The sequence below is a fragment of the Rattus norvegicus genome, chromosome 4 (genome assembly GCF_021556685.1).
Source record: "Rattus norvegicus strain SHRSP/BbbUtx chromosome 4, alternate assembly SHRSP_T2T, whole genome shotgun sequence".
Lineage (NCBI taxonomy): Eukaryota > Metazoa > Chordata > Mammalia > Rodentia > Muridae > Rattus > Rattus norvegicus.
Genome location: NC_141537.1, coordinates 167,128,675 through 167,200,332, shown reverse-complemented (window position 1 = coordinate 167,200,332; position 71,658 = coordinate 167,128,675). Strand labels below are relative to the sequence as shown.

Here is a 71,658-nt window from a genome sequence, read left to right as displayed (position 1 = left end):
GCTTTCTATGTCCTCCTTCCCTATTCATGCTGCCTTGTTAGTATGAGAAGGTGAGGGCCGACAGCACAGCAGCCAGAGTAAGAGCACAGCCATGGGGACACAGGATCTGAGCTCCTGCTTATTTCTTAATAACTTATATGATTCTTACTCCTTGAAGGATTTTTAATGCTCCACTTATAGAAGTGACATATAAAATCCTTTCTCAGAAATAGACACACACCTATTTTAACATATATGTATGTGTGTGGCACAAATATATATGACACTTGAAAATAGAATAGGTGAAAATTGGTAAGAGAATGAGGTGAAAGGAAAAGTATGTTGAAGTCAAAACGGGTATAACGTACACTGTGCGAGCTATGAAACACTGTAAATAGTAAAGTGGGATAAGAGTTCAGTGAGATATACAACAGATGTACTTCTAAGGTAGAAACATTGTATCCAAGACAGAAAATTAATTGCCTTGAAAACTCATGCAACTGCAATTTATTTACTCCAGAAGGAAGGATGAGGCAGGGATTTCTGACATTATTTATCCTCCACACAAATAATACTGTGTGACTATTATGTGCATTATTTTACGTGCTGGGGATATACAAGAGAAAACTGTATTCTGGAGTTAGGAAACAGACAGGATGAATAACAAAGAATTGTTAATATGTCTGGGAGTAGTGAGTCCCAAAAGAGGGGGAGCCTGATAAGAGTGATGGGTGTATCAAGATATGGTGGTGTGGGTGGTCAGGAAAGGCATTACTGCAAAAGTGACAACTGATCCAAGACCACAGAAGTGAGGAGGTTCTGTATGCAGACTCCCCCCCCCCCCCAGTGCTCCAGGAGCAGCAACTTGTCTGGAAATATTTAAGTTCCTTAGATATTATTCTTTCACAATTTCAGATGAACAAAGTGTGTTGTGATTGTAAACCCCACTATCTCTTATCCCCTTCTATTCCTCCCAATAAATTCTGATCTTTATATCTCTTGGTGTGTGTGTGTGTGTGTGTGTGTGTGTGTGTGTGTGTGTGTGCGCGTGCACGCGCGCGCACGTGTGACTGTCACTTGGGTTGCTTGCAGGAAGGTGATGAAGGGTGATTTACAGGAGTGCTGGCACCTTAACTAAGGGTTATATTGGTGGAAAAAAGGTCCTTTGCTCTTCCAGAAACTGTTAATTGCCTATAGCTTCTCAGATGTGGTTGGAATCTTGTACTCCCCCTCTCCAGTTAATGGTGGAATGTTGATGGCTTGTACACTCACAGATTCTGTGAGTTCTAAAGAAAACGATGTTTCGCTAACTACCCTCTGAACTTCTTCCTGATCTTCCTGCCTCCATCTTCCAAGGGCTGGCATTACAAACATGTACCACCACTCCCCCTTCCCCCTTTCCCCTTGCCCTCCCCCTTTCTCTCCTCCCTCTCCCTCCCCCTCCTCAACCCATACTCCAATTCCAGATTTTCCTTGTTATTTATTTCTTTGGTGCTTGGTTCATTTTCTATGAGAAATTAAAGGACATTACTAGGTTAATTGCTTGACACATCTCTGATTCTTTTTTTCATGTAAACATCCACAGACCTAAATGTTTGTTTTTCTTAGAAATCCTTTTCTACTCCAAGGTTCTCTGGTAAGTTGTGCTTTCATTTTCATTTGTTTCTAGGAATTTTACATTTCCATCCCTTTTTTTTTCTCTGTGATCCACTGATCATTTAAGAACGTGGTGCTCAGTGTGCACATATTATAAAGTGTTTGTACTTCTGCTTCTTGTTGACATTTCTCATGTTTGTCCATTACGCTTTGGTAAGGTACATGAATGATTTTGATTCTTTTTTTGAAGATTTATTTATTTATTTTACATATGTGAATACTCTGTAGCTATCTTCAGACACACCAGAGGAGGGCATCTGATTCCATTACAGATGGTTGTGAGCCACCATGCTGTTGCTGGGAATTGAACTCAGGAACTCTGGAAGAGCAGTCAGTGCTCTTAACCTCTTAGCCATCTCTCTGGCTCCTGATTTTGATTATTTATAGACATGTTAATTAAAAAAATTTTAATTACATTTATTTATTTTCTTATTTGTGTAAATAAGTGTGTGTGTGTTTGTGTGTGTGTGTGTGTGTGTGTGTGTGTGTGTGTGTGTGTGTGCAGAGTATGATATGGTGATCAGAGGACAGTTGTGGGAGTTGTTTCTCTCCTTCAGTGCCAGAACTAAGACTGAACTCTGTTTATCTGTCTTGGCAGCAAGCACTACTCATCGAATGAACAATTTTGATCTACTGTTTTTGTTAAGACACGGTTTTTGGGATTGTTTGTTACTTTTTTATTTTATTTTATTTGTTTGCCTAGAAATGCATAACAGGGAAGGAAAGGTCAAACACATAAATGCCAGGTGTGGCTTTGCTCTCCTGTCACACCAATACTCAAGATGCTGAGGCAGGAGGATCACCAGACTAGGCCAGGCCAGCATAAGTTACCAGTGATCTCAAGACCACCCATACCGAGTCTGTCACCATAACTACTAAATCATCTGGTGTTTGGATGAAGCACCCTAAGGTTAGTGACATCTCCAATAAGCATTTCCCAGACAGGAAATGGACACCAGTAAGAAGGTTAAGAAAACTTTTAATGAAAACAAGAATCCAGGGGAAGGGTAGTACTTCTTGCCAGAAGGTAGGTGAACCGATAAAGTACACAGAAGAATTGTAGGAAGCCTCCACTTTATTCAGGCTAGATGAAAGACTGTCTTTTGCTTAGGATCATGCGACACTCCACCTCGTCAGGCCAATACAAGAAGAAATAAACACATTTTATTTCTGTTGATTTAATCTTGCAGTCAGTTAGGGGCTGTTCTATGTAAACCCACCTGTCAGGATGGGTAAATGACCCAGCAGATGAGAGCTAACCAAAAATGTACTACTGTGAACTTACATTTCTAGCTCAAAAAATGTTGGGCCGAGAAGACACAGTTATTTATTATTTCTGTCACCTCTTTGAACATAAGCTTCAGGGCCAGATTAGAGCCCCAAGCTGCTTTACTGATTCATTTTCAACTAAATAACACAAGCATTTGAGTACTGTTTGCTGAACTGTCTGTCTTGAAAGTATTAAGTGGGACTCATTGTGAATCTGACTCCTTTTCCAGTTTCATTTTTTTAAACTTTTTTTTCATCTTTATTAATTGGGTATTTTTTTTAAACTCTTTTTTTTTTAATTAACTTGAGTATTTCTTATATACATTTCGAGTGTTATTCCCTTTCCCAGTTTCCGGGCAAACATCCCCCTCTCCCCTCCCCTTCCTTATGGGTGTTCCCCTCCCAACCCTCCCCCCCATTGCCGCCCTCCCCCCAACAGTCTAGTTCACTGGGGGTTCAGTCTTAGCAGGACCCAGGGCTTCCCCTTCCACTGGTACTCTTACTAGGATATTCATTGCTACCTATGAGTTCAGAGTCCAGGGTCAGTCCATGTATAGTCTTCAGGTAGTGGCTTAGTCCCTGGGAGCTCTGGTTGCTTGGCATTGTTGTACATATGGGGTCTCGAGCCCCTTCAAGCTCTTCCAGTTCTTTCTCTGATTCCTTCAACGGGGGACCTATTCTCAGTTCAGTGGTTTGCTGCTGGCATTCGCCTCTGTATTTGCTGTATTCTGGCTGTGTCTCTCAGGAGCGATCTACATCCGGCTCCTGTCGGTCTGCACTTCTTTGCTTCATCCAGCTTGTCTAATTGGGTGGCTGTATATGTATGGGCCACATGTGGGTCAGGCTCTGAATGGGTGTTCCTTCAGTCTCTGTTTTAATCTTTGCCTCTCCCTTCCCTGCCAAGGGTATTCTTTTTCCTCATTTAAAGAAGGAGTGAAGCATTCACATTTTGAACATCCGTCTTGAGTTTCGTTTGTTCTAGGGATCTAGGGTAATTCAAGCATTTGCGCTAATAGCCACTTACCAATGAGTGCATACCATGTATGACTTTCTGTGATTGGGTTAGCTCACTCAGGATGATATTTTCCAGTTCCAACCATTTGCCTACGAATTTCATAAACTCGTTGTTTTTGATAGCTGAGTAATATTCCATTGTGTAGATGTACCACATTTTCTGTATCCATTCCTCTGTTGAAGGGCATCTGGGTTCTTTTCAGTTTCTGGCTATTATAAATAAGGCTGCGATGAACATAGTGGAGCACGTGTCTCTTTTGTATGTTGAGGAATCTTTTGGGTATATGCCCAAGAGAGGTATAGCTGGATCCTCAGGCAGTTCAATGTCCAATTTTCTGAGGAACCTCCAGACTGATTTCAGGAATGGTTTTACCAGTCTGCAATCCCACCAACAATGGAGGAGTGTTCCTCTTTCTCCACATCCTTGCCAGCATCTGCTGTCACCTGAGTTTTTGATCTTAGCCATTCTCACTGGTGTGAGGAGAAATCTCAGGGTTGTTTTGATTTGCATTTCCCTTATGACTAAAGATGTTGAACATTTCTTTAGGTGTTTCTCAGCCATTCGGCATTCCTCAGCTGTGAATTCTTTGTTTAGCTCTGAACCCCATTTTTTAATAGGGTTATTTGTTTCCCTGCGGTCTAACTTCTTGAGTTCTTTGTATATTTTGGATATAAGGCCTCTATCTGTTGTAGGATTGGTAAAGATCTTTTCCCAATCTGTTGGTTGCCGTTTTGTCCTAACCACAGTGTCCGTTGCCTTACAGAAGCTTTGCAGTTTTATGAGATCCCATTTGTCGATTCTTGATCTTAGAGCATAAGCCATTGGTGTTTTGTTCAGGAAATTTGTTCCAGTGCCCATGTGTTCCAGATGCTTCCCTAGTTTTTCTTCTATTAGTTTGAGTGTGTCTGGTTTGATGTGGAGGTCCTTGATCCACTTGGACTTAAGCTTTGTACAGGGTGATAAGGATGGATCGATCTGCATTCTTCTACATGTTGCCCTCAAGTTGAACCAGCACCATTTGCTGAAAATGCTATCTTTTTTCCATTGGATGGTTTTGGCTCCTTTGTCAAAAATCAAGTGACCATAGGTGTGTGGGTTCATTTCTGGGTCTTCAATTCTATTCCATTGGTCTATCTGTCTGTCTCTGTACCAATACCATGCAGTTTTTATCACTATTGCTCTGTAATACTGCTTGAGTTCAGGGATAGTGATTCCTCCTGAAGTCCTTTTATTGTTGAGGATAGCTTTAGCTATCCTGGGTTTTTTGTTATTCCAGATGAATTTGCAAATTGTTCTGTCTAACTCTTTGAAGAATTGGATTGGTATTTTGATGGGGATTGCATTGAATCTGTAGATTGCTTTTGGTAAAATGGCCATTTTTACTATATTAATCCTGCCAATCCTTGAGCATGGGAGATCTTTCCATCTTCTGAGGTCTTCTTCAATTTCTTTCTTCAGTGTCTTGAAGTTCTTATTTTACAAATCTTTTACTTGCTTGGTTAAAGTCACACCGAGGCACTGTATATTATTTGGGTTTATTATGAAGGGTGTCGTTTCCCTAATTTCTTTCTCGGCTTGTTTCTCTTTTGTGTAGAGGAAGGCTACTGATTTATTTGAGTTAATTTTATACCCAGCCACTTTGCTGAAGTTGTTTATCAGCTTTAGTAGTTCTCTGGTGGAACTTTTGGGATCACTTAAATATACTATCATATCATCTGCAAATAGTGATATTTTGACTTCTTCTTTTCTGATCTGTATTCCCTTGACCTCCTTTTGTTGTCTGATTGCTCTGGCTAGAACTTCAAGAACTATATTGAATAAGTAGGGAGAGAGTGGGCAGCCTTGTCTAGTCCCTGATTTTAGTGGGATTGCTTCAAGTTTCTCTCCATTTAGTTTAATGTTAGCAACTGGTTTGCTGTATATGGCTTTTACTATGTTCAGGTATGGGCCTTGAATTCCTATTCTTTCCAGGACTTTTATCATGAAGGGGTGTTGAATTTTGTCAAATGCTTTCTCAGCATCTAATGAAATGATCATGTGGTTTTGTTCTTTCAGTTTGTTTATATAATGGATCACGTTGATGGTTTTCTGTATATTAAACCATCCCTGCATGCCTGGGATGAAGCCTACTTGATCATGGTGGATGGTTGTTTTGATGTGCTCTTGGATTCGGTTTGCTAGAATTTTATTGAGTATTTTTGCGTCGATATTCATAAGGGAAATTGGTCTGACGTTCTCTTTCTTTGTTGGGTCTTTGTGTGGTTTAGGTATAAGAGTAATTGTGGCTTCATAGAAGGAATTCGGTAGTGCTCCAGTGTTTCAATTTTGTTGAATAGTTTGGATAATATTGGTATGAGGTCTTCTATGAAGGTTTGATAGAATTCTGCACTAAACCCGTCTGGACCTGGGCTCTTTTTGGTTGGGAGACCTTTAATGATTGCTTCTATTTCCTTAGGAGTTATGGGGTTGTTTAACTGGTTTATCTGTTCCTGATTTAACTTCGGTACCTGGTATCTGTCTAGGAAATTGTCCATTTCCTACAGATTTTCAAGTTTTGTTGAATATAGGCTTTTATAGTAAGATCTGATGATTTTTTGAATTTCCTCTGAATCTGTATTATGTCTCCCTTTTCATTTCTGATTTTGTTAATTTGGACACACTCTCTGTGTCCTCTCATTAGTCTGGCTAAGGATTTATCTATCTTGTTGATTTTCTCAAAGAACCAACTTTTGGTTCTGTTGATTCTTTCTATGGTCCTTTTTGTTTCTACTTGGTTGATTTCAGCTCTGAGTTTGATTATTTCCTGCCTGCTACTCCTCCTGGGTGTATTTGCTTCTTTTTGTTCTAGAGCTTTTAGGTGTGCTGTCAAGCTGCTGACATATGCTCTTTCCTGTTTCTTTCTGCAGGCACTCAGCGCTATGAGTTTTCCTCTTAGCACAGCTTTCATTGTGTCCCATAAGTTTGAGTATGTTGTATCTTCATTTTCATTAAATTCTAAAAAGTTTTTAATTTCTTTCTTTATTTCTTCCTTGACCAGGTTATCATTGAGTAGAGCATTGTTCAATTTCCACGTATATGTGGGCATTCTTCCCTTATTGTTATTGAAGACCAGTTTTAGGCCGTGGTGGTCCGATAGCACGCATGGGATTATTTCTATCTTTTTGTACCTGTTGAGGCCCGTTTTTTGACCAATTATATGGTCAATTTTGGAGAAAGTACCATGAGGAGCTGAGAAGAAGGTATATCCTTTTGCTTTAGGATAGAATGTTCTATAAATATCCGTTAAGTCCATTTGGCTCATGACTTCTCTTAGTCTGTCTACATCACTGTTTAATTTCTGTTTCCATGATCTGTCCATTGATGAGAGTGGGGTGTTGAAATCTCCCACTATTATTGTGTGAGGTGCAATGTGTGTTTTGAGCTTTAGTAAGGTTTCTTTTACATATGTAGGTGCCCTTGTATTTGGGGCATAGATATTTAGGATTGAGAGTTCATCTTGGTTGATTTTTCCTTTGATGAATATGAAGTGTCCTTCCTTATCTTTTTTGATGACTTTTAGTTGGAAATTGATTTTATTTGATATTAGAATGGCTACTCCAGCTTGCTTCTTCTGACCATTTGCTTGGAAAGTTGTTTTCCAGCCTTTCACTCTGAGATAGTGTCTGTCTTTGTCTCTGAGGTGTGTTTCCTGTAGGCAGCAGAATGCAGGGTCCTCGTTGCGTATCCAGTTTGTTAATCTATGTCTTTTTATTGGGGAGTTGAGGCCATTGATATTGAGAGATATTAAGGAATAGTGATTATTGCTTCCCGTTATATTCATATTTGATGTGAGGTTATGTTTGTGTGCTTTCATTCTCTTTGTTTTGTTGCCAAGACGATTAGTTTCTTGCTTCTTCTAGGGTATGGCTTGCCTCCTTATGTTGGGCTTTACCATTTATTATCCTTTGTAGTGCTGGATTTGTAGAAAGATATTGTGTAAATTTGGTTTTGTCATGGAATATCTTGGTTTCTCCATCAATGTTAATGGAGAGTTTTGCTGGATACAGTAATCTGGGCTGGCATTTGTGTTCTCTTAGGGTCTGTATAACATCAGTCCAGGATCTTCTGGCCTTCATAGTTTCTGGCGAGAAGTCTGGTGTGATTCTGATAGGTCTGCCTTTATATGTTACTTGACCTTTTTCCCTTACTGCTTTTAATATTCTTTCTTTATTTTGTGCGTTTGGTGTTTTGACAATTATGTGACGGGAGGTGTTTCTTTTCTGGTCCAATCTATTTGGAGTTCTGTAGGCTTCCTGTATGTCTATGGGTATCTCTTTTTTTAGGTTAGGGAAGTTTTCTTCTATGATTTTGTTGAAGATATTTACTGGTCCTTTGAGCTGGGAGTCTTCACTCTCTTCTATACCTATTATCCTTAGGTTTGATCTTCTCATTGAGTCCTGGATTTCCTGTATGTTTTGGACCAGTAGCTTTTTCCCGCTTTACATTATCTTTGACAGTTGAGTCAATGATTTCTATGGAATCTTCTGCTCCTGAGATTCTCTCTTCCATCTCTTGTATTCTGTTGGTGAAGCTTGTATCTACAGCTCCTTGTCTCTTCTTTTGGTTTTCTATATCCAGGGTTGTTTCCATGTGTTCTTTCTTGATTGCTTCTATTTCCATTTTTAATTCCTTCAACTGTTTGATTGTGTTTTCCTGGAATTCTTTTAGGGATTTTTGCGATTCCTCTCTGTAGGCTTTTACTTGTTTATTAATGTTTTCCTGTGCTTCCCTAAGTGTGTTCAGGTCTTTCCTGAAGTCCTCCAGCATCATGATCAAATATGATTTTGAAACTAGATCTTGCTTTTCTGGTGTGTTTGGATATTCCATGTTTGTTTTGGTGGGAGAATTGGGCTCCGATGATGGCATGTAGTCTTGGTTTCTGTTGCTTGGGTTCCTGCGCTTGCCTCTCGCCATCAGATTATCTCTAGTGTTACTTTGTTCTGCTATTTCTGACAGTGGCTAGACAGTCCTATAAGCCTGTGTGTCAGGAGTGCTGTATACCTGTTTTCCTCTCTTTCAGTCAGTTATGGGGACAGAGTGTTCTGCTTTCGGGCGTGTAGTTTTTCCTCTCTACAGGTCTTCAGCTGTTCCTGTGGGCCTGTGTCTTGAGTTCACCAGGCAGCTTTCTTGCAGCAGAAAATTTGGTCTTACCTGTGGTCCCGAGGCTCAGGTTTGCTCGTGGGGTGCTGTCCAGGGGCTCTCTGCAGCGGCAGCAACCAGGAAGACCTGTGCCGCCCCTTCCGGGAGCTTCAGTGCACCAGGGTTCCAGATGGTCTTTGGCTTTTTCCTCTGGCGTCCGAGATGTGTGTGCAGGGAGCAGTCTCTTCTGGTTTCCCAGGCCTGTCTGCCTCTCTGAAGGTTTAGCTCTCCCTCCCACGGGATTTGGGTGCAGAGAACTGTTTATCCGGTCTGTTTCCTTCAGGGTCCGGCGGTGTCTGTGGCAGGGGTCCTGCCGCTCCTGGGCCCTCCCCCACGGGAGCCCAGAGGCCTTATACAGTTTCCTCTTGGGCCAGGGATGTGGGCAGGGGTGAGCAGTGTTGGTGGTCTCTTCCGCTCTGCAGCCTCAGGAGTGCCCACCTGACCATGCGGTTGGGTCTCTCTCTCACCGGGTCTGGGAGCAGAGAGCTGCTGCGGGCCGGGATCCGCGGGTGTGGGTCTTTCCTGTTTCTTTCTGCAGGCACTCAGCGCTATGAGTTTTCCTCTTAGCACAGCTTTCATTGTGTCCCATAAGTTTGGGTATGTTGCACTTTCACTTTCATTAAATTCTAAAAAGTTTTTAATTTCTTTCTTTATTTCTTCCTTGACTAGGTTATCATTGAGTAGAGCATTGTTCAATTTCCACGTATATGTGGGCATTCTTCCCTTATTGTTATTGAAGACCAGTTTTAGGCCATGGTGGTCCGATAGCACGCATGGGATTATTTCTATCTTTCTGTACCTGTTGAGGCCCGTTTTTTGACCAATTATATGGTCAATTTTGAAGAAAGTACCATGAGGAGCTGAGAAGAAGGTATATCCTTTTGCTTTAGGATAGAATGTTCTATAAATATCTGTTAAGTCCATTTGGCTCATGACTTCTCTTAGTTTGTGTACGTCTCTGTTTAATTTCTGTTTCCATGATCTGTCCATGGATGAGAGTGGGGTGTTGAAATCTCCTACTATTTTTTTTTTTTAAGTTGAGCACAACTATTATTCTGTAATTTAAAAGTATAAGATGTACCTAACTCCCAGCCAAACTTTTTTTTTTTAATTTTTTTTTTAATTTTTTTTTTTTAATTAACTTGAGTATTTCTTATATACATTTCAAGTGTTATTCCCTTTCCCGGTTTCCAGGCAAAATCCCCCTCCCCCCTCCCCTTCCTTATGGGTGTTCCCCTCCCAACCCTCCCCCCATTGCCGCCCTCCCCCCATAGTCTAGTTCACTGGGGGTTCAGTCTTAGCAGGACCCAGGGCTTCCCCTTCCACTGGTGCTCTTACTAGGATATTCATTGCTACCTATGGGGTCAGAGTCCAGGGTCAGTCCATATATAGTCTTTAGGTAGTGGCTTAGTCCCTGGAAGCTCTGGTTGCTTGACATTGTTGTACTTTTGGGGTCTCGAGCCCCTTCAAGCTCTTCCAGTTCTTTCTCTGATTCCTTCAACGGGGGACCTATTCTCAGCTCAGTGGTTTGCTGCTGGCATTCGCCTCTGTATTTGCTGTATTCTGGCTGTGTCTCTCAGGAGCGATCTACATCCGGCTCCTGTCGGTCTGCACTTCTTTGCTTCATCCATCTTGTCCATTTGGGTGGCTGTATATGTATGGGCCACCTGTGGGGCAGGCTCTGAATGGGTGTTCCTTCAGTCTCTGTTTTAATCTTTGCCTCTCCCTTCCCAGCCAAGGGTATTCTTTTTCCTCATTTAAAGAAGGAGTGAAGCATTCACATTTTGATCATCCGTCTTGAGTTTCGTTTGTTCTAGGGATCTAGGGTAATTCAAGCATTTGGGCTAATAGCCACTTATCAATGAGTGCATACCATGTATGTCTTTCTGTGATTGGGTTAGCTCACTCAGGATGATATTTTCCAGTTCCAACCATTTGCCTACGAATTTCATAGACTCGTTGTTTTTGATAGCTGAGTAATATTCCATTGTGTAGATGTACCACATTTTCTGTATCCATTCCTCTGTTGAAGGGCATCTCGGTTCTTTACAGCTTCTGGCTATTATAAATAAGGCTGCTATGAACATAGTGGAGCACGTGTCTCTTTTATATGTTGAGGCATCTTTTGGGTATATGCCCAAGAGAGGTATAGCTGGATCCTCAGGCAGTTCAATGTCCAATTTTCTGAGGAACCTCCAGACTGATTTCCAGAATGGTTTTACCAGTCTGCAATCCCACCAACAATGGAGGAGTGTTCCTCTTTCTCCACATCCTCGCCAGCATCTGCTGTCACCTGAGTTTTTGATCTTAGCCATTCTCACTGGTGTGAGGTGAAATCTCAGGGTTGTTTTGATTTGCATTTCCCTTATGACTAAAGATGTTGAACATTTCTTTAGGTGTTTCTCAGCCATTCGGCATTCCTCAGCTGTGAATTCTTTGTTTAGCTCTGAACCCCATTTTTTAATAGGGTTATTTGTTTCCCTGCGGTCTAACTTCTTGAGTTCTTTGTATATTTTGGATATAAGGCCTCTATCTGTTGTAGGATTGGTAAAGATCTTTTCCCAATCTGTTGGTTGCCGTTTTGTCCTAACCACAGTGTCCTTTGCCTTACAGAAGCTTTGCAGTTTTATGAGATCCCATTTGTCGATTCTTGATCTTAGAGCACAAGCCATTGGTGTTTTGTTCAGGAAATTTTTTCCAGTGCCCATGTGTTCCAGATGCTTCCCTAGTTTTTCTTCTATTAGTTTGAGTGTGTCTGGTTTGATGTGGAGGTCCTTGATCCACTTGGACTTAAGCTTTGTACAGGGTGATAAGCATGGATCGATCTGCATTCTTCTACATGTTGCCCTCCAGTTGAACCAGCACCATTTGCTGAAAATGCTATCTTTTTTCCATTGGATGGTTTTGGCTCCTTTGTCAAAAATCAAGTGACCATAGGTGTGTGGGTTCATTTCTGGGTCTTCAATTCTATTCCATTGGTCTATCTGTCTGTCTCTGTACCAATACCATGCAGTTTTTATCACTATTGCTCTGTAATACTGCTTGAGTTCAGGGATAGTGATTCCTCCTGAAGTCCTTTTATTGTTGAGGATAGCTTTAGCTATCCTGGGTTTTTTGTTATTCCAGATGAATTTGCAAATTGTTCTGTCTAACTCTTTGAAGAATTGGATTGGTATTTTGATGGGGATTGCATTGAATCTGTAGATTGCTTTTGGTAAAATGGCCATTTTTACTATATTAATCCTGCCAATCCATGAGCATGGGAGATCTTTCCATCGTCTGAGGTCTTCTTCAATTTCTTTCCTCAGTGTCTTGAAGTTCTTATTGTACAGATCTTTTACTTGCTTGGTTAAAGTCACACCGAGGTACTTTATATTATTTGGGTCTATTATGAAGGGTGTCGTTTCCCTAATTTCTTTCTCGGCTTGTTTCTCTTTTGTATAGAGAAAGGCAACTGATTTATTTGAGTTAATTTTATACCCAGCCACTTTGCTGAAGTTGTTTATCAGCTTTAGTAGTTCTCTGGTGGAACTTTTGGGATCACTTAAATATACTATCATGTCGTCTGCAAATAGTGATATTTTGACCTCTTCTTTTCCGATCTGTATCCCCTTGATCTCCTTTTGTTGTCTGATTGCTCTGGCTAGAACTTCAAGAACTATATTGAATAAGTAGGGAGAGAGTGGGCAGCCTTGTCTAGTCCCTGATTTTAGTGGGATTGCTTCAAGTTTCTCTCCATTTAGTTTAATGTTAGCAACTGGTTTGCTGTATATGGCTTTTACTATGTTTAGGTATGGGCCTTGAATACCTATTCTTTCCAGGACTTTTATCATGAAGGGGTGTTGAATTTTGTCAAATGCTTTCTCAGCATCTAATGAAATGATCATGTGGTTCTGTTCTTTCAGTTTGTTTATATGATGGATCACGTTGATGGTTTTCTGTATATTAAACCATCCCTGCATGCCTGGGATGAAGCCTACTTGATCATGGTGGATGATTGTTTTGATGTGCTCTTGAATTCGGTTTGCCAGAATTTTATTGAGTATTTTTGCGTCGATATTCATAAGGGAAATTGGTCTGAAGTTCTCTTTCTTTGTTGGGTCTTTGTGTGGTTTAGGTATAAGAGTAATTGTGGCTTCATAGAAGGAATTCGGTAGGGCTCCATCTGTTTCAATTTTGTGGAATAGTTTGGATAATATTGGTATAAGGTCTTCTATGAAGGTTTGATAGAATTCTGCACTAAACCCGTCTGGACCTGGGCTCTTTTTGGTTGGGAGACCTTTAATGACTGCTTCTATTTCCTTAGGAGTTATGGGGTTGTTTAACTGGTTTATCTGTTCCTGATTTAACTTCGGTACCTGGTATCTGTCTAGGAAATTGTCCATTTCCTGAAGATTTTCAAGTTTTGTTGAATATAGGTTTTTATAGTAAGATCTGATGATTTTTTGAATTTCCTCTGAATCTGTAGTTATGTCTCCCTTTTCATTTCTGATTTTGTTAATTTGGACGCACTCTCTGTGTCCTCTCGTTAGTCTGGCTAAGGGTTTATCTATCTTGTTGATTTTCTCAAAGAACCAACTTTTCCTTCTGTTGATTCTTTCTATGGTCCTTTTTGTTTCTACTTGGTTGATTTCAGCTCTGAGTTTGATTATTTCCTGCCTTCTACTCCTCCTGGGTGTATTTGCTTCTTTTTGTTCTAGAGCTTTTAGGTGTGCTGTCAAGCTGCTGACATATGCTCTTTCCTGTTTCTTTCTGCAGGCACTCAGCGCTATGAGTTTTCCTCTTAGCACAGCTTTCATTGTGTCCCATAAGTTTGGGTATGTTGTACCTTCATTTTCATTAAATTCTAAAAAGTTTTTAATTTCTTTCTTTATTTCTTCCTTGACCAGGTTATCATTGAGTAGAGCATTGTTCAATTTCCACGTATATGTGGGCATTCTTCCCTTATTGTTATTGAAGACCAGTTTTAGGCCGTGGTGGTCCGATAGCACGCATGGGATTATTTCTATCTTTCTGTACCTGTTGAGGCCCGTTTTTTGACCAATTATATGGTCAATTTTGGAGAAAGTACCATGAGGAGCTGAGAAGAAGGTATATCCTTTTGCTTTAGGATAGAATGTTCTATAAATATCCGTTAAGTCCATTTGGCTCATGACTTCTCTTAGTCTGTCTACATCTCTGTTTAATTTCTGTTTCCATGATCTGTCCATTGATGAGAGTGGGGTGTTGAAATCTCCCACTATTATTGTGTGAGGTGCAATGTGTGTTTTGAGCTTTAGTAAGGTTTCTTTTATGTATGTAGGTGCCCTTGTATTTGGGGCATAGATATTTAGGATTGAGAGTTCATCTTGGTGGATTTTTCCTTTGATGAATATGAAGTGTCCTTCCTTATCTTTTTTGATGACTTTTAGTTGAAAATTGATTTTATTTGATATTAGAATGGCTACTCCAGCTTGCTTCTTCCGACCATTTGCTTGGAAAGTTGTTTTCCAGCCTTTCACTCTGAGGTAGTGTCTGTCTTTGTCTCTGAGGTGTGTTTCCTGTAGGCAGCAGAATGCAGGGTCCTCGTTGCATATCCAGTTTGTTAATCTATGTCCTTTTATTGGGGAGTTTAGGCCATTGATGTTGAGAGATATTAAGGAATAGTGATTATTGCTTCCTGTTATATTCACATTTGGATGTGAGGTTATGTTTGTGTGCTTTTCTTCTCATTGTTTTGTTGCCAAGACGATTAGTTTCTTGTTTCTTCTAGGGTATAGCTTGCCTCCTTATGTTGGGCTTTACCATTTATTATCCTTTGTAGCGCTGGATTTGTAGAAAGATATTGTGTAAATTTGGTTTTGTCATGGAATATCTTGGTTTCTCCATCTATGTTAATTGAGAGTTTTGCAGGATACAGTAACCTGGGCTGGCATTTGTGTTCTCTTAGGGTCTGTATGACATCAGTCCAGGATCTTCTGGCCTTCATAGTTTCTGGCGAAAAGTCTGATGTTATTCTGATAGGTCTGCCTTTATATGTTACTTGACCTTTTTCCCTTACTGCTTTTAATATTCTTTCTTTATTTTGTGCGTTTGGTGTTTTGACAATTATGTGACGGGAGGTGTTTCTTTTCTGGTCCAATCTATTTGGAGTTCTGTAGGCTTCTTGTATGCCTATGAGTATTTCTTTTTTTAGGTTAGGGAAGTTTCCTTCTATGATTTTGTTGAAGATATTTACTGGTCCTTTGAGCTGGGAGTCTTCACTCTCTTCTATGCCTATTATCCTTAGGTTTGATCTTCTCATTGAGTCCTGGATTTCCTGTATGTTTTGGACCAGTAGCTTTTTCTGCTTTACATTATCTTTGACAGTTGAGTCAATGATTTCTATGGAATCTTCTGCTCCTGAGATTCTCTCTTCCATCTCTTGTTCTGTTGGTGAAGCTCGTATCTACAGCTCCTTGTCTCTTCTTTTGGTTTTCTATATCCAGGGTTGTTTCCATGTGTTCTTTCTTGATTGCTTCTATTTCCTTTTTTAATTCCTTCAACTGTTTGATTGTGTTTTCCTGGAATTCTTTCAGGGATTTTTGTGTCTCCTCTCTATGGGCTTCTACTTGTTTATTTATGATTTCCTGGAATTCTTTCAGGGATATTTGTGACTCCTCTCTATGGGCTTCTACTTGTTTATTTATGATTTCCTGGAATTCTTTCAGGCATTTTTGCGATTCCTCTCTGTAGGCTTCTACTTGTTCTCTAAGGGAGTTCTTCACGTCTTTCTTGAAGTCCTCCAGCATCATGATCAAATATGATTTTGAAACTAGATCTTGCTTTTCTGGTGTGTTTGGATATTCCATGTGTGTTTTGATGGGAGAATTGGGCTCAGATGGTGCCAAGTAGTCTTGGTTTCTGTTGCTTGGGTTCCTGCGCTTGCCTCTCGTCATCAGATTATCTCCAGTGTTGCTTTGTTCTGCTATTTCTGACAGTGGCTAGACTGTCCTATAAGCCTGTGTGTCAGGAGTGCTGTAGACCTGTTTTCCTGTTTTCTTTCAGCCTGTTATGGGGACAGAGTGTTCTGCTTTCGGGCTTGTAGTTTTTCCTCTCTACAGGTCTTCAGCTGTTCCTGTGGGCCTATGTCTTGTGTTCACTAGGCAGGTCACTTGCAGCAGAAAAGTTGGTCTTACCTGTGGTCCCAAGGCTCAAGTTTGCTCTCGGGGTGCTGCCTATGAGCTCTCTGTGGCGGCAGCAACCAGGAAGATCTGCGCTGCCGTTTCCGGGAGCTTCAGTGCACCAGGGTTACAGATGGCGTTTGGTGTTTTCCTCTGGAATCAGTAATTTGTGCAGGGTGCAGTCTCTTCTGGTTTCCCAGGCATGTTTGCCTCTCTGAAGGTTTAGCTCTCCCTCCCCCAGAATTTGGGTGCAGAGAACTGTTTATCCGGTCTGTTCCTTCAGGTTCCGGCAGTGTCTCAGGCACAGGGGTCCTGCCGCTCCTGGGCCCTCCCCCACGGGAATCCAGAGGCCTTATACAGTTTCCTCTTGGGAAATTGGGTATTTCTTATTTACATTTCTATTCCTTTCCAGGTTTCTGGGCCAACATCCCCCTAATCCCTCCCCTTCCCCTTCTCTATGGGTGTTCCCCTCCCCATCCTCCCCGCATTACCGCTCTCCCCACAACGACCACGTTCACTGTGGGTTCAGTCTTTGCAGGACCAAGGGCTTCCCCTTCCACTGGTGCTCTTACTAGGCTATCCATTGCTACTTACACGGTTGGAGCCCAGGGTCAGTCCATGTACAGTCTTTGGGTAGTGGCTTAGTCCCTGGAAGCTCTGGTTGCTTGGCATTGTTGTTCATATGGGGTCTCAAGCCCCTTCAAGCTCTTTCAGTCCTTTCTCTGATTCCTTCAACGTGGGTCCCATTCTCAGTTCAGTGGTTTGCTGCTGGCATTCGCCTATGTATTAGCCATATTCTGGCTGTGTCTCTGAGGAGACATTTACATCCAGTTCCTATCAGCCTACACTTCTTTGCTTCATCCATCTTATCTAGTTTGGTGGCTGTATATGTGCGGACCACATGTGGAGCAGGCTCTGAATGGGTGTTCCTTCTGCCTCTGTATCTAAACTTTGCCTCCCTATTCCCTGCCAAGGGTATTCTTGTTCCCCTTTTAAAGAAGGAGTGAAGCATTCACATTTTGGTCATCCTTCTTGAATTTCATGTGTTCTGTGCATCTAGGGTAACTCAAGCATTTGGGCTAATATCCACTTATCAATGAGTGCATACCATGTGTGTTTTTCTGTGATTGGGTTACCTCACTCAGGATGATATTTTCTAGTTCCATCCATTTGCCTATGAATTTCATAAAGTCATTGTTTTTGATAGCTGAATAATATTCCATTGTGTAGATGTACCCTATTTTCTGTATCCATTCCTCTGTTGAAGGGCATCTGGGTTCTTTCCAGCTTCTAACTATTATAAATAAGGCTGCTATGAACATAGTGGAGCATGTGTCTTTGTTATAGGTTGGAGCATCTTTTGGGTATATTCCCAAGAGAGGTATAGCTGAGTCCTCAGGTAGTTCAATGTCCAGTTTTCTGAGGAACCTCCAGACTGATTTCCAGAATGGTTGTACAAGTCTGCAATCCCACCAACAATGGAGGAGTGTTCCTCTTTCTCCACATCCTCACCAGCATCTGCTGTCACCTGAGTTTTTGATCTTAGCCATTCTCACTGGTGTGAGGTGAAATCTCAGGGTTGTTTTGATTTGCATTTCCCATATGACTAAAGATGTTGAACATTTCTTTAGGTGTTTCTCAGACTTTCAGCATTCCTCAGGTGTGAGTTCTTTGTTTAGCTCTGAACCCCATTTTTAATAGGTTTATAAGTCTCCCTGCAGTCTAACTTCTTGAGTCTTTGTATATTTTGGATATAAGCCCTCTATCAGTTGTACGATTGGTAAAGATCGTTTCCCAATCTGTGGGTTGCTGTTTTGTCCTAACCACAGTGTCCTTTGCCTTACAGAAACTTTGCAGTTTTATGAGATCCCATTTGTCGATTCTTGATCTTAGTGCATAAGCCATTGGTGTTTTGTTCAGGAAATTTTCTCGAGTGCCCATGTGTTCGAAATTCTTCCCCACTTTTTCTTCTATTAATTTGAGTGTATCTGGTTTGATGTGTAGGTCCTTGATCCACTTGGACTTAAGTTTTGTATAGGGTGATAAGCATGGATTGATCTGCATTCTTCTACATACTGACCTCCAGTTGAACCAGCACCATGTGCTGAAAATGTTGTCTTTTTTCCATTGGATGGTTTTGGCTCCTTTGTCAGAAATCAAGTGACCATAGGTGTGTGGGATCCTTTCTGGGTCTTCAATTCTATTCCACTGGTCTTTCTGTCTGTCTCTGTACCAATACCATGCAGTTTTTATCACTATTGCTCTGTAATACTGCTTGAGTTCAGGGATAGTGATTCCCCCTGAAGTCCTTTTATTGTTGAGGATAGTTTTAGCTATCCTGGGGTTTTTGTTATTCCAGATGAATTTGTAAATTGTTCTGTCTAACTCTTTGAAGAATTGGATTGGTATTTTGATGGGGATTGCATTGAATCTATAGATCGCTTTTGGTAAAATGGCCATTTTTACTATATTAATCCTGCCAATCCATGAGCATGGAAGATCTTTCCATCTTCTGAGATCTTCATTTTCTTTCTTCAGAGGCTTGAAGTTCTTATCATACAGATCTTTCACTTGTTTGGTTAAAATCACACCGAGGTACTTTATATTATTTGGGACTATTATGAAGGGTGTCATTTCCCTAATTTCTTTCTCGGCTTGTTTCTCTTTTGTGTAGAGGAAGGCTACTGATTTATTTGAGTTAATTTTATACCCAGCCACTTTGCTGAAGTTTTTTTTTTTTAATCAGGTTTAGTAGTTCTCTGGTTTTACTTTTGGGATCACTTAAATATAATATCATATCATCTACAAATAGTGCTATTTTGACTTCTTCCTTTCCAATCTGTATCCCTTTGATCTCCTTGTGTTGTCTGATTGCTCTGGCTAGAACTTCAAGAACTATATTGCATAAGTAGGGAGAGAGTGGGCAGCCTTGTCTAGTCTCTGATTTTAGTGGGATTGCTTCAAGTTTCTCTCCATTTAGTTTAATGTTACTACTGGTTTGCTGTATATGGCTTTTATAATGTTTATGTATGGGCCTTGAATTCCTATTCTTTCCAGGACTTTTATCATGAAGGGGTGTTGAATTTTGTCAAATGGTTTCTCAGCATCTAATTAAATGATCATGTAGGTTTTATCTTTCAGTTTGTTTATATAGTGGATTACGTTGATGGTTTTCCGTGTATTAAACCATCCCTGCAGGCCTGGGATGAAGCCTACTTGATCATGATGGTGATTTTTTTGATGTGCTCTTGGATTCAGTTTGCAAGAATTTTATTATTTTTGCGTTGATATTCATAACGGAAATTGGTCTGAAGTTCTCTTTCTTTGTTGTGTCTCTGTAAGGTTTAGGTATAAGAGTTATTGTGGCTTCATAGAAGGAATTCGGTAGCACTCCATCTGTTTCAATTTTGTGGAATTGTTTGGATAGTACTGGTATGAGGTTTTCTTTGAAGGCCTGATAGAATTCTGCACTGAACCCATCTGGACCTTGGCTCTTTTTGGTTAGGAGACTTTTAGTGACTGCTTCTATTTTTTTAGGAGTTATGGGGTTTTTTAAATGGTTTATCTGTTCCTGATTTAACTTTGGTACCTGGTATCTGTCTAGGAAATTTTCCATTTCCTCCAGCTTTCCAAGTTTTGTTGAATATAGGCTTTTGTAGTAGGATCTGATGATTTTAAGGAAGAAATAAAGAAAGAAATTAAAGACTTCTTAGAATTTAATGAAAATGAGGGTACAAGATACGCAAACTTATGGGACAAAAAGAAAGCTGTGCTAAGAGGAAAACTCATAGCTCTGAGTGTCTGCAGAAAGAAACAGGAGAGAGCATACACCAGCAGCTTGACAGCACACCTAAAACCTCTAGAACAAAAAGAAGTAAATACACCCAGGAGGAGTAGAAGGCAGGAAATAATCAAACTCAGAGCTGAAATCAACCAAGTAGAAAGAAAAAGGACTATACAAAAGAATCAACAGAACCAAAAGCTGGTTCTTTGAGAAAATCAACAAAATAGATAAACCCTTAGCAGACTAATGAGAGGACACAGATTGTGTGTCCAAATTGACAAAATCAGAAATGTAAAGGGAGACATAACTACAGAGTCAGAGGAAATTAAAAAAAAATCATCAGATCCTTTCCAGTTTCCTAACTCCTAGGTTACCCAACAAACCTCTCCCAAAAATAAACTAGGATTCGGGTGCAGCTGAGTGGTAAAGGACTTCCTAGTCTAAGTGAGCTCCTGGATTTGATCTATGACTGAAAAAGGTGAAAGGGCTCCACCTGTCAGTGCCTTGCTAGCTTTGAAGGTGGAAGGAAAAGTTATCGAGTTAATCTGTCTGGTAGCAAGTCCTCAGCTCTGAGAAAGCCCAAACAGAGTTGAAGCTAATCCAGCAATGGTGCCCCACTGTGGATAATGACGATGGTAGGCAGGAGTTTGGACCAAACCAAGGAGTCTGGGAAACGTCTTAGATGTTGGAAAACCATGGAAACCAATCTTTCCCAAGATTCTCCATATACATTCCATAGAGGAATATATACAGTCATTTTAGTACAAGGGGACCTTTGTCGAGCTTCCAGCAGGCAGAGCTGCGGGACATTATCTGTGTTAGCCAAGCAACTGCATTTGTGTAATTTGTTAAATCGGCAATAGAAAACTAACATATGACCTGAGCTACCAGAATTTAAAGCTAACATAAATCACATGTGGACGTTTACTCATGACCAACACTCTCTGGGCTACACCAAACCAGTGTTAACACAAGGTCACGCTAAGGGCAACAGCCCACATTTACTTCCTTGTTTCTTCAGCTGATCATACAATACCTGTTTTTTTTCCCCTTACAAAATTTTTCCTTTATGACCCCAAGAATCCTCAGTATGGTAAGAGACTCATAAACTACCAACATATCTACTCCTATCTGGGTCCCACAGTTTCATTACCTGGCTTCAGTTTCCTCAGTATCCTGGGAAATTGCTTAAGGTGCCAGGCACCACTGCAGTGATTCCGGATCTGACCACAGCTCCATCAGAGCGTCTCTGCTGATCTCTTATTGCCGGGGAAGCCGTTCATGGAAAGCTTCTGACATGTCAAGGCGTTATCTTCTCTTTGAGGTCTCCGTGCTTCCAGATAAAGTGAGAAGAATCGCTTGACTCACTTCATGTTAAATGTCTTTGAAACGGTTTCATAGCAGTGTGTCTCGGGATTAAACACTTTTTAGGTTTTAAAAATGTCCTTTTGATGAAACAACTCTACCACTTGAATTATAATTCCCATCTAAGGTTCAATTGTACATCAAGAGGGCTTAGACAAAGGAGTGTATGATACCTCCCCTTCCCCACACACCTTTCCCCAGGAGAAAGGAGGCTCCAGAACATGTTTCTAAAGCAAGCTTTGTACTAAATATTTGATGACGTACTTCTAGGACTTTATTTTGCATTTATTACTCTTAGGTTTCTCCGTGTTGTGTTGGTGGTTCTTTTGTCTTTGTAGTATACTGTGCCTGGAGTTTTGACAATTTCGAATTCCCAGGAAAACGGCTGATACAGGGTCTACCAGACGGTGGCGCTGTTGGCCTGCACCATGGCTCCGAGCTGCCCTGAAGAGACTTTTGCACAGTTCATTCACCTGGCAATCGCAATCGAAAATGAGCGCGTCGCTTGGCAACAAGTCCAAGTTTTACAGTTTCGGACGAGGTTTCCTGCTGGCTGCTATGTGGTGAGTTCCGGAAACCTCAGCGCCCGCAGATTTCCCTTTGTGGGGCGCCCGCCCCAACTTCATCCTCTGAGGGCAGCCACGCCCCACTAGGCGAAGCTGAGACTGGAAAGCCTAAAGCCTTTCCCTGAGGCTGGCACACCTTGCTGTGCCTCACCTGCCTCTTCCAGTCCCCTGAATGGCCAGCTCCACCTGAAACCAGAGTGACCTGAGGAGGAACAAGGTACCAGCCTGCTTCTTAGGTCAGAGGGAGGGTGAGCCACAGGGGTGAATCTAGGTGGTTTGAAGTTTGGGGAGAAGAATGGAAAGACTAGGGGTGGAATGGCCAGGCTGGCTGGCTGTATGAGAACCGAGGTGCATGATCTTTATTTCTTTGGAGCAAGTGTCTTGTGGCTTTTGATTTCTGTCTTTTTTATTACATGAAAACGTCATTTTTGGCAAGGAGAACAGAAGATGAGATTCTTGGAGAAGGAACATCCAGAACCTAGAGAGTATATAAAGAATGAGGGCCCATTACTTAACTGGGGGTCTGTAGCCCCTCAAATGGGTACCTTGGGTTTAGTACACTCAGCCTGGTAATTAGGCATTCTGGTTCCAGTTACCGTACAAGGCTGCGGATTCTCTATTCTAAATGAGATAATATTTGTATTATCTTATATTTCAAAATTACATGTTGTCCTTTTTTGAGCCAAATCTATCGTCTTTTTATTCTTCTCTTTTTTCTTTCAGTTCCTCAGTCCTTCTCTTTTCTCTTCTTTTCTCTTCTCTTCCCCTCCCCCACCTCTCTCTCTCTCTCTCTCTCTCATTCTGTCTCTCTCTCTCCTCTCTTTCCTGTATTACTTCCTTCTGTAAAGAGTCTTCTCCCATGTGAGTTTCTTCTGTGTATGAGGCTATGCCTTCCCCCCATTGCTTACTAAAAGCCATCAGTGGATGTAGAAAAAAAAAGCCAGGGGCTGCTGGTTTACTGTGGTGGACCTGGGTGGTCACTGGACTTTGCTAACTGCCTGATTTATCACCTTGTCACATTCAGCTTTTCCACTCACAGCCCCTAGAGACTGATCCTTTTTCTGAGTCATCCCAAAGTATTTGTGCTATTTCAAATTATAATCTACTCCCCACCCCCTTGCTTCATTATTGGCACTTAAGAGTAGGATCAATCAGGGTTTGCACAACCAAACCTTTAGTTTCAAGTTGTAGAAACGGCAAGTGCTAAGTACATATGTCTTCAGGACTGTTGCTCCTGCGCTCCATGGGAAGGGTTTATTCTGGGCCTTTTACTGGGTTTGATAGATGGCTGTCTTTATATTGTAATGCCTCCCCCCATGGGCTGGAGAGATGGCTCAGCCATTCAAGGCTAGGCTCACAACCAAAAATATAATGCCTCTGCCCCCTACATTTGTCTGCCTTTGCCTTTCATTTTTTTTTTTTGTAAGTAGAGCAGTTATATTAGGCTTAGAACAATCCTATTTACCTTTTAAAAGATTCTGTCTCTAAATGTCAAATGTGGGCATAGAAGGTGCAATATCAAATACGCATGGAGGCAGGGGGGGAGTCACAATTTAACCCCTGACAATAGTCAGGACCTCTTGTCTCCTGCTGAGTCCTCTTCCCACCTTCTGCACCACTCCCTGTGCTCTCAACATGTTCTGAAGTTGCACGGTCTGTGATTTTACACTTCTCTTCTGTTACACCACGAGCTCTCACCTGTGCTGCAGCTGCTGTAACCAATGAACACACACACACATACACATACACACACACACTATATATATATATATATGTATATATGTACATATATATATATATATATATAACCAAAACTGGTGGCATAAAACACAGTCAAATAAGAGCAGGATGATCTGTTTCTCTTTTCCTGGAGACTCTAAAGGAAAATCAGTTCCCTGTTTTGCTTGTTTCTAGAGTCTCTGGCATATTTCTGAGTCGATGCCCTTTTGTCCACCTTCATACCCCACACTGCCTGGGTTTATTTATTTTTTTCAGTCCTTCACACTGATGCTTTGTCCCCTTCTTGACCATTTAAGGGTATTTGTGACACACCAGACTCACTCTTTCTCTTTATTTGATTAATCCCATCTGCACCATCTGCAATGTTAATTTTAATACTAATAAAATCAACCTATTAATAGGTTCCAGAGATTTGGACATTGTGGGAAGAGGGAGTAATGTTTCATCTTTTTTTTCTTCTCATTGTTGGAGAGTGAACTCAGGGTCCTGTTACCACTATATCCTCAGATCTCTCTCTCTCTCTCTCTCTCTCTCTCTCTCTCTCTCTCTCTCTCTTCCCCCATACACATCTTTTCTTTTACTAACTTTTACATTATGTTTGTGTCTGTGTTAGTTGTATATATGTAGACACATACACCATTCCACATAAGTGCAGCCAAGAGGCATTGATCCTGCAGAAATGGAGTTGGGGGCATCTGTGGACCACTGGAGTCAGGTGTTGGGAACTGAACTGGTGTCCTCTCCAAAAGCAGTGAGCCCTCTTAACCACTGAGCCATCTCTTCAGCCCAATCTTAGCCATTTTTTGTTTTCTACTTTTCAACAGGGTTGTGGTTGTCCAACCTGGCTCTGAACTGACTCTGTGCTTCAGTCAGGTCTTGAACCTTCTATTTTCATGCCTCGACTTTGAGAGTCACTGTTAGTATCCACTTTTTACTCAGAGGTCAATGTTTTGCTTGCTATGTATAGCAAGGTAGTTTAAATACTTTTTATAGAGAAACACACCAGCTTGCTCAAAGATAGAATGAAAAAAAAATGTGTGTTCACCAGCAGCAATTGGGTACCATGATAGTTTCTGTACAAAACTGTTTAAAGAAACTCCTTGGGATGGTGAAATGGATTAGTAAGATACTTGTTACATAGCCCAACAACCTAAGATGAACCCCCAAATCCATTAAAAGTGGAAGGAGAGAAGCAAGTCCTCTGAGATATACACAATGAACTGTGGTATATGCATGTATTTATGCACAGACATCATCCATCTATCTATCTATCTATCTATCTATCTATCTATCTATCTATCATCTATCTATCCATTTGTCCATATATAATATATTATATATATATATATATAATAAGTGAAAACAAGCACAGTTTTTTCATGGTTATCATTGCAGTTTGATGTGCTCAATCAATTTCTATAGCTAATTTCTTATAAGGATGACTTGCAGACACAGGTATATTCATAGACAAATTGACCTACTCAGTAAGCCTCTGCTCTGGGGATACATTCATGAAAAGGATAACCCAGAACCTGCATCTTTGTGCTCACGTACATTTCCTTTGTTCCTGTGCTCTCATCACTTCAGATCCATCCTCAGCAGTGCAAGTTTAGCTGGTCTTGGTTCCCACACGCTCTCTGTATCTATATCTGTCTGTGCTGATGTAGGGTGCAGAGTCGGACTGTGATGCCCTGCAGGAAATGGATGTGGGTGGAAGAGAACAGATAATAATAGGAAACTTGGATTAAGTGTGGGCTTGTGGTGTGGGTGCCGAATCGAATGCTCTCTGTTCGTTAGAGCATGCCTTGGACACAGTTTCCGAATGGGGAAAACGAGAGAAGAAATGAATTCCCTGAAGGTAAAGCTGCCGGAAGCTGAGACCACTGAGAGGCCTGTCTTGAGTCCAGGTCCTGAATTGATTTACCTTTGTATATTATTATTAGTGTTGTTATTGTTGTGGGGATTTTTCTCTCTGGCTGTTGTTACTGGTTTTTTGTCATTATTTGTTTTAAGACAGGGTGTCACATATCTCTGACTGTTTTGAAATTCACTGTGTGGGAAAAGATGACCTTGAATGTCTGGTTCTCCTTCCTCCACTTCCCCAAGCGCTAGAATTCAAATATGAGTCACCATGCCTGAGTCTGAGAATTGTTTTAAGTGCTGTCACTCCATGACCAAAGGAAAAACAAAGCACATAGCTCTCTGTCTCTGAATCTCTCTCTCTCTCTCTCTATATATATATATATTTTTTCTTCTTCTTCTTAGAAAGAAAAGGTGGATATAGATATAGATGTCCCTAAGGATACTTCCGGGTTTAAAGACTGGAACCTTTTTGTCTTGAGCTTCTAAGAATTTCTTTGAGTTCTCTACCTAGAATAATAACAAGAAGATAGGTTAATGTATTGTCTGGGACACTTACTTTAGAATAATGTAGCCTCTTTCCTGAGTGTGCCTATCCTCTACCAACTCAAGGTAGCAGCCTCCTCTTATTGCACCAGCTCCCTTCCCATTGCACCAGCTGAGTTGCAGCTATGACTAAAGACTCAACAAGCAAATTAAGGGCAGAAGGACTATTTAGTTTGATGATCTGAGAATGCTGTTTATCAAGGTGGGATGAAACATGGCAGTGGGGGTTTGTGGTTCTGATGGCAGAAGTGAGATTTTCAGGTGGGAGGAACTGTGCTCCCTCTCACCTGTCTCATGTAGCTCAGGCTAGCTTCAAACTTAGGATATAGCTGAGGCAGTCCTTGAATTCCTTGATGCTGGGATTATAGGTCGCACCATAACACTTGGCTTGACTTTCTCCTTTTGATTCAGTCTGGGATGAAGTACATAAAACTGTGCCTCCCACATTTAGGGTGGGTCTTCTCTCTTCAGTTAAACTTTTCTGGAAACAGCCTCAAGGACACCAGCAGAAGTGTGTCTCCTTGTTGACAGTGATAAAAGAGGACACTTGCTGACCTCAGCATTGGACTCATCCACTTAAGTACAAGCAACACAAAACACACACACACACACACACACAGATGTGCACACACACAGACGTGCACACACACACATGTGCACACACACAGGCTTGGGATCAGGTCAGGTTTGTTGGATTGACTTCTGCTGACTCTCACCTAAATGCTGTATGAGTCTTTGTTAATCTTGGTCCTGACGTTAGTGCTGCTTCTAATCAGTTGGTGAGTACAGCAGCAGGATTTGTCAGTATGAGGAGCAGAAGTACTTTGTGATTGATTGGAAGGCTAAAGGGATGCTGAAAATCCAACCTGAGCATTTGTTCTTCTATCTGATTTGTAGTCACTTTCCACAAATTCAGATCATGTGATTGGAATTTGGTTGGGCCTTTCTGGCTTCTTGCCCTTTGAATTTCCCTCAAGGCCTCAGTGTCATACCTTCAAGGTTCCTTGAAGCTGACATCTTGATATGAACCAGTTCTGGTAGAAGAAAAGAACAGAGTGCTGGAATATTCTTATAGTCTTAGCAATCAGGATACTGGTTAGTAGCAAATCCTATCTGTGTGCAGGGTTGGGGTTCAGAAGCCTGTCCATCCTGAGGCTTGGTAGCAGAAGATACCATGACAGCACATGGGTACAGCCATACCCACTGGAAACCTTGAGTGTCATGAAGCTCCGCAGCTGCTTGACCAAAAAAAAAAAAAAAAAAAAAAAAAAAGCAACTGATTGTTGCAATTGCTGTCCTTCTGCCTCAGCATTTTGCATAATTGGGAACTTTCTGCTCTTCTTGACCCCACATAACCTCAGTTTCATCCTTTTCTCACTCATAATCCAAACTGAGGATGATGTAGTAATACACCCAGAATCAAGATATTACATGCCATTAGGTTAGATCTATCCTTTTTTTTTTTTTCCTGGCTTCAGACAAGGGTGTTTTTGACTTGCGTTGGTGTTTAATCTGTATGTTTGTATGACGATGTCGGATCCTGAATGGAGTAATGTGAGCTGCACTGTGAGTTCTATGAATTGAATCCTGATCTTTTGGTATCCTTTAGATGAGCAGCCAATGCTCTTAACTGCCGAGCCATCTCTCCAGCCTCAAGCAAGACATTTTAAAACTTAACACCTATAGCATAGTTTTCATGTGTATTATATTTTTAGTATAACAGCAGTGAGGTGTTCTGACCTGATTTTCTACTATAAGAATGAAGGATGGGGGCTGGAGAGATGGCTCAGTGGTTAAGAGCACTGACTGTTCTCTCAGAGGTCCTGAGTTCAAATCCCAGCAACCACATGATAGCTTGAAACCATCTATCATGAGATCTGATACCCTCTTCTGGTGTGTCTGAAGACAGCTACAGTGTACTTATAAATAATATGTATTTAAAAACAAAGAATGAAGGAAAACTTAGCACCTCAACAATGTAAGACTTTGTGAGAGGAATGCAGATAACCCAAATAGTATTTTCAGCCATCTGTGTGCACTCCATCTTTCATCAACTCACTAACTGCTCCTCTTTCTTGGACCAAAATGAAAAGAAGGGATTTTCAATCCCCTGCACTAGTAATGAGTAGGAAACAAGGCAGCCTCAGTTGAAAGTGAAAGCAGGAGTTTAGATTATGTACAACTGGGAGGGCAATGAACACCAGATGGTATCTGCAGAGCCATAACTGGTGATAGGCTGTGGGTGATAGCGTGGCGTAAATCCCTTACAAAAGGGAAATTCTTTGATGGCTTGGATAGAGCTGATGATAATGCACTCTGTATATTGTCATGCAGGAGTAAATGGTTTAGCAGTGATATGGGAGCTACAGTTTTGTGGACTCAGTGCTGGAGAACTTGCCTGACATGGATAAAGCCTGAGGCTTGATTTTTAGCACTGCCAAAAAAAAAATTAAAAAAGTACCCTAAATCCTAACAGACTGGAGGGAGAGAGTAATAGAAATTGTGTGACACATATTTTGGGTTTCAAGGAAGCAGCGGGTTCTGCTGGAGGATAGATTAATAAAAGTCAGTATGGAGATAAAAGTTAGGAACATGAATTCTTTGGATGTCCTCCTGGCAATGAAAGGAAGTAAGATCATCCCAGAGCTGTCAGCAAAAGTGAGCTTGGTTCAAATACCAACAGAACTATACATGGTGCTTTTGTTTCTATCTGTCCAGCAGTGGTAGAGGGACCAGTGGCCCTATTGCAGACCACAGTGCTTGACTTAGCATTCTGGACTGACTCTAGGAGGCCCTGATGGTTAGCTTGGTTGTACATGGGTTCTTCAAGAGACAGAATTTCTGTTGCCTCAGAAAATCACATATGAACTTATTTCTTAATTTTTTGGTTTACATGCAAAGCAACAATATTCAAAATGACATTTTCGTACACATCAAAGTATGATTATCTGTCCTCATTCGTTTCCTTCTTAGGGTTTCTCTTTTTAAATTATACTTTATTTATTTTGCATATTCGTGTGGGCCTGAGTGCTACAGCACACATGTGTAGGACAGAAGTCAGAGACAACTTGTTGCTGTGATTTCTCTTCTTCCTGAATGTAGATCCCGGGGTTTGAATCCACTTCCTCAGGCATGGCAGCAAGGACCTTTACAGGTTGAGCCATCTCACTTGCCCTTATGGTATCTACTGCTGTGATAAACACCATGGCCAACAGCAACTTGGGGAAGAAAGAAAGCAAAAATTACTCAGACAGCTGCATTACCAAAGCACTCCCCAGCATGGGTGACATCTGACAAAATCTGGAAATCTGGATCATACTTCAGAGTCTTCAGATAGCTCAACAGGTTAAAGAGTGTCCTTTCTAGGCAGTTCAGTTGGCCCAAGCCTCTTATAGGCAGCCCAGTTGCTCTTAACTTCATTTAAGTAGTTTCAGCTTGTCTGAAAGTATCTCTGAACAGTCTTGACTGTGTAATCTTGGGGAGGGAACAGTCTATTCAACCTGGTCAGCATCAGGAATTTCCTGAAGACTTTCAGTTGCTTACTTCCTGAGCTTCCCTACAGGACAGAATGTTTTACACACACACACACACACACACACACACACACACACACACACACACACACACACTCTTTCTCACATAGACACATAGACATGCAAAAAACAAAGAAAACAAAAAAAGTAACAAAGCCTTGTAACATTAAAACTATCAAAACTTCCTGTTGAAGTTGGTTTGGAAATCATGAATTGTATAACAAAATAAAATTTACTAAAAACCACTGTGATTGTGACCACCTCTATTAGACATTGCTTTAAGATCTTTAGGAAATGACATCAGTGTCTGACTTTGGAGGAGCTTCAGGGAAAACTTTAAGAGCTCTGAGACTGTCTTCGTCTTCTTCTTCTTCTTCTTTTTCTTCTTCTTCTTCTTTTTCTTCTTCTTCTTTTTCTTCTTCTTCTTCTTCTTCTTCTTCTTCTTCGTCTTCTTCTTCGTCTTCTTCTTCGTCTTCTTCTTCGTCTTCTTCTTCGTCTTCTTCGTCGTCTTCTTCGTCGTCTTCTTCGTCGTCTTCTTCGTCGTCTTCTTCGTCGTCTTCTTCGTCGTCTTCTTCGTCGTCTTCTTCGTCGTCTTCTTCGTCGTCTTCTTCGTCGTCTTCTTCGTCTTCTTCTTCGTCTTCTTCTTCGTCTTCTTCTTCGTCTTCTTCTTCGTCTTCTTCTTCGTCTTCTTCTTCGTCTTCTTCTTCGTCTTCTTCTTCTTCTTCTTCTTCTTCTTCTTCTTCTTCTTCTTCTTCTTCTTCTTCTTCTTCTTCTTCTTCTTCTTCTTCTTCTCCTCCTCCTTCTCCTCCTCCTTCTCCTCCTCCTCCTCCTCCTCCTCCTCCTCCTCCTCCTCCTCCTCCTCCTCCTCCTTCTTCTTCTTCTTCTTCTTCTTCTTCTTCTTCTTCTTCTTCATTTCCATACTAAGAAAGAGAGATGAAGAAAATGACTAAGTTTGACCAGAATGACCCAATTTATTGGCAAAAACCTTTGACTTCTGGAGGCCCCCTCCTCCACCCCGCAGTTTTTCCACTAGGTAAAACACTAAATGAACAACTGAGATATGGGAACAGTCTATGGCTCATTGTGACCTGGGGAGGAAGATGCTTCCTTAAGTAGAAAACAAACAAAAAAATTGGGTGGGAGAGAGGGCTCAGTAGTTAAGAGCACTGGCTGTTCTTCCAAAGGTCCTGAGTTCAATTCCCAGGAACCATATGGTGGCTCACAACCATCTGTAATGGAATCTCATGCTCTTTTCTGGTGTGTCTGAAGACAGCTACAGTGTACTCACATACACACATAAATAATATTTTTTTTTACATGTCAGGGTTACAGATTAGGTGGGGAAATCTGAGTTTTATGAAAAAGCAACTCTCAGGATTTTAATGTTGCACTTGAAGCATGATGACGCAAGGGAGGTTTTGCATGTGTGCCAGTGTGCGTGCAGTATTGCTTGATACACGAACACTGAACTAATGAGCTCTAAAACATGCGAAGGTTTATGTCTTCTACTTTAGTAGGAAAAAAAGAGTCTTCTGTGCATGTCTCCATTCTAAGTTGGCTTGAGAAAGTTGAGAGTGAAGAAGTCAGCACGGCACTCTAGACAGCTTCAATCATTTAGAAAATTAATGCCAGCACAGTAACTGTCCTTTGTGCAGTGGGGAAAGCATTAGCTTGTTAACTCTTTTAGGCCATGTACAAAATACAAAACAAACACCAGGAGTTTCTAAAGGCACCTGGTAGTCTCCCAGTCCACCCCTGTGAATTACAAAGTATTTATGTAACAGAGCCACCTGAAACTGTCATGAATGTTGTGTTGGATTGTTAAAATTCTTTAAAAACGATACCTTTTCTTGGTCCTGAAAGATGTGAGGAACATAGAACTTTCTTTTGGGTAGTAACAATGTTTTGACACTAGAGAGAATTGCTAGGTACTCAAATAAACACACTAAATACCACTGAATCATGTACTTTAAAATGACCACAGCCTGGTGAGATGGGAAGTTGCTGCTCTGCACACCTGATGACCTCAGTTAGGTCCTGGGAACTGAAAGTGGAAGGAGAGAATGGGTTCCTTAATTTGTCTGTGGCACACGTACAAATGGACACATACATATACACACAAGTTACAAAATCAAGAAACAACATGCCAAAGACAAACAAGCTGGAGACAGACAGAGACAGGTAGATTTCTCAAAAAAAAAGGGAAGAAACAAAAGAAAAATGATTAAGTTTATGTTAAGTAAGTCTTACCTCAGTAAACCATTTGAAAAGATTTAAGATATTTTGTATGCCACCATCCATAATAACATTAAAGACGTGGAAGCTGGAAATTACTATGGTAAATGGTATTTAAAGTAAAATATATTCATATAATCCAGTGGTTCAGCCTCAAAAAGTGATGAAGCAATGACTCATGGCTAGAAAACTTTACACTAAGTGAAGGGATGCAGACACAGAAGGCCATATACTTCATTAGTCAATTAATATGAAATGCTCAGGACGGGATAATAGACTTAGACAGAAAATGGCTAGTGAGTGCCCTGGGTTAGGGAGCGGGCACACTGGGAAGTCACTGCTACTGATTAAGAGTTTCATGTCAGGAGGTTTTAGAAACATTTTCTTAAAAAATATTTTCTTTTAAAAATGTTCATTTATTTTCATGTGCATGGTGTTTTGCCTGCACATATGTATGTGTACACCACGTGTGCCTGGTGCTCAGGGAGGCCAGAGAGAGATGTCTGATCCCTTGGAACTGGAGTTATAGATGATTGTGAGCCATCAGGAATCAAACCTGGATCCTCTGAAACATCAAGTGCTCCTAACCATTGAACCACCTCTTCAGCCCAATGACATATATTTAAGTAATGGAGTGATGGCAGTTGTGTAACGTTATGAATGTACTAAAAACAACTTTTTAAATTTTGAAATGCCAAATTGTATGACCCACAATTTAAAAAGCAACATTAAAGGTAATCCTACATTTGCAAAGTAAAGAAGGAAAGAAGAGACAAAGGTAGGAAAGTTGAGAGAGAGAGAGAGAGAGAGAGAGAGAAAACTGGAAGAATGAAAGAAAGAAAAACTTTAAAGAGATAGTACAGTATAGGGTAAAAGCAAGAACATAGACTTTGGCCACAGACTTTCCATCTGGGAGAATTACATGATTGACTATATGTAGGGCATATGTGAGTAGGTTGTTCATGTTCTGCACCATAAATACAGTCAATAGCACTAGGCAACAGGGAGAGAAAACCAGAATCAAGAAAGCTCAGGCTGAGAGTCAGTGAAGGAGCCACAGAGTGGGGCAGAGGTCGATTGTGTGAACTCTGCTCTCCTGATAGGGGGAGAGCCTGGGGTACAATATAGTGATGCAAGTAGTTTCCTGGTCTAATATGTTTTGTTTGCCTGTTTTTGTTGTTGAGTCAGAGTGTCCCACTTGAGTCTGGCTTTGGAGCAAAGACCGACCTCTAAACCTCTTCAATCCTCCTGGCTCAGTCTCTCAAATGCTGGGATTACAGGTTAGAGATACTCTTTGGAGCTGTACCTGGGTCCTGTGAAGTCCAAATGTGTGTGAAGAGATGGTGAACTCAGTTCATGAGTTTTGTTGCTTAATGCAAATAATGACTAGACGCATACTTCTGTGTAGCATTCTTCTAGAAGTGAGGCAGGAAACAGGTCTTGGTCTAATATGAAGGTACCTTTTCAAGAAGACTTAAAGTTTTAAGTGTGTGTGTGTGTGTGTGTGTGTGTGTGTGTGTGTGTGTGTGTACATGTTAGTGCTGGTGCCTATGTTGAAGTCCATGGAATGGGCTGACAATGGAAGCCAGGTGGATGTCTGTGGTCCGTGCTGTTACCAGGTACCATGTGGCAGTCCATGAATGTGCTCCGCTGACTGCGAAGGACAAGACAGCTTCTTCTGTAGTGGTATTGATGATTCACAGTTGAAAAACAGAGACATAAAATGCTCTGTGACACTCTGTGACAGCACCCCCACCAAAAAAGTAACAACTTAGATGGGAAGCCCTCAAAGAGATATAAAATATGGGGCTGTTTTATACCCTCCATTGCATTCGAATTATGATATGGAGACCTGGTATAGTTATTATAAGGTGTCTTGCATTATAACTTGGCAGAGTCCACATCTATTCTAACCCAACTACACTGCACAGTTCACATCTATTCTAACCCAGCTACACTGCCTGCTAACCAGCCATGTGCCCCATTACCTGCCATCTTAGTCTTGCCCAGGCTGTTTCTGCTCCACCCATGTCCTCATGGTGCCTCTCTGCTGAAGCTCTCATGGCCAACTCTTACAGTGAATCTCTTCTCTTCCTGGTTCTTATCTGAGACCCTCTCACTGGGATCAGAAGTCACACCTCATCCTCTCCTGCTCAGCTATTGGCTGATCAGATCTTTACTACCCAATCAGAGGTGATGGAAAACAATTTTTACACAACATTGAGACAGCAGATGCTTGACAGTGCCAACATTTGGACTGCAACTAGATACTTGGGCACAGTAACCGGCATCTGAAGACACAGTGCAGAAACCTATTCCCGAACTCCACCTTTTGTCCAATAAAGTCTCCTTTTTTATATTAGTAAGTAATATACAGTAAGAACAATTATGAAAACTATCAGGTAAAAATTGCATCCATAAGTCAAGTCCACTTATATTTGGCCACCTTAGGGAAAGTACTCTATTACCTATTCTATCTCAGTCAGTGCAAATTTCTGTATATAAATAATTTTCTATCATAGTGTGCATTTAATGTATGAATATACTTTTAAACTTTAAAACATGTTTTTTGTTTAAAAGCTAAACTTAAGTTAAATTGCTAGACTATAACTACCTAGTCTTCAACCCCATCAGAGACCCGAGAAAGACAAATATTACCTCAGTAAATAGGAAATGCAGAGAAAGCAGTTTCCAAAATTACAGAAATGCTAGAGGTTGCTGACTACCTCTTCTTTGGTATCTTATTTGGCTTTCTGGCTCAGTATATGAAAGATTTTCTTTTCTGTGAAGCAGGAATTATGAAGAACTTGCCTACTTTGTTCTTCCAAAGTGTGGCAGTCGACTTCCTCTGTGTCTTGTTTGTCCATAGCGTGAACAGCATGCTCTCTGCAGTTGAGGCAAGAACAGTTTCTTGCCCTGCAGTTAGCTGGCCACATTTGAAGCAAACTCCAAAAGGAGGTTCTTCAATGCTCATCATCTTCTTTGAAGTAGAGTTGGGGTGCTGCCAGGAGCTGATGTCTCACCATCATGAAAGCCTTTTATTAATATAATATCTTCAAATGCCATATTCTGAGATCACTGAGGTTTTGAAGACCATCTGAATATCTGAGGGCAAGTATCTGAATAGACAAATGCTTCTTTCTAGCTTTCTACTGTCTGTTCAACTTTGAAAATACTCACAGGAAGCTAAATAAAGCTTATTTCTGTAATTAACTAAACTAGTACCCAACACAACAAGTTTGATTGACTATTAACTTGCATTTATTAATTATCCTAAGCAGTTTGTAATGGCAGCTTTCAAGGACTAGAGCTTCATGTTACATTTTAAAAATGAGTTGCATAGGTACAATACCTGTGTATAGAGTTGAAACATAATACAGTATGTCGTGGCAAAAATATTATATTTGTATCAATATACAAAATTCCATACCAACATATAAATGTTTGGCTTATTGATGTTCTTCATTTTAAAAGTAGGTTCTGTTAGTGTTCCTTTTAGGCTCTGCCCCACAGTTACCTAGCAACAGCCAGTTATTCCTGGCTTACTATAAAAGGGACTGTTCTCTGGCTCCTAGCCTTTACTCTTTCTGCCCCTTCTCTTCCTGACCCCTTTCTTCCTCTCTCTGTTTCCCCTCTTCCTTCCACATGTTCCTGGCCTGCCCCCTCTCCTTTTCTCTTTCCTCCCTCCTTCTGTCTCTATTCCCTTACAAACTCCCCACCCGCTCTCTAAATAAACTCTGGTCATATGGCTGGTAGTTCTGCAGGGAAGGGATGCCTTAGCATGGGCCAGCCAAGGCACCCCTCTTACCATACCCATACCTGCCTCTACGAAACATACTCCTGACTCTCTTCCTTTTTTATAAAATATAAAAGATCCAATAGCCTACCATTTTATCTTATTCCTATACACACTCCCTTTTTTAATCCCTTCTTCCAGCTTTTGCCCTAACATTAGAGAGAGGAGGAAAGAAAAAGAGAAATCCCTGAATCTAACCTCCTATACTTTGTTTCCTCCTTAAACAAGACCATTAACAACTTTTAACCAATTACTTTTAAACAACAGCAAACATCTAACACCCACTGAATGACCAAAACCCACCCACCCACCCTGCTTTTGGGGAATGGTGTGTTGGTCTCTTTGAGTCCTGCTGTCTTGGGGCAATGTTCTCTTTTTGGGGCCCTAAGAAAATTGGGATAACACCCGAGTTCTAAGGAAGCTAGCTGTATCATTTGTTGTCCAGTTTCTGTGCGATGTGAAAGTATAGGGCTTAACTGAAGTCCTGGCAGAACAGTCTGTAAGTCTGGACCATCTTAGCTAGCCATCTTGAAATTGTTCTGGATGCACGTTCTCAAGGAACAGTTATTGGGGCCGTTTGTGAGGTTGGATCATCTGGGTTACCTGCCTTATCTTCTTTGGTGTCTGGTTCTTTTACTTTCAGTGACAATGTAGATTTTTTTTTTTTGCATTAACACATGTAATGGAAGGTACAAGGTACATGATTCAGCTAAAGATGATTCTTTGCTCTTTGACCAGGTAAGGCATCTATTCTGTTTTGTAAGGTAGATTGGACTGTATAACCAAACTGTAATATAAATTTTATCTATGGTGTTCGAAAGAATGGCATGATAAGTCATGAGGACTCCTGTAGCCAACAAGATTTATTGGCTATGCTTAGGTCAAGTCATGGCTGGAGACATCTTCACATGTCAGCGGGTCTCACAGCTGTTCCCATGTAGAGGGATCAGCAGACATGTTACCAGTTTTGTTGTTGTTCTTTTTTCCTTAATGTCTGCAGCCAAGATTTTCAGGAGGTATCCCGTGTCAAATCTAATCTTTATTAATTTTGATGGAATCCATAGCTCTTCTTAGGTTGAAACAAGGACAAAACTTCAACGCATCAAATCCTTCCTTACAATCTGAAGTTAAAACAATTGCATGGTGATCCAATTCAGAAGTCCTTAAGATCCAGCGTTTTTCAGCAGCTGTGTTAGCCATCTTATTCACATTTAAATATTGAAGTCGATAGAGCATTATTTAATCAATCTCTGGGAGATCCCATATCCCCTTTCTGTTCTATGGGTATTCTCTTTAAAGTCCTGTTAGATCTCTCTACAGTTGCTTGACTTGTAGGATCGTGACATATATCTGCAATACTTTCTATGCCATAATGTTAAAAAATTGTTGTACTTTCCTGGATGCAGATGCCAGAGCATCATCAGCTCCAATCTGCAAAGGCATTTCTGAGATAGCCATCAGCATTAATAAATGTGCAATCTCAGAATCATCTTTTGCAGCACTTAAGGCAGAATCCCACTGGAATTTTGAATGTATCAATAGTATGCTATATCAACATGTATATATATTTTAAAATTTCAAACTCTACAAAGTGAAACACGCAATCTATTGTGTGACACTGTAGTAAGGCAGCATCTTTAAACAGAATCTGTCTTCTATATTCAGAATTATATATTATGTCTCTATGGGTTACCATTATAATTTCTCAAGTCTTTATGGATTTTTCTCATCTAGAAGTACCTCTTTTGTTGTCATTGTAGGTTCCCGATTAGATTCTTCTGAAGATACTGTAATCTAATTTAAATAATCCTCTAAACTCTATTCTACAGCCACCAATCTAGGATTTAATATTTTAGTCTTTTTTCTTCTCTAAGTCTGCTTTATTCTGATCTTTCTTAAAGAGAATATTTACAACAACTACTATTATTGCTGGACAGCAATGATTATGCTGTCATTAAAACAAAATTGTATGGCTCCCAAATGCCCCTTTCTACAGTGTTTTCCATTTTTTTTCTTTTTTTTTCAGAGCTGGGGACTGAACCCAGGGCCTTGTGCTTGCTAGGCAAGCGCTCTACCACTGAGCTAAATCCCCAACCCCTTCCATTTTTTAATATGAAAAATATTTTCTTTTTAAATCTCTCTAATTCTCTCTTTGCTTCAGAGACTTTATAGAACATTTTTTCTTATTTTTCTTTCTCAATCCTCTCTTTGGAGACTTTCTATTTAATATTTAAATTCAGTATTTCTATGAATTGTTTTCTTTACTTTCTCTAGCTTTTATACATCTTTTAATAACACTTCTACCTATTTTTCTTTCCCTTTTTTAGAGACTTTATCTTCTTTTAAAAAATTATTTATTTTTGCGCTCCAGATTTTATTCCCCTCCTGGTCCACCTTCCGCCTGTTCCACATCCCACACCACCTTCCTGCCTCCCCTCACCCCTGTGTCCACGAGGATGTCCCTACCCCACCCACTGAGACTTTATTTTCTATGTGCATTTGTTCCTCTCTTATTGCTCTTTCTCTTTGTGTATTTTCATTTTATTAATTTCGAAGTATTTCTATCTGACTATGATGTTTTAGACCCATTCTCTTTCTGTTTTTAGCATTTAATCAAAAATTCAAACAGTTATACTCGATCAGAAGTTCATCTGTGTTCAGAATTCTTCTGGTTTCGTGTGGATTCTGCATTCCCCTGTGATTTGCTCCACCTCAGCCCTTCAGCTCACAGAGAAGATGTGCTTCCACCATATCCTTGTGCCTGTAGCTGGAGTCTGCCAGGTCTCCCATTTGCATCATTAGCTGGGATATGTGTTTCACCAGATGCTTGACGCTTGCCTGGAGACATGCCCCTGCTGGTTACACCCCCTGAAAGAGCTTCTGTGGGAGCAGCATGAGCTGCCTGGCTTTTGCCAACCTCAAATGTCACTTGGTTCCTGGTTCTCTGCTCCTTCCCACAATACTGGGGAGATTTTTCCCCTTAGGCTGTAGCATGAGCTATGCCTAAAGGAGACAAGCATATGGCCTCTCAAAGTCTCAGCTCTTTTCTCCCTCCATCAGCTGGCAGTCTCCCCTTGGGAGAAACCCTTGATGCTGAGTACTATATTATTTTACAGGGGTTGGGGATTTAGCTCAGTGGTAGAGTGCTTGCCTAGCAAGCACAAGGCCCTGGGTTCGGTCCCCAGCTCTGAAAAAAAAAAAAGAAAAAAAATGGAAAACACTGTAGAAAGGGGCATTGGGAGCCATATAATTTTGTTTTAATGACAGCATAATCATTGCTGTCCAGCAATAATAGTAGTTGTTGTAAATATTCTCTTTAAGAAAGATCAGAATAAATCAGACTTAGAGAAGAAAAAAGACTAAAATATTAAATCCTAGTTATATTATTTAATATCAGCCTTTCCTCTCCTCCCAGCATTCCCTTCAGCAGATCCTCACCCTATTCCTCTCTCTCTTTCTCCTTTGAGAAGGGGAGTCCCCCTCTATGTATCATACCACTCCCTTCCTCCAGCACACCAAGTCATTGCAGGACTAGATGCTTCCTCTCCCTCTGAGCCCAGATAAGGTGGCTCTGTTAGGGGAACAGGCAGGAATGTAATAGATTTAGGACAGCCCCAACTCCTGTTGTTGGGGTACCCAAATAAAGATAAGTGACCCATCTGCTACATATGGGCAGGGGACTAGGTCCAGCCCATGTTAGGGCTCTTTGATTGGTGGTTCAGTCTCGGGGAGCCCTTAAGAGTCCTGGTTAGGTAACTCTGCCAGTCTACTTGTAGAGTCCTTGTCCTCTTCCAGTTGCTCTATCCTTCCCCCAACTCTTCTATATGATTCTCTGAGCTCAATCTAATGTTTGGGTGTGAGTCTCTGTATCTGTCTCCATTAGCTGCAGGGTGGAACCTCTTAGAAGATAGTTACACTAGAATCCTGTCTACCAGCATAAAAGAATATCATTAATAGTGTCATGGATTGGTTCTTGCCCATGCAATGATCTCAATTGGGGCAGTCATTGAGTGGCCATCCCCTTCATCTCTGCTCTATCTTTGTCCCTGCACTTCTTGTAGGCAGGACACATTTTGGATCAAAGATTTTGTGGGTGAGTTGCTTTCCTTTTACCTCCACTGGGAGTCCTGCTTGGCTACAGGAAGTAGCCATTTCAGGATCTATATTCTCCCACTTCTAGGAGTCTCAGCTGGCATCGCCTCCATAGACCCTCTGGGCTCTCTCCCCATCCCAGGTCTCTGGCACACCCTAGAAACTGCCTTTCCCTGCACCCCTCCCCTGCTAATCTCCCATCTCTCTCTCCTGCTTTCCTTACATTTGATCTCTGCCCCCTACCCCAATCCTCTCCCCATCCAAACTTCAACCCAGTTCCCTTTTTCTATTGACCTGCGATATCTATTTTCTTTCCCCTTCTGCAAAGATTCAACAATCCTCTCTTGGATGGATTTGGTTTTAACAAGGGGGGTTGTTATCTGGTTTCTTTGGGTCTGTGGATTTTAGCAAGGTTATCCTGTACTTGATGGATAATATCTACTTATAAGTGAGTATATACCATGCATGTCCTTTTGAGTTTGGGTTACCTCATTCAGATGATACTTTCTAGTTCCATATATTTGCCTGAGAAAATCATGGTGTCCTTATGAACACTCCTCCACTTCTAGTGGGAGTGCACATGTGTGGAAATTAATTTGGGAGTTGGGAATATTTCTATTTCTAGATCCAACTATACCACTCCTGGGCATATATCCAAAATACGTGTCACCATCCCATAATTATGTTCATAGTAGGTTTATTCGTAGTAGCCAGAAACTGGAAACAAACTCAGTATCTTTCAACTGAAGAATGGATTAAAAAAAGTGTGGCGTATTTACACAATGGAATACTGCCTCACTCAGTCTTAAAATGCTATGTCTAGGCTGTAGTGCCAAGCTCAAGAGAACCTGTAGTGGCTCTCCCATAGCTGTGGTCTTTGGGCTGTTTTCTCCACAGGCTGCAGCTCCACAAAGCTTCACCTTTGTGTCTCCACCAAGCAGTGGCTGCTCACAGGCCCCCTCACTATTATCTGGCAGTCTGCCACTGGCCTTATTGCATAACAGGGGCTCTAAAGAAGCTGCCTGTTTCCAGGAAAGTGCTTGTTAACACCTTCTACCTGAGACCTCTCTAATACCTGAATCTTTCTAAGTTTGGATTCTGTGCCTACTTTTGTGTTGGACTTGGATGGATGCCAAACATAAAATTATAAGACTCCCTCTACTACCCTCAAATATAATACAGATACATGGTATATTTATTAAAAAGCTTCTTGAATTATAGCTGGGCAGAGTTCATATTTACTCTAACCTGACTGTGCTGCCTACTGCCCAGACACATGCTCCATTACCTGCCATTTTAGTCTAGCCCGGCTCCATCCATGTCCTAATGGTGGCTCTCTTGCAACTCTCTCACAGGGAATTGCTCATGGCAAATCTCCTCTCTCCCTGGATCAAAGGTTCTCCCTCTTCCTCCCCTGCCTAGATATTGACCAGCTCTTTAGTAACCAGTCAGAGGTTTTGGAAACATTTTTTAAACAAAGTTGAGACAGGAGATGCTTGACAATGCCAATATGCAACCAGATCTCTAGGTATCTGAATACACAGTGCACAAAACTATCCCCCAACAAAGAAAATTCTTAAAAATTGTGATAAGGATAAAGTGTAGCTTTTCACAACAGAGAGCTATTAGAGAGGCTGGGGCTTGGGAAGGATTCACTTTTCTTTAAGGGACTGATTACTGGGAGTTTGACCATGCTTTAGTGACTATATGGATAACACAAAATGAACTTTTTTTTTTTTCGGAGCTGGGGACCGAACCCAGGGCCTTGCGCTGAGCTAAATCCCCAACCAAAATGAACTTTTTTAAAAATATTTTTTGGGGGGGACACAAGAGTAGGGTAGACCTGGACCTGGGAGTAGTAGGAAGTAAGAATGATCAGGGTGCATTATGTAAAATTTCCAAATAATCAGTAAAATATTACTGATAAACAATTATAGGTATTGATGTAAGAGAAGAAAACATTCAGCCAACAAATGGTATAGTCATGTCTACAACCAGCTTGACCTTTAAATAGTCAGAGCTACAGATGCTCAAATCATTTGCTACTGAGCTTCAACTCCTGAAGGTAGGGTGCCTTGGAAAAGGGAGGGAATAGGCATGCGTTATTGGAGAGGCACAGAAAGCATCAGGTCATCCTACCTGGAAGAGTTTTAGTACTTCAGTCTTGAAACTTCAAATCACTTTAACCTTTCCTTTGTTGTTTTGAGATAGGGCCTTGCTCTCTAGCCCAGGCTGGCCCTCTAACTCTTGATCTTCCTTCTTCAGCCTCCCGTGTGCCAGGATTTACAGCTGTTCACTTCCACACCCAGCTATTTCTTGTGACTTATCTCCTTTGTTCCTGTCAGAATGTTTCTTATTATGTGATTCACAGTAGGACTTAGTATTATGATTATTTCATGGAATAGGAATTAAAATACAGAGAAGAAATGACATTTGCCCAAATTTACATAGAAGATTAAGGGAAGGCAGGAATTAGGGAAGCATATGTATGTGGTACTAGAATGATGGTTGGCTGCAAATACAAAATCTTCTCTAGTGAATTAGAGCCTAGGCAATTTTCTTTAGATTACTTTAAAAAAGAAGATAAGCAGTTTATCACTTGAAGGCTGATCATATTTGACTTTGCTACTATACTTGTCCAGAATGCTGTAGGTACCTCTTAATGCTTGGTTCTCCTTAGCAGAGAGGATCTTATTCTCTTTAAAATTAATTCTAGAAGCATCCTAGGGAATGACTTTCTTGCCTTCTTTCTCTTCCACAGCCTTTTGAAAAACTCAAACAGAACCACTGATTTCAAGTTATTGTCTAGAAAAGGAAGTTTAAAATCTGCTATATCCCTTTTATAAGTACATGATATTTCATCTTAGAAACTTTGAAGCAATTCACAGAATAGGACAGAAGAATTAAAATCTTGATGTACCAGGTATAGTAAAGCTGGTGTACTGGCAAAACTTAAGAGGTGGAGACGGGAGGTCAAGAAGTCAAGGTCGGGGTTGGGGATTTAGCCCAGTGGTAGGGCGCTTGCCTAGGAAGCACAAGGCCCTGGGTTCGGTCCCCAGCTCCAAAAAAAAAAAAAAAAAAAAAAAGAACAAAAAAGAAGTCAAGGTCATTCTCAGCTACAGGGCAATGGAGCTCAGCCTGGGCTATAAGAAACAATGCCACAAAACAACAAAAAGTCCTAAACCAAACCCCAAATCTTGGGTTTAAAGAACTAGGCATTTTGTAGAAGGAGGATGAAAAATTTGCTGGATATGGTGGTGACCTCTCCTGCAAAGACATGTTAAACCTGGATGTTGGGAATAAGTGTCCTGCTTGTGATATTATGTTTTGATATTAATGTTGCATAGAGTGAAAGGAGAGACCATTTCAAGAGGTTATAACTTGGCATAGTAACAGTAATTATTACAAAATGATGTCTACTCATACAATAACCAATAACCGAAACTAGTTATACGCGCTAAATTATGGTAAGTGTTCTCTATGTGATATCTCTTAATACTTACAGTGACACTGAGATAACATTACACACTGAGTAAGAAAAAGAAAACAATAAACAACCAACGAGCAGTAGAGGCAGGTATATTTGATTTTAGAAATGGGATGTATTTCCCCAAAGGAAAGCAGGCTGTCCTCTCCACATTCTCTCAAACATCCTAATGTCCCTCCCTTCTATTTCCTGTGTATCTCTTTATCAGTCCTCCTCACTTCCTCTTACTCTATGGTTTTTACCTATCTATGTTCATGAAGGACTCTAGGGGCTTTTTCCAGCTTTACACCCACCCGCTTCTGGTCAAGGGTAGGCCTAGTTCCATTCTTCACCCAAAGTTCTCGAGAGGAGCAGAAACATTCTTGGGAAACCACTGAATGTACTGACTGACAGTCACCTGACCCTCTGGTCCCAGGCAGAGTACGAGTGCATGTCATCATCTGCCCATGCTTGCTAGCCAATAGAGTCAAAGGTCAATATGCTTAGCCAATAAGTTTAAACTGTCACCTTGTGGATGTAACCTGTACCCCTAAAAAGTATAAAAACTGCTTGTTATAGCATTTGGGGTCACCTTCTAGTGTCTTGCCACAATGGGCTGATTGATGGTCAACCCTGACACACCGGAAAATAAACCTCTTCAGTTTGCATAAAAAAAAAAAAAGAAAAAAGAAATGGGATGTATTTACTATACTTCTGAGATGATGCTAAAATGTAAGTGAGCTGAAGCCCATATGTGCATAATGGATAAACAAGATCAATCTGCCTTTAACAAACAGCTATAGAAGTCTGTAAGGAAAATGGGGCAGAGGCAGTCATGTGCACACATTCAGCAGGGAGGGCAAAGATGTTGGGCTAGCTGCTAGATGACAGTGAGGTTGTTTGGGTAGCAAACCAGCTGCAACACCTCCCCCGACACACCCACATCCACACCTGTGCACACAGGGCTTTACACTTCTGCTCATTTGATTATTTCCCAGCTGTTCTTTCTTAACATTTAGGAAGTCTTTCACCGAGTGAAGCAGAGAAGGGACTGGATTCACTTCTAGGTCTGTGCTTTGAAGGGGAGCTTATTTTCCTGAGAGGAGGACAGTGAATCTGTAGCAGCCATCACAGAACTTCAGGTCCTGTGATATTCAGAAACACAAATCGGAATCTTTTGTCTGAGTAGTAATTATAGAAACAAGTTTCTTGACTTGATAAGTTGTTGGTGAATGAATGGTATTATCACTTATGTGCACTGGAGGATTTTCAGATGCTAAGCATCCCGTTCTATCTAATCTAATCTAATCTAATCTAATCTAATCTAATCTAATCTAATCTAATTTTAATCTATCTATCTATCTACCTATCATCTATGTATCAATCTATCTACCTATCATCTACTTATTTTAAAATTGTTTACATTTATCTATTAATGGGGGTGGCAGTTGACTATGTGAAATATGAACATTAAGGTCAGTGAACTTGAAGATGGAAGGCATCTATTCTCTCCTTCTATGTAGGCTCTGAGATCGAAGTCACCTGTACCTGCTAAGCTATCTTGCCAGATCGCTCTTTCTTATTTATTTATTTATTTATTTATTTATTTATTTATTTATTTATTTAAAGGAAGGGTCTTATGTAATTCAATCTGGCCCTGAACTAGGTATCTAGCTAAGGTTGATCTTGAATTTCTGACCATCCTGCCTCTACCTCTGAAGTCCTGGGTTTACAAGCAGTGCCACCAGGCCCAGTTTATAAGGAACTGGCGATTGAACAGTGGGCCTCAGTGATGCCCTCTTCCAACTGGACTATACACCCAGACTCTCTGACCTCACTTTAGTTTTTTTTCTTTAATCTTTCTTTACAGTCCTGCTGCTACTCACCTCCTACTCCATGCCACCACCACCCCTACCTCTCCCCATCCCATATTTCATCCCTGTCTCTGAGAGGATGTCCCCACTCCACTCACCTCCATCACACCAAACCTCCCTGGAGCCTCAAGTTTCTCAAGGGTTAGGTGTGTCTTCTCTCACTGAAGCCAGACCAGGCAGTCCTCTGCTGTACATGTGTCAGGGGCCTCATATCAGCTGGTATATGCTGCCCAGTCGGTGGCTCAGTGTCTGAGAGATCTCAGGGATCTAGGCAAGTTGACACTGCTGGCCTTGTTATTGGGTTGCCCTCCTCCTTATCTTCTTCCAGCTTTTCCTTAATTCAACCACAGGGATCTCTGGCTTCTGTCCATTGGTTGGGTATAAGTATCTGCACCTGTCTCTTTCAGCTGCTTGTTGGGCCTCTCAGAGGCAGTCAGGCCAGGCTACCATCCGGAAGCACACCATAGCATCAGTTACAGTGTCAGGCCCTGGAGCCTTGTTGCTTTCTAAGGTCAACTGTCCTGAGGCATCACATTGCAAATTAGGTCTCCTCTCTTCTGCCTTACATCAAAGGTCTTCTTCAGACATTTGAAAGGCTGAGAACGTGCTTTGGATCAAAAGATTAATGTTCAAACAGGCTTTTTGTGGGTTTCCAAGTTCATTTCCAGCCCCAAATCTCTGCAAGGTGGATAGGGAGAAAGTCCAAACAATCCTATCTCAATTCCCCACCTGGAGCTGGATCCCAATCTGGACCTATCACTGAACCTCTTCTCCTTCAGGTTCTTTTCCATTTATGTCCCTTGGTTCTCCTAGACAGGAACAAATCTGGGTCAGAGATTTTGACTGTGAGATGGCAACCTCATCCCTCCCCTTGATGCCTGTCCTTCTACTGGGGATGGACTCTACAAGTTCCATCTCTCCGCTATAGGGCATTTCATTTAAGGTCCTTTGAGCGCTGAGAGTCTGTCACCTCCCAGGTCTCTGGTACATTCTATAGGGTTCCTCCACCTCCTACTTTCTGAGGTTGCCTGTTTCCATTTTTCCTGCTGCCCCTCAGGGCTTCAGTCCTGTTTTGCCTTTCCCCCTCCCTGTCTCTCCTTCCCTCTTCCCCTCCTCCCATGATTGCTTTCTTCTCCCTCCCAAGAGGGATCAAGGCATCTTCACCTGGGCCCTTTGGCTTGTTAACCTTCTTGAGTTCTGTGGATTGCATCATGAGTAGTCTGTACTTTTTGGGCTAATATCCACTTATTATTGAATACATACCATGCATGTCCTTTTGTGTCTGAGTTACCTCACTCAGGGTTTTTTCTAGTCCCATCCATTTACCTGCAAAACTCAGGACGTCCTTTCCTTAATAGCTGAGTAGTACTCCATTGTGTAAATGGAACACATTTTCTGTATCCATTCTTCCTTTGTGAGGCATCTGGACTGCTTCCAGCTTCTGACTATTACAAATAAGGCTGCTAAGAACATAGTGGAGCACGTGCCCTTGTGGCATGGTGGGGCACCTTTTGGGTATATGCCAAAGAGTGCTGACCCCACTTTAGTAACAATTTTTATTTTAAGGCTGTGCCTATGGCTCAGTGGTGTAATATTTTCCTAGGAATGAGGCTCTGGTTTCTATTTCCAAGAACACACGCATACATACACAAATAAAATAGAATCCTATTGTGGTTACCAGTAGGGATTCTTGCTAGAACAGCCACTTGCAACCACTTCCATTGATGAGATTTACATTCTCATTGACTCTCATTGATTCTCTGAACTGAGCATGAAGGATGATGGATTCAGAATGAAAACTTCAGTGTGTTGAGCTAAGTCTACCCCAGGAATCTGATTCTTTTTTTTTTTTATTAACTTGAGTATTTCTTATATACATTTCAAGTGTTATTCCCTTTCCCGGTATCCGGGCAAACATCCCCCTCCCCCCTCCCCTTCCTTATGGGTGTTCCCCTCCCCACCCTCCCCCCATTGCCGCCCTCCCCCCAACAGTCTAGTTCACTGGGGGTTCAGTCTTAGCAGGACCCAGGGCTTCCCCTTCCACTGGTGCTCTTACTAGGATATTCATTGCTACCTATGAGGTCAGAGTCCAGGGTCAATCCATGTATAGTCTTTAGGTAGTGGCTTAGTCCCTGGAAGCTCTGGTTGCTTGGCATTGTTGTACATATGGGGTCTCGAGCCCCTTCAAGCTCTTCCAGTTCTTTCTCTGATTCCTTCAATGGGGGTCCTATTCTCAGTTCAGTGGTTTGCTGCTGGCATTCGCCTCTGTATTTGCTGTATTCTGGCTGTGTCTCTCAGGAGCGATCTACATCCGGCTCCTGTCGGTCTGCACTTCTTTGCTTCATCCATCTTGTCTAATTGGGTGGCTGTATATTTTTGGGCCACATGTGGGGCAGACTCTGAATGGGTGTTCCTTCAGTCTCTGTTTTAATCTTTGCCTCTCTCTTCCCTGCCAAGGGTATTCTTGTTCCCCTTTTAAAGAAGGAGTGAAACATTCACATTTTGATCATCCCAGGAATCTGATTCTTTTCTTTTAAGTTCTTTCTGCTACTAGACAGAGATAATACATTAACTTTATTCTGTGCACTTGGCCATCTCCCAGACTGGGCCAGAGAGTGCCCTTAACAAGCACCAGGAAGAACTCATTAAATTCAAGACTCCACCCTGATTATATGTCATGAGAGCAATTTTGAAAACTCCTTGAAATAGGCAAAAAATTATATCTGATCCTATTTCAAAGATTTTTTGACACAGGGTCTCACTGTATAGACCAGGGCAGCATTGAATACACCAAGCTCCTCCTGCCTCTGCCTCCCATATTGTTGGGATTATAGGAATGTGTTTAAATGTATTTTCAAAGATTACTAATTAAGCTGGATGTGGAGTACACACATTAAATCTTGGTACTTAGGAGGCAGAGGCAGGTATATTTCTGGGAGTCTGTGGCCAGTGTGTTCTACATAATGAGCTCCAGGCCAGCCAGGGCTTCATAGTAAGATCCTGTCTCGATGATATAAAATTTTAAAAAAATTACTAATTCATTTAAAAGTCAGTTTTGGTCTAATTTGTTAAACATTTAGAACTAATGAACTTACCTCCCTCCATTCTTAGCAATTTATTTATCAGCATTTCAGTTTTCCTATTATCATAAAATCACTGTTTTTTATGTTTGATTGGCTTTTTCATTGTGATTTCTTTTTCCTATGGGAAAATGTCTCATCTTTGAAGTTTATGAAGTAATAATCACCAATCTCATATAACCTATAACATGAACATATGCTTCTCAGAAAGACATTTCTTTTTTCCAATTAAAATCTATTCTGTTATCAATGAAATGATGATGTAAATTATTTTTAATTCATTTATTTATATGAGTACACTGTCGCTGTCTTCAGACACACCAGAAGAGGGCATCAGATCCTATTACAGATGGTTGTAAGCCACCATGTAGTTGCTGGGAATTGAACTCAGGACCTCTGGAAGAGCAGCCAGTGTTCTTAACCGCTGAGCCATCTCACCAGCCATGATGTAAATTATTTTTGATCAAATAAGTAATCCACTGACTGAACTGTAGTAGTTCTCAATCCCTGCTGCTGGTCAGCATCTCCTGGGAAGCTCTTCCACTTTTACAAGATGCTGTGTGGAGTCATAATATAGGACTCTTTACCATCCTGTTCTCTGGGAATGGTGGGGAATGAAGAGCAGGGAAATATTTTTCACAAAGCTCCCAGGAGTGCGATGTTGCTGGCAGTTGTGAGGACCACTGACCTGCTGGAGCCCTGGAGCCTAAACAGGTCAACCATGGAAGCTCTCACTACTACTCCCATTCCTCTTACTCATAATCTCCCAAATACCCTTGGAGCAATACCTGGGCACAATTTCTCACATGCTCACACCAGGTTGTTCCTGGGGACACCCACTCTGGTCTTCCCTCCACTATTTTGTGCTCTGCTCTCATTGCTTTAGTCTGTGTCCACTAAGCCTTTCAGTTGTAAACCTTCCATGTTGTCCAATTGCCTTCTATGCTGATACCGACCCCCCTCCTCCTTCAGCCTCTGTAATACCTGTTCCTCATTCTCCTGCTTCCTTGTGTGCTTTTTCTTAAGGTCTTTGTATACTTATTCTTTGGGTGTAGTTTGCTTCTGTTGTCTCCTAAATCTTATGACACTTGCATCATGCAACAAATCCCTTTCTTCTTCCTCTCCTCTTTTCATTTTTTCTCTATCCTTCCTGTCCACTTCCAAACCTTTGAGTGTCATCTAATAGCTCCTAGGGCTGGAAGAATGACTCAACGTTAAGACCACTCTCTGTTCTTCCAGAGGGCCTGGATTCTTCAATTCCTGGCACACACATCGTGGCTCATAATCATCTGTAACTCCAGTTTCAAAGGATCCATTCCCTCTTCAGGGCTCAGTTGTCATTAGGCACACAAGTGGTGTCCAAACATACCTGCAGGCAAAAGACATATATACATAAAATTAAAAACAAAGCAAGACAAGCACAACAAAACAAAACAAAACCAACACCTGCTGATTCATCTTCAGCCCAGATGTCTACTGGACACTTCAAATAGACATGTCAAATACTACTAATAGACCTGCATCATTCATGTCTTTGGTTATCCTTCTCCTTTGTCCTTCTTACAGATCCTGTGTGCTGGAAGTTCAATCTCTCTAACATCTCCAGTCTTTATTTTTATTGTTCGTATTGTAATTGTTGACCCCATTGGGAAACAACTGGTTCCTCATGTTCATGCTTACCTCTGACTTACTATTCAATGACTACCAAAGTAACAATAATTTTTCCTTTAAATTGGAAGGAAACTCATAGTTACAGGGAAGAGAAAAAGACGAGAACCTGCTTCTACCTGTGTTTGACCCTTCTGTCCCTGACTCATTTCCTGATGCTCTGTTTTTTCTTCACTGCTCATAGGAGAGAGAGGCAGGTTTCCTAATTCTTGGAGGAGAAAGAAAAGGTCAACAAGGTCAGATGCTGTTGTGCCTCTAGGTGCTTCAGGAACCACCCACCAAACCTGAGGTCAAACTGCCAACCTGTTATCCCAGAGCCAAGTCAGTGCTGATTCCACGTCTCTCATACTGTAGAGAGCTCACAGCCACCACTGATCCACACTGAGGAGGGGACACACTCTGCCTTGACTCTCAACTCTACAGAAGGAGGTAATAAGTTCCTCCTGGGGAATACACTTTTAGTCCGGCCAGATATCTATTGTTTACATCGGATTGTGTTCTGTGTACAAAGTTCTTAGTGGACCACACCCTGCATGTTCAGTACATTACTGTACTGAAGTAAAGACAGTTGAGTGGACTTCCTGATTGTGGGTCTGGACAGAAAGAAAGGGGCGGGGAGGAGAAGGAAAAGAAGAGGAGGATATTGTATGCCCTCTATGAGCACATGCATGGTCTTCTAGTCTCTCTTCACCTTAGTTTGAGCCTTTCTATCAAAAGTATAGAACAGATAAGAGTGGCCAGAAAGGAAAATTTCTCCTTGCTTATGGAAGGAACTGTAAGGAGGTTATGTTTGTGTGTGTGTTGTTTTTTTTTTTGATACAAGGTCTTATTATGCAGCCCTGGCTCTTCTGAAGCACATTATATAGACCAAGCTGACCTGGACTCAAACTCATACAGATCCATCTGCCCTCTATCCTCTGACCTCTGCTTTCTAAGATCAAAAGCATATGCCATCACAACCAGCGTAAGGAGCTTTTTAAAGACCCAGAAGCACCTACTTAATAGGTAATGGTCAATGGGATGAACCAAAGATGGGAACCAAGCCTTGAAGACTCAGTGTAGTGGAAATAGGGTGAACAAGGAAGGCATCTGGAAGAAAGCTTCAACAGCACCACAGGTCCGACGGGGAAAGGAAGACACAGCTGGATCTGAGGTTGCTGTTCAGGGTGGACAACTTTGTGTGCTTTTGTATCTTCCCTCTTTGGGGAGCTCTTACTGTAGATGAGGGAAACTGAGGAATTTGGGAAACCTTTAGTGAGTAACCCCAGAAAGAGTGATGAGTAAGAAAAGAATTCAGAAACATTATTTCTGAGCTTTTAAGGTTTCAAAGTAGTAGATGGTGGGTCATGGAATTGTGGACATTAAAAAATAGAATGAAAATCTGACAAGAATAAATGCTTTGAGTATGTAAAATGCCTCACAGGAAACCAGATGTAAACATCATTGTCACTCTTTTCTTGTGAGCTCTGATGGTGTTAGTTGTGTCTGTGGATTGTCAGTCTTTGGGAGCTCTGATGCTGTTGGTGATGTATGTGGTCTGTCAGTCTTTGTGAACTCCTATGATGTTGGCCATGTTTGAGTTTACCTTGATACTTTGCAGATTATCTGCTGTAAAAGCACCTTGTTGCTTTCTAAGGTCAACTGTCCTGAGGCATCACATTGCAAATTAGGTCTCCTCTCTTCTGTCTTACATCAAAGGTCTTCTTCAGACATTTGAAAGGCTGAGAACGTGCTTTGGATCAAAAGATTAATGTTCAAACAGGCTTTTTGTGGGTTTCCAAGTTCATTTCCAGCCCCAAATCTCTGCAAGGTGGATAGGGAGAAAGTCCAAACAATCCTATCTCAATTCCAGAGAAGAGTAGGGGGCAAGGAGCCCCCTCACCTAAGTACTTCCCCACACCAGCGGATATCATAGCTACTTAACTTGAGGGTCTGTATGAGTCTGCCTCTCTCAGTCTCCTCTGCTGGTGTCTTTTTGTCTGTCTCTCACAGGTTTGTTCCAAGAGAAAGGTTGAGCCTGAGATTGACAGAAGTGCCTTGAGATCTAAAGTCCTCAGTTACTGCTCTGTCCTTGGCTAGCTGGCACATTGAAGGGTTACTGTTCCTGAGAACTAAGTATTTACACTCAAAAAGCAGATGATAGAGATAGAATTGAATGTGTGTGTGTGTGTGTGTGTGTGTGTGTGTGTGTGTGTGTGTACATGATGCACACATACATGCAGTAGTTTAAGAGATATTGGGCTTATAAATAAGAGATTTAGGACCGGATATGAAACTTCGCTCTGCCATTTATTCATGGGGCTAATTAAAGACTCCATCACTCATGAGATAATGCCTTGGCATCTACCTTTCTCTTTTGGCATGGAAACGACATGCACAATGACTGGCATGCTGTGTTTGTTTGGTATCTAAGATCTGAAATCAGGAAGGGTAGCTTGTTTTTCAGGATGTTGGACATAAATTATACTGCATTCTTCTGGATCTGAGCAGTTCTCACTTTTACTGCTATGTCAATGTGCTCACGCTGTCAAGGGAGCTTTCTTGTCAGGCAGCTTGGAAGGAAAAAGGAGAGAAGAGGAGGGGGTAAAGGAAAGTAGATCCTCACAGCCTGAAGTCTCTCCTCCACAAAAGTTTCCCTCTTATTTAAAGCAATCAAGTTTTCTGCTCCATGTACCACACACACTAATAATTCCCTTGACCCGTTGTATTTACCTGGGAGGTGGGTCACTTGAATCTCTGAAAACTACCTTGCTGACAGAGCCACAAGGGCTGTTATGCACATGCTCAGACTGGGAATGAAGCTGCAAACAGATAGACTCACTCCTCAGTTCAACAGTTTCAGATGTAGTTCCAGGGAAGTTTCTGCAGCACACAAAGAGCCTTTGTTTTTTAAGAACAAGTTTGATTTTGAAGTCCTGTATGTGGCTGTGCCTTGGGAAAAAGTTTCTTCTGGAAACTTGTGGGTCAATTGGTGATTGTGTCTGGGGAATGACATTGTGTTAATTGAATAGAAAAGTCAGGAACAACGGCTGTGTTGTTGTAGCCAATAGACCTACCTCTAATGTATTGACATAGGTGCAGAAATGCCCTGTGGATCATGAATGTGTTGTGAATCCTTGTACCAGTTGAGAGCTATCGATATTTAGTTAAATTCTAGTCATCACTAACTTCGGTCATCTCCAGAATTTCGTCTTGCAGCTAATTAGGGCCTCCACTCAACTCCCCTTCTCCTTCTCTCTATACTGTGTCTTCTTTGTCACCGTGTGATTGATTCTCAACTCAAATGGGGAAAGTAAATCTTCTATAGGAAAGTAAAGACACTGAAGTAGCCGAGAGGAGAGAAATCACAGAATACCAAGCCACTGATGAGGTAATGCTATTGTGTCAGGTGGAATACTGCCTGGAGAGATTTAGCAGGTACAGATGCATGCAAACTGTAGGCAAGCTATATCCAAACATATTTTGCAACTGTCAAATGAGGGTCAGAATAAAGACCTTCACGAGTGCAAGAGCTCCGTGATTCCAGTGCTTGTGTTTTCTTATTCGTGACCCAAACTGTGGGTTAATGTTTTGCATTCTTAAGTATTCTGCAGTCTACATAAGAGGAGCTGTAGCCATGCTATAATTTTTTAACAAGATAGGAAAATATTAATATAGTATTGTCAATAGGGATTTAATATATTTTTAATTTTAATTATATTATTTATCCATGAATGTTCTTTTTAGGCACCTAAGTGACCTACTCCCCCTGTAGATAGATGCCACATAGGATCTATGGAGTTATTAATGGTTATGGGCTATTGGACTCAGAATTCAAATATTTACATATATTATGCCAAGTTATTGGTATTATGAATTAATTTAACATACTTATCATATTAATGAGTATAAATGTTGGCTATAGGAGTCTTCTGGATAAGCCAGATTTTAACTTGCAAAGAACTATCCCAGAAATTGGGGTATTGAGACATGCCTTTCTCAGATTGATACAGAGCAATAGACAAAGCCATTTGCTAATAGATTATGAATTTTAAGAGGAACATGGCCTAGGAAGTTTTCTTGCTGTTATAAGCCAATGTGAACATCTTCTGATATATAAGCTTAGAGGGGGAGAGGGGTCTGAGGGCAAGGTTTCCTGCATATTTTTGCCTCTGTGGGTATACCTGGTAAGTATGCCTGGCTTTGTTTGTTTTAAAAATCCTCAACTCCTTGACTGTATGCCACAAGTCTTTTGGCAAACTGTAACTACTAGAAAGGGATTATCATATGATTCTCTTTCTTTTCTTCTTTTTCTTATTACCTGTAATTACTATGTACACACACACACACACACACACACACACACACACACACACACAAACTGACTTTGTTTGTTCTGTGGAAATCAGGGGACAACCTTTGGAAATTTTCACTTCCGCCCTGTCAGTCCTGGGGATTGACCTCAGGTTGTCAGGCTAGCACAGCAAGCACCTTTAGGCTCAGTTCATCTCCCAGCCCATATGAGTATCTCAGAAGCAGCTTCACAGCTTCAGAGAGTGGGTTGCCTCCTCATTCTAGGGTCCAGGTCCTTTGATTGGCCAGGTATTAATGATCCTAGGTTCTTTAAACTACCGGGGGCAAGAGGCTGTGCTGAGAATCTGGCTCAGGAAAAATACACGAAGGCCTGACGTTGTCTGAAGTGGATGTTCTGTATGTGCAAGCATGAGGAAAGAAGACTGGGTTTGGGTCACTGAGGGAAGGTGCGTTTGACTATGGCCAGTTCAGCGTGGGGTCTGTGAGCACAGACTTCAGGTTACTTCCTTTGGTATGTGCTAGTGGGTGTGTCCTTTGATTTCTGGGCGGAGCTCACAGTCTGAGCTGGCTGCTGGCTGACCTTTTTTTCTACTTGTACTGTGTAGAGAGACTGTGTTTCTAGCACCTACTCACCAGAGAGCCAAACTTGTTCAACTGGCTGCTTGCTCCCTGAACAAAAATAATTACTTACATCTGATAACGTCCCCAAAAGGAAGTAAGAGGAAATGAAAACATAAATGCTTGGGCCCTGAGACATTTTCAAACAGGCTATGAGCAACCCAGCTGAGCTCAGATGTAATTTCTGGGCCTTCATCTTTGCTCCACCTGCCCGGTGCTATTTCTGCTGATGTCACCAGGACTTTTCCTGCCCCATGGTTCCCAGAGAGTAGAAGCCTTCTGAATTGCTTTTCTCTTTGCTGTTTTGGTTCACTGCCTACATGAGGTAGACTTCTCTACTCAATGTCTTTATAGATTGTGTGCTGCGAGCAAACTTAAGACGAAACTTTTTTCTCTATTCCTCTCTCTCTCTCTCTCTCTCTCTCTCTCTCTCTCTCTCTCTCTCTCTCTCTCCTTTCCCACCCCCATTGCTCCTTTTGGTTTTTTGAGAAAGGGTCTATCTATGTAGTCCTGAATGTCCTGGAACTCACTATGTAGACCAGGGTGGCTTCAAACTCACAAAGTTCCTCCTGCCTCCGCCTCTCTGCCTCTCTGCCTCTCTGCCTCTCTGCCTCTCTGCCTCTCTGCCTCTCTGCCTCTCTGCCTCTCTGCCTCTCTGCCTCTCTGCCTCTCTGCCTCTCTGCCTCTCTGCCTCTCTGCCTCTCTGCCTCTCTCTCCTGAGTGCTGAGATTACCTGGCCGATTCTTTCTCCTGTGTGCATTTTTTCACCGTCTTTCCACTCCTGATTAGCCGGCCCCACACCTGTCTCCCTTCTGCCTTGTTTAACTGTGATCCACAGTGTCTGCTCATGAGCAGGGAAAAGTGAAAAGGTGTGAGGTTGGAGCTGGCAGATGTCTTTGCTAATGTTTTTTTGTTGTTGCTGTCATCTTTTTTGTTTGTGTTTTTTGTTTTGTTTTGGCTGGGAGCCTGTGCTTCAGTAAGTAGCACTTTAATCGGCAGCATCAGTACTAAAACTCCATGTGTAACCATGATGATCTGTTACTTAGGGTGGGTAACTAACAGTTAAGAAATTCCCTGTGTTTGGTTTCAGACTAGTCAGAAGTAAAGCAGTAGGCTGCCCTGACTCCAGAGACATCCTTCTCTCAACACGGGTACAGTGTAAGTTGCTAGACACATGGAAGAGTGGAAACTGTTGCTTCTGTTCAGAAAGAAGCAGGGTTGGAGGTGTCATTTAGAAGATGTGTGGGTTGTACAGAGTTGTGGAAGGCAGTTAGATGAAGAACCTGTTCAGTCACAGCAGCTGTGCTATGAAGGTCCACTAGGTCCTGTGAAGCACTAGGTCTGCATGGTGGGGCTCTCCCAAGTCAGCTATGGAGGGAGAAGGGGCTCCTGAGCCCTACCACGTTCTGCTCATCTATTGTTACCTAACAGATTTTTGTTTGAGGAGGAGGCAAAGCATGCAGGTGTGTACCCCACTGGTGGTTTAGGTGGCCCTAGTTAAACCCTGTGGGGTATGAAAAGAAGCAAAAAAAAAAAAAAAAACCAACAAACTAATACATAAAGGAAGGAGTGTTGTATGCAGGAAAGAGGCAGGAGGAAAATGTGTGTGTGTGTTGGTGGAGAGAACCAGAATGCATCATATACTTGTATGAAGCTTCCAAAGAACAAGGCATATTAATAATAAGAATCTGCAACAGTAAACAAGAAGCTAATCACCGTAATTTATTCAAAAATTTGGTAACTGGAGCAGGAAACATTTATATGCCATAATATTTTACATTAGTTTGGAGGACATCATCTGGTGTCAGGCCTCTCGTTTCCAGACTCTGTTGTTTTTCCTGCAATGTGCAGCAGGCTGGCAGGCATGGGAGCTTTAGAGGCACTCCTTTCTCTGCCTCTCATCTAGGAGAGCTGGAATACACAAATTCCAGGGATCCAAACTCCAGTTCTCTGGCAGTCACAGCTAGCACTTTACATATTGAATCACATCCCCAGCCCTATGTTTGTTTGAAACACATTTTCATATAGATGTATTTCCTTTTTATTTAAAGGAGAAATAAAAGGTGGCTCTTTCTATAGTGACACTTTCTATAGTCTAGGACCTGGCTAGAATGTGTGATTGTTGAACTACATCTGATAGGAATAGAGGAAGTCCATATAAGCTTTCAGAGCTGAAGGACAAAATAGCTTTTATTAAATGATGTTTACTCAATTCTTTAGAGGGTGCAGGTATGTCATGATAGGCAAGCAAAAGCATAAATCATTTCTTGACCTTTGCCATATACTTATTTACTCAGACAATAGTTCGGATAAAGGTGGAATGAAATGTTACATGTACAAAAATGTGACATGTAGCTGAAAGCTTTTTAACAAGCTTCCAGATTGTAGGGGAGGGTAGATATCTTATCAGAGGTCAGAATGGTGCTGTGGGGCCCTACTTCAGCATGCTCACAGAAGTCTAGCCTTTACCATACTTTCAGTAACAATGAAAAAAGGACTAAGTCTAGAAAGTTGCATAAGAGAGAAAGTAAAATGTATCAGAGGGAAAATGAACATTGTTCAGACTGAATTTTAGGCAAAAGAGCAGAGAGGAGTAGGTGGCTCAGAAAAGACATTGTGTGCTCAGTATCTAGAAAGTCATAGTATATTTAAATTTTTTACCTGTGCTTTTTGTTTTTTTAGAATAACACACGAAGTCCTTGAAAATATTGCACTGCTGTGGCTGTACTCCCTGCAGCCTCTGTGGGCCCAACAGAGGAGTCTAGCCCTGTGGCTATGGGAGAGAAGGGTCGCCTGAGCCGGCTGCTGTTGGAATGCAGTCTCAGTGACAAGCTGTGTGGTAAATGCAGACACCCCATCCACCTGTAATATAGTGATGCCAGAACAATGGAGACTGAGTTCTGGATGGTTCTAGAGGAGGAGGGCTGTTTCCTTTCTAGTGGAAAGGAAAAGGGACTAGAAGGCATCATTTTTACAGAGTGAGGGATACATGCCAATCAGAGATAAACAAAAAATAATCCTTGAGGGTCTAAACCACAGGTTTAGTTTCTGGTTAAGGTTGACCTCTGTGGGACTCCATTAAAGGGAATGAAGGGAAACCAGGAGCACCGAGGCATGCTGGGTAGGGGAAACTGTGTCAGGTTTCTTCTATTCCTGTTTATGGCCTACACAGTTGTTCAAGAGAAGCAGTATGAAGTAATCATTGTTCCGGCTCTCCTGGTTGGCAGCTTCCTCATCCTTCTTGCAATCATCCTGTGGCTTTTTATCAGAGGACAGAGATCCCAAAGGCAGCACCCTGGACCCCGAGGTAAGGCTCAAAGTCTAGGGCTAGCCCTGGTCTCATGGAAGATTGATTTTAAGAAAATGATAATCCAGGTTTTCAGGGGCTGGGGATTTAGCTCAGTGGTAGAGCGCTTACCTAGGAAGCACAAGGCCCTGGGTTCGGTCCCCAGCTCCGAAAAAAAAAAAAAAGAACCAAAAAAAAAAAAAGATAAGCCAGGTTTTCAATAGCCGGAACCCATAATCAGATCTTACAAATTATAAACCCAAGCTGCTCACTATCTCACACCTAATGATTTTCTCTATAACTGATCCTAACTCTGTAGTGACCTAGTTCTCCTTTGACAGCCCAAAATAATTCATGAAGGTCTTTCTTGGTCTTTCAGCTCATATAGTTTAAAACTCTCCATTAGCTCATTGTGTTCCACAGAAGAGAAAATAGTAAGGTCCTTCCCATTGTCTGTGATCCGGCCTTTCTCGCTCTGTCACCCACATCTATCCAGTCATTCTTCTTGGCTCCATCTGCACTGCCTTCCTTACTGCGTCTTAAACATCCTAAGTACATCCTTGGCGCCTCATACATCTTGTTCCATGTGCTACAGTGTCATCATGGTTTGCTCTGTAATTGCTTCTAGACCCTTATTAAATGGTATCCTATCTGAAAGGCCTATTCATTGGCCTCCATAGATAAAATAGTATCTCCTTTTGCTATTTCCCCTCCTAACACACTGCCTTATTCATTCTTAATGTCATATGCCCAATGATTGAAAACTAATCTTCAGATCTGAACTCAGTCTATCCTCAACTCAGACAATGCATATGTATGTGGTGATATTTACTGAACAGATTGATTAACAAGTTATTAGAAATCTCAGAAGGAAACTTTTTTTAGCCAATTGTAACAGTAGCTGTGGGTGAAAGATAGTCTCATAAGACGTTTTGATAAAGGTTCATGGAATATAAAATGGTCCACATTTGAGGGCAGCCTGAAGAGAGAACAACTTATGGCTGTATATCTATTTATATTCTGCCTTTAATTCTGGAAGTCATATGACTGACATAAAGCCTATCCCTGCTGGTAGTAACTGCCATGTTTTGGTACCTGTGGTGTGGATTTCCTTTTAGAACTCTACCGTCTGGGTGCTATACTCATGGAGAACACAGAAAGTAATCCAGAGGATTATAGAAAAGAAACACAACCACTCTCAAGGGCTTCATCTTTAGTTTTCTACAAGGAGTGAAATTATTATGACCATTTTAGAAGCTCAGTGTTGTTACTCATTCACTGATAGGCATCAGATGTTCTTGTGTTAGTCATAGAGAAAATTTCCTGGCCAGTTTATTCAGTCTGCTTTTCTGGTGTCCCCAAAGCAGGGGGCAGTTGATAGACATTATCTCTTTATTCTAGGCACTACCTCTGTACCTGCATCTAGGGGCCGAAGCCAGGAAGCAGTGGGACATGGAGAAAAGGTGTTCGTGCCTCTTAAGGAGACTTCAGTGGAGAGCTTTCTACGAGCAGTCACACCTTCCCTGGCTAAGCTACAGGTGCCCAGGGAACAACTCCTGGAGGTCCTGGAACAGATCCACAGTGGTAGTTGTGGAACCCTCTACCATGCAAAAATGACCACCATGGAGCACCCTAATCCAAAAAGTGTTGTCCTCAAGGCTCTAGAAGGTAAAGTAGGGAATCTATTTTTCTCCCCCTGTCACTTCTTTGATGTTAATATTAACTGAGACTGGAAACATTAAGATGCCTGTTAGCACTTATGCTTATAATTATGTATAAGGGAAGCTTGATATAGGGTGGTTCTTCCTGGGTCTTTAGATCTGTGGCTCACTTTTGCCTACTGAAGCCCAAAAACTAGACATTTCCATAGTAGATGCTACTTGGCCTAGGATTATAAGATTATTTCCTAATTTTCCCTTACTATTTTATTTTTATTATTAAATAAATATATTTATTATCACATAAAATATCCTTTTAAAATTAATTAATTACTATTGTGTGTGTATACATGGCCTATATGTGTGAGTGCAGGTGTGTGCTGTACAGGTATGAGGTTAGAGATGAACTTTCAGGTGTTGATTCTTTTTCCATTGTGACTAAAAAGCTATGAGGCTTGCATGTTACCTGTCACCTGCTCTCATGGTCTTTTTGCACTTATACCCTTTCTTGATATTGTGTCTCTTTCCCTCCCTTTCTTTTTTCTCTCTCAACTGGCATTGGGCACATAAAACATAAAAAAGGAAGGGCTAAACATAATCAAGAAATGTCTATCAAAACTCCCAGATGGTGATGTTGTAATAAGAACATAGTATTTTTACTCAAGGAGGTGATAACTGTCCAGTTCTAAGACCCTGGCTCTGTTATCCCTGTTAAAGGACGGTGACTGAGCATCACGCTGTTCTAGATGGTCCCCTCTCATGTCCCCTTTGTGACTGCACTTCTTCCACTGTTGAATGGCACCGTCTGCCTGTGCCCTTTATTCCTTGCCTCCTGTTATCAGGTGTACTTGATGGCTCTTCTGTTTTTCACAGGCTCAGTTGGACTCCAGGAGGTCCAGGATTTTATAGGGCGAATCCAATTCTATCAGTACCTGGGGAAACATAAGAACCTGGTACAGCTGGAAGGCTGCTGTACAGAAAGGCTGCCACTCTACATGATGCTGGAGGATGTGGTCCCAGGGGATCTGCTCAACTTTCTTTGGACCTGTCGCAGGGTGAGTAAGAGAGATGCTACACTAGTAAGGAAAAGCTTTGATTCGTGTTTCACACATCGATTGACACCACAAATGTCAAAATATGCAGCCGTGATGAGGGTGAACCAATATATCACTTTTAAATGGTACTACAGCAATGTAAGTGCGAAACAGTTATCACAGAGCTGGAGGCTGTGGATGTGCCTCACTCAGTTGGGAGAATGCTGGTCTAGCGTGAAGCCTGAGTCTGGTCCCCAGCACAGGATAAAACTATGAGTGGTGACATATACCCGCAATTCCAGCACTGTGGAGGATCCTGAGTTCAAGGTCATTCTCAGCGTACATCCATTTTGAAGCTAGCCTCAGCTCCACGAGACCCAGGCTAGAAAATAAAAACTCCGTATCAGTTCTGTGCACCATAGGCTCTGAGTCACATGTGACTCTTAAATACCTGACTAGTGGGAAGAGAAACAGAAGATGAACGTATTGTTTTGTGCGATTTTGCACACTGAGTTGAAAGAGACCTATGTGGCTGGTCACTATATTGTTAGGCAGTTTACGTTTAAAGACTCGTTCTTGCATCCACCACCTAACTTTGTGACTTTGGCAAGTTTTGTTTTTGTTTTTTTGCTATTATTTGAGACAGGGTTCTTCTATGAAGCCTTGGCTGTCCTGGAAGTAACTATGTAAACGAGATCAGCATTGAACTCACAGATATCTGACTCTCTGCCTCCCAAATGCTGGGATTAAAAACATGTGCCATCATGCCTGGCCTGGAAAATGACTTCTGATCCCAAATTTTATAAATATATTATAATAAAATGTCAGAGACATTCGATATGTAAAAGGTAACAGCAATTGGTACTTAATAAGCAATGAAGATGGCAGCTGTTAGTATGATAATTATATAACGTTATGCTATTCTCAGTAATAATGGTTATTATTCTATTCTTACTAAGTATATTTTCCACTATGTAAGAGCACCCTACTGTGGCAGGGGTGACAAGGAAAGGAGTCAGCTATACAAGTTTGTGTGTCAAAATCTTAAAAAAAAAAAAAAGAGATCAGAAATTTCTAGATTCTCATAGACTTCCTTTTTTAAAAAAAAAATTTAATAAGGGAAAATGTATCAGTTGGTTATCCAATACCAAATGCTCAGCTCTTGAAAACATACACATCCAAGTCACATACAGATCGAACGGGTTGAATTTATATAGTTATGAATATGCACGCATACACGTAACATTAATTAGAGAGAAGAGGTGAGAGCAAGGGGGGAAATAGATTTGGAAAGGTTAGAGGGAGGTAAGGGAAGGGACCAGTGATATAATTACATGATAATCTCAAAAGCAAAAGGTTATTAGAACAACAAAATACTGATAATAATATCCTCAGTTTTCTTCATTCTTCCCTGAAGATCTGAAGAAACCAGTACCCCTGGTTTCTCCCTTGCTTGGGGGCCAGCTCAAGCTTAACTGGATCCTAAGATAGGCGGATCCTCACACAACTGGAGGTGGGTGAAAAGGTGCCTGCTGACTGAAGTCTTTGCCCTGTGCTGTAAATAAGGGAGTGCACACCCCGCCCGCCAGTTTAAACTTTCTGAGAGATTATCCATCTGCCACTAGTTCTGTGCTCTCGCCAACAAGCAACTTCCCACTCTTCAGAGCCGCCATCTTCTCTATTTCAGATCATTTGCGGATGCTTTTCTTACCAAACATGGCTTCTCTTCCTGGAGCTTATGTCCTTCGTCCCACCTTCCCCTACCTTTGAGGTGGCTCTCTTCTTCCTCCTGGAATCACGTGGTCTGATAGGTGCTGCACCTTTCCTTTGTAGCAGTTACCGTATGTAGCCACTTATTTATTTACAGTTTCCTGATCCTGGGTCACACGGCTGGCACTTAGTACATTTCAATGGTGGCAGCTATCAGACAGAGACAGAGACAGAAACAGAGGCGCATGGAAGTCAGAGGAAAACTTGTGGGGAGTCACTTCTGTGCCTCTACCATGTGGATTCTGGGCTGGCTTGGTGATGGTCATTCTGACCCTCTGAGCCAACCCTCCAGGCAGGTCTCCTTGACTCTTAATCCCTGTATTTTTTATGTTGTCCTTAACTTTGATATCTGCATTTCAGAGTTTTTCTACCACAATTTTAAAAAAGAGTATGATTAAGTCATTTTTACATATTTTTCTTTCCTCTTTAGGACGTGATGACCATGGATGGCCTCCTCTATGATCTCACAGAAAAACAAATATATCATATTGGAAAGCAGGTCCTTTTGGCCCTGGTAAGATCAGCGTCAATAGAAACTGATGGTGGTAGTTTCTGACCAGCCTAGTAGTTATGCTAAATTTCTCACATTGACTGTTCTAAATGGAAGATCTATTTTAAAGAGACTTAGACAAAGCTAGGGGAAGACTATTGACCAACAGTTTGTTTCTCAGCCCCATATTTATAAAATTATTTAGGTAATACCATGCACACTATAAGGAATTCCAAGCAGAAGGCTACTAATTTAGGATTGGTACAACGATCTAGAAGGATTGTGAAAGTTTACTTAGCTTAAATTTCAAAAGCAAATTTGTTATTTAAACCTATATAGATGTAAAGCAGGGAACAAGGGAAACAAGATGGAGGAGATTTAAAGGGAGGAAATAAATAGGTTAATAATAGTAGGTATAGGAAAGACAGAGATGCAGACATATACCCAAAGAACAAGACAAACCAGCTGAGATTGTGTGGGATGGGAAATTTGCTGTGATATAAAATATATGTATTATATAAATTTTGAAAAATAAGGAGCAAGGGTAAGAGAAATAAAACAGGAAAATGCCAACTGACCTTTTATTTTTAAACCAACTTAAAGAGGTTTTAAGAATTCAGGGTTTCAGAAAAAAATTACCTTTATCAAAATTACTCAGCACATTTATATATCTATGCCTGTGAAATTATTTGAACATATTTCTAAGGGATTTTTTTAAAATAGAAAGATCAAGGCTCTGTGAAATTATGATGTCAGACTTTATTGCATTTTGCTACCACAACATGTGAAATATTCCAGGGTCCAAAGGGACTCTTTTTGTGTGTGTGGTGGTTGTACTGGGAATAGAACACACGGCCTCTTGCTAGGCAAGGGCTGCATGCCTGGCCTATCAGGGTTCTAAATAGAAATAGGAAAACACTGAGTAAAAAGGAAGTGATGGTTCTAGTTGGAGCTCCCATGGGCTGAGGAGAGAACACATCTCACACGGCAGTTATCTGTGGCTCTTAGAGGGTGTAGTCCTAGCATTGCTGAAGCATGATCTCCAGCCTACCTTACCTCTGGAATCATAAGTGCAGAGGTGTCCTACTGTGACGTTTCCTCAAGCAGATGTACTCATCTGGCACTGTGTCACCTGTCACAAGGCAAGGCTGGGCTTTTTGGTTGCTTCCCTCAATGACCTTAGTACATTCTTCAATTCTTCTCACTCTAGTATAATTTCCTATGTGCACCTTAATTCTGCTTACAATATTTAGTTTCTTTGTTCTAAAAAAATTGCCAAGAGACAGAAAACTGCTATTCCTGGTCTCCTTCACCAGTGATGGGAAACTATCACTTTAACTTTCTAATTTTCCTTGTTCTGTGTTTGGTAGTCGGAGCCCTAGATCTCTGGCTCTTCAGTCATACACAGGTCCCCCCTCAACCCCCTTCCACACAACTCGAGTGGCTTCGTGCCAGAGGACGTGTTGCAGCACCTGCCACCCACCACCTCCATTTTCACCTGAGTTTTATTTTTAACACACCTGAATCCTTTGATCCTTTATAATGCCAGTCACCACCTCTCTTTCCCTAGACCGTGGCTTTGTAAATCTGTGCTAAAAAAATCTTAAAGTTTATCTTTGTAAGTCCTCAGGGAATTTTGATCTAGAGCCTGGCTTCAGGATTATGAGTGGATTGGTGGGGTCTCCACTACTTTCAGAGTTAAGGGACCAGATCTAGGCGCAATCACCTGGTGAGTGCATGGCCTTCTGTTTTCCTTTGCATTTGCCTTACAGAGGCTTCATCTGGTTGTAAGGATAGAGTGAGATGGTGTGAACCTTTGTATATGTTTATGACGTGGCATTCAGCTTTACTGCACATCCTGCTCTCTGTTCCCCAATCTACGGAATCTACTGAGTACCATCTGAAGGGAGTGTGCAATCAAGGGGTGGGTAGGGAGTAGGGCTGACCACAGCACAAGTGTTTATGTTTTCAGACTCCAGTGTTAGGGCTCGTGTGTAACATAGAACAGAGTGCTCACCTAGCATGCATAAAGTGCCGGGATCCGTCCTTAGCACTGGAGTGAAATCCACGAGTTAGTGCCGTTTGGATTATTCACGGAGTCTGGTACTCCTAAACATAGGTGAAAAGCTCCAATCCCTATCCTGGTTTGGAAATGCTGGAAGCAGAGAAGACCTTTGTCTTTTGAAGGCCACCTAGGACTGTCTTATCTGTGAACTCTGACCTTCAGAAGGCTGATTACCTTTGATGGTATTCTGATAGGAATTCCTGCAGGAGAAACATCTATTTCATGGGGATGTGGCCGCCAGGAACATCCTGATCCAGAGTGACCTGACTCCCAAACTTTGTCATCTGGGCTTGGCGTATGAAGTTCATACTCATGGGGCCATCTCCTCTGCTCGCTCCAGCACCATCCCTCTCAAGTGGCTCGCTCCAGAACGGCTTCTCCTGAGACCTGCAAGCATCAGGGGAGATGTGTATGCTATTTCTACTCTTTTGTTTCCTCTTTGTGGCTGGTCTTCTCCCCTGAAAACGCGTCAGCTTACAATCAATTATTTCTGCAAAAGAGTCAGACATACTCTTAGGCAAAAATATTTGTCATCTCCTTCAACCCTTTTTTAAAAATATGCTTTTCCAGGTAGTTCTTGTGAATTAGATTAACAGCTTTCATCAGGAAAGAAAAAACGTGAAAGTATTGTTCAAATCCATGTCAGAGGACTTATTAGCCTTTCTTTAACCTTTAGGGCGTGGGCTTACTTAAGAGCCAGGACTTTGAAATGAAATATTTACACATGCTTTAAGTCACCTCTCTTAAAAATATTTACTTATTATATGCATGTGCCTGCATGAGGTGTACAAGAGCTCGTGCTTGGTCAGAAGAAAGTGTCAAAGCCTCTTGACTAGAGCTACAGGAGGTTGTAAGCCAATATTTATGTGCTAACAACTGAATCTATATCCTCTATAGGAACAGTAAGTGCACTTGACCACTGAGCTATTTCTCTACTCCCAGCTCACATTTAGTGAAAACTTTTGCATAAATATTTATTTATCAGATTTGAAGGGAAAATCTATATTTTATGATGGATCTTGATCATGTAAGTATAGCACATAAACCATGGTCCTTCTGCCTTCACCTCCCAAATGCCTGTGTTTGCCACTGTACCCAGATATAAATCATATTTCTTGTCTGAATAGCAGCTTTAGTGAATGACAGATGGCTGGATGCCCCTTGGAGATGGTTCTTAGTGCAATGAGAGACCTGAAAATATTTGTGAAAAATTCGAGACTTTTATTATTTCCCCCTACATTTTGCTTTGTTTCGTTTTTGTTCTTCAAGACAGGACTTCTTTGTGCAGCCTTGCCTGTCCTAAAACTATCCCGTAAACTAGGTTAGCCTTGAACTCACAGAGATTCACATGCCTCTGCCTCCTGAATGTGGGGATTAAAGGTGTTCACCATCACTGCCTGGCTCACCCCCCTCACTTTTTACAGTTGATTCATCAATACAGTAATACTTTATTTGCTTAATATTTTAATTTATTTTGGATGGGGGTGGAGTTGAGACAGGGTCTTTCTATATGGCCCTGGCTATCCTGGAACTTGCTATGTAGAAAACTCTAAATTTGAGCTCACAGGATTCTGTCTGCCTCTGCATCCCATGTGCTGCAATTAACAGTGTGCCCTACCACATTCAGCTCAATCTTTTTGTGAAAGACAGAGTCTCCCTGTGTAGCCAGACTGTATTTAAATTGGTGACCCCCCTTCATCAGCCTCTCAAGTATTCGTGTTACAGGGGTGTAGTATATTCCATCACATTTTCTTTTTGGCAACATACTCTTATAGACTAGGTTTAAAACATTTAATGTATTTTTAAAGATACATCTTATGCAAACATTTAAGTAGCATCTATAGCATTTAGTGATCACACAACATAACAATAATCAATATACAATTAGAATAACCCGGATTGTAGAGAACTGAAATTGACCTTTAGAAATCCTATACCTCAGCTGTTTGAAGACACACACACACATTCATGCAGAATACTCGACTTGGTGTCCGTATCACAGGAGGCATCAGGTATTTAAACCTCAATATTGGGAGTCAATTACGATGTTTAAGCTGATGTGTCACTGATACCCACTTTTCAACAGACTGTGGGAAATTTCTCTTACAAAAGGTCACTTATTTAATGAAGGTATTAGAAGTGAAGTGTGCACCTCTCAAGTCGTACTGATTAGCTAAATTCCCTGTTCAAATATTTGAAGTTTATTTTATTAATATTTTCCCTAGGTTTGAGTAAACAGATCACCTGAGAAAGCTGTGGTTGAATTAAGAATCTGTGTTTGGTTTGTGCTGAGTAAAGGCTAGAGTTTGGGCACAAACGGATGGAAAAGATGAAAAAGATAAAGAAGGGCATTCTGTTTGAGTGAGTGCACTCGCATATGCTAATAACGAGAGCAAACATATGTCATGAGGAAGGGACATAGACACGGGTCTTGAAGGGATTAGAGTTCGAAGGGTGTAGACAGAAATGTCCTCTCATAACTGTTAAACAATTCACCTCTCCCTGGAGCCTTTGTCTCCTCTCTGATGTGAAAGTAAGCTCTCTTGAGAAAAGATAATGGTAGAAATTAAGTGGGCTACTCTGCTTCTTTTACAGTTGGTCCTTTGGGATCCTGCTTTATGAGATGGTGACTCTAGGTAAGGATAACCTTCTTGTGAACAGGCAAGCTTGCTTTTTGGAAGGTGGGTGCTTATGTGGCCCTTAAGAAACTGTTCTGAGGACAGGATGGACGACTGCACTGGATTGACATAGATTCTGAGCCTCATTCCTCTGAAGTCTACTAACATGATGATTCCTTTCCTTCGGTCTCCCTCTCCCAGACCTCCTTAACCTTCTTTAGCTCTCCTTTTCTTTACTTTCCCATAAGCCATTCCAACTCTATAGGATGTTTTCCAACCCAGAGGACAATTCGCATAGCAATATCATGTAAATGTTTAAAATGTGAAAATGTTTTCTTCAATTTGTAAACTGTGGCTCCTTTTGTATTATGAACAGTGGAAGGCGGGTTTTATTTCCTGGATTGCCTCATTTTATTATTTTGCTTAAAACTCAGGCTCTCCTCACATTACCTTTCTTCCTCAAAACACCTTTTCTGCATGTTCACACAATCTGCAGGAGTATCTCTACTGTACATAGTTTCTCCATGGTTATCTTTTAAAGGATGTTTCTCAGGTCACTGGAGATTGGTGTTATTTTCATTTCATATTTAGAAGCTCTCTTGCTGCTCTCCTGTTTTCCATATTGACAGGGGCACCTCCATACCCTGAAGTCCCTCCCACCAGCATCCTACAGTATCTGCAGAGAAAGAAAATCATGAAGAGACCCAGCAGCTGCACACATGCCATGTAAGAGGCTCTTAAAGGCTTGAGTTTCTGTAATTCCACGTCATGTATTGCTCCCTACTAACCACACCCTTTTTAATGTGCCTCAAAGGATCTTTAGTCGTCCTTATGTGCTAATTTATGCCCAGGCATAAATGAAGCATGAGGTAAAACAAAAACACTTCTGCTCAACAACGGCATTGGTCACTTTTCTAATCGCTGTGACAAACTTCCCAACAGAAACTGCTTCAGGGAAGAAAGGTTGACTTTGTCTCACAGTTCCTTTGTGGTGGGGAAGTCAGAGCAGAGGGGCTTAGTCTGTGGCTGCAGGAGCACATAGACAGTTTGTTCACATGTGTGTGAAACAGGAGGTATCAAACAAAGGCTGGAATTAGGATGGCTATAACTTATAAAAGCTTTCCCCTAGTGCAACAAGTACTCAAAACATGGGCTTGTGGGGGACTCAAGCTATAAGTGTGTCAAATATGTTTAATTATCACATATTCATACATAAGCATGCATACATCCACATATACAATCTTGAGGCTATCACTGAGGACTCTATTGGGAACCTATTTTTTGCTTCCAGAAGAAGTCTTTGGACAAAGTTCTTAACCTTAAAGAACATAACATTCTGATGAGAAGATAGTTCAAACATTGATTAAAAGCCCTACCCCTCATTCCATAAAATGGAACAGACAGTTTACTCCTAGCTTTGTTACTCAATTATACTATATGGTAGAAAAGGCAGAGCTCTTCTGATATTTTGTAGTTTGAAAAGTTTCTAGTATTCTATTATAAAAAGAAATCACATTGATAGGACGTTGAGAGTTGATGTAAAGAGAATGGTAGAGTACCAGTTTCTAGAATATATACATACATACATATATATATATACAGAACAGAAAGATCAAAGAACTAAGGGTATTATTTTGTTGAAGAGGAGCTGTGTTCCTTTCCTCTCACAGGTACAACATCATGAAGTACTGTTGGCGCTGGAGTGAGGACAGCCGTCCCTTACCTGGTGAGCTGCGCCTGCGCCTGGAAGCTGCCTCTAGAACCGCCAATGACAAGGCTGTGTTGCAAGTGCCAGAGTTAGTGGTGCCTGACCTGTATGCAGATGTGGCTGGCATCAGTACGGAGAGCCTTTCCGATAGCTACAGTGTCCTTTGAAGGTGGTTCCAGACAAGTGCATGGAATGAGTTTCTTCAAGAAGAGAGGGAAGGAACTTTCTATGAGCCACAAAGGGGAAAAAAAGGAGCATGGATCCTGCATCTTTCCCTAAACATTTTTCTAGAAATATGAAATGTTGCTGGATGAGTCTCTGCCTCTACACATTGTGTACTCTTGAGCTAGTAATCATCATCAATCACAGTTTGCTTTCCAGTCCCAAGGACAGAGGTGGCCAGTGTCATTCCAAAGGAAGTCTTAAAAAGCTGCAATGATTGTTAGGAATAGGGCAAAAGGGCTGGTCCCACTCACTCTAGGCTGATTTACCACTGAAACTATTTTTTAAATCTAAACTATTGCAGAGTACAAATAAAGCAAAGGGGTATGAATGAATAGCTCCTAATTTTTAAATATAAGAATTCATGAGAAAGAAAATGCAAGGTTCTTTTTGTTGATAAGTATAAGGTAGATCAGTATATCCTTCAGGGAAAGGTTTTGTCTCCTCTATGTTGAAGGAATATAAAAGTTCTAGTCCCTTCATGAATAGCTGAAGAACTGTAAGAAATAATACTGAGTTTTTCCTTGACTGTAGATAGAAGAGCGTCCTTTTGTTGAACTCCGAGACAGTAGGAACCACCTATGATTCTAAGTTTAATTAGAAACAAGAGGCATCACTTGATGATTAAGAACATTGTTCATCACATTTGCTTGCCCGTTCCTGTAAGACTAAGGAGACTCAACCTAAAGAACCAAAGTTAGAACCAGGGATGATGAAATGTATGGGTGTGTGTGGTGTGTGTGTGTGTGTGTGTGTGTGTGTGTGTGTGTGTGTGTGTGTGTAACAAATAAGCATGGAAGCCAGCAAGAAAACTTAGTAACTCAGGTGTTCATTAAGAGGTACAGAGAAGAATAATCTCATAGGAATACATGGTAGCTTTTACATTTTAATCATCCATTGAAATACTGTGAAACAACTCATTAAATTAGTATTTATTGACCAAAAGTAGACTTTTCAGGTGTATAGCTGCCAAAATTTATACAATAAGGAGGGTAAAGGAAAATAAGTGGAAGTAATTTTACTAGAAAGTCTAAAGAACCTACATTTTCCAAAAGGAGATTCATTGTATACAAAATGAGATGACTATCTACCTCAGAGGGTTGGTATGAGGGCCAATGAGAATATGTATTTGTGTAATATGTGGAATATAATATGTTCTCAATAAATACTAGTTTTTCTACTATCCCCTTTCTAACTCAGAACATTTATTTCTCTTTTTTTCTTTTTAAAAACAAAACACATAGAGAGCACTAGCCTGTGCTAGTATAGGACAGAATGTGCCAAAAGACGGTGGTATGGCATGAGCACCACATGATTAAACTGTCACCATATTTTGTTTATTTCTAACACTGAGAACTGAACCCAGGGTCTTAACACACACAGGCCTTGATCTAATATATTTATGTTGGGTTTTGGCTAATGACAATAATCTATGATTCCATAATAATGTTAAGTATCACAGTGAGGGCAATTCTATTTAACACGCTGGTCAGTCTTTGCAAGAACACCCTGGTACCTTGGGAAGGACAAGGAGAGCTATTGTGGAAAGGATGATTGGCAGCTGGAAACTGACACCAGGGCATCAACTGAAATCTTGATGTAGTCACAATGAGTCAGCTAAAGGAGGAATGTTTTCTTGTTGCTGTAGGGATACCACAATGAGTAGCCAGGATTTAAGTGGGCAGGAGAAGGAAGGAAGAAGGGTGTTTTCTTATTGTTTTCCACCAGCTGTTAATTTGAGCCACTTTTACAAAGTATTCCTTATTTGAATATTTAAAAATGTTGAGTGTCAAAGTTTGCTGTGTCAGACAGTGGGATATGTGTTGGAATCTTTGAACACTGTTAGGCAGGATTTATTTATGTGTGGCTACCTGCTAATTAAACCTTAAGTTAAATGTTATAAATGAAACATATGGGACAGTAGAAGGGAGTATGGAGTGAAAACTCTCTGAATAAATGGCTTTTAACCTGAGACCCCAAGGAAGGGTCATGTAATGACAGGAAGAATACAAAGAACTGTCCAGGAATGGGACTCTCTCTGGGAATTTATGA

At 41.2% G+C, this 71,658-nt stretch overlaps 2 protein-coding genes across 14 annotated transcripts; one reads left to right on the top strand and one right to left on the bottom strand.

Annotated features, from left to right (window-relative positions):
- Window positions 1–21,813: 21,813 nt before the first annotated feature.
- On the top strand, window positions 21,814–70,789 carry Styk1 (serine/threonine/tyrosine kinase 1). Of its 13 annotated transcripts, none has more exons than XM_087658933.1 (12): window positions 21,814–22,171; window positions 50,029–50,273; window positions 55,846–55,913; window positions 57,438–57,594; window positions 57,928–58,062; window positions 59,443–59,709; window positions 60,573–60,754; window positions 62,934–63,017; window positions 65,253–65,467; window positions 67,654–67,694; window positions 68,306–68,402; window positions 69,347–70,789. In XM_087658933.1, the coding sequence occupies exons 4-12, from the start codon at window positions 57,531–57,533 to the stop codon at window positions 69,549–69,551; spliced, it is 1,290 nt and encodes a 429-aa protein (XP_087515059.1). In that variant the 5' UTR covers window positions 21,814–22,171; window positions 50,029–50,273; window positions 55,846–55,913; window positions 57,438–57,530; the 3' UTR covers window positions 69,552–70,789. The 13 variants fall into 13 exon arrangements, with proteins under 13 accessions (XP_087515059.1, XP_087515061.1, XP_087515068.1 ...); XM_087658934.1 differs by lacking the exon at window positions 50,029–50,273 and adding an exon at window positions 25,492–25,601 and having other exon boundaries at window positions 21,917–22,171; XM_087658940.1 differs by having other exon boundaries at window positions 22,037–22,171; window positions 57,983–58,062.
- LOC147995097 (uncharacterized) lies at window positions 29,838–45,332 on the bottom strand. Its single transcript, XM_087659607.1, has 2 exons — window positions 45,195–45,332; window positions 29,838–30,553 (listed from the first exon to the last, which is right to left on the bottom strand). Exons 1-2 carry the CDS (start codon window positions 45,198–45,200, stop codon window positions 29,921–29,923), a joined length of 639 nt encoding a protein of 212 aa, XP_087515733.1. The 5' UTR covers window positions 45,201–45,332; the 3' UTR covers window positions 29,838–29,920.
- Window positions 70,790–71,658: the final 869 nt, after the last annotated feature.

What these genes read in the sequence shown, in the direction of transcription:
- Styk1 (XM_087658933.1), top strand. Translation starts at nt 57,531, where the DNA reads ATGGGAGAGAAGGGTCGCCTGAGCCGGCTGCTGTTGGAATGCAGTCTC. An exon ending in GCAGCACCCTGGACCCCGAG is followed by an intron (nt 58,063 to 59,442) that starts GTAAGGCTCAAA and finishes TCTTTATTCTAG; the next exon opens with GCACTACCTCTGTACCTGCA. An exon ending in TTATGAGATGGTGACTCTAG is followed by an intron (nt 67,695 to 68,305) that starts GTAAGGATAACC and finishes CCATATTGACAG; the next exon opens with GGGCACCTCCATACCCTGAA.